Source organism: Pogona vitticeps, chromosome 14 (assembly GCF_051106095.1).
Source record: "Pogona vitticeps strain Pit_001003342236 chromosome 14, PviZW2.1, whole genome shotgun sequence".
In the NCBI taxonomy this organism is placed as follows: Eukaryota; Metazoa; Chordata; class Lepidosauria; order Squamata; family Agamidae; genus Pogona; species Pogona vitticeps.
In genome coordinates, this window is record NC_135796.1 from 1,114,602 (window position 1) to 1,184,049 (window position 69,448).

At 51.1% G+C, this 69,448-nt stretch overlaps 2 protein-coding genes and 1 long non-coding RNA gene across 10 annotated transcripts in view; 2 read left to right on the forward strand and 1 right to left on the reverse strand.

Annotated features, from left to right (window-relative positions):
• Positions 1-2,175: 2,175 nt before the first annotated feature.
• Positions 2,176-5,198, reverse strand: COX6A1 (cytochrome c oxidase subunit 6A1). Its single transcript, XM_020799142.3, has 3 exons — positions 5,032-5,198; positions 3,507-3,646; positions 2,176-2,453 (listed from the first exon to the last, which is right to left on the reverse strand). Exons 1-3 carry the CDS (start codon positions 5,150-5,152, stop codon positions 2,367-2,369), a joined length of 348 nt encoding a protein of 115 aa, XP_020654801.2. The 5' UTR covers positions 5,153-5,198; the 3' UTR covers positions 2,176-2,366.
• Positions 5,199-22,352: 17,154 nt separating this feature from the next.
• LOC140702734 (uncharacterized) lies at positions 22,353-23,373 on the forward strand. Its single transcript, XR_012081985.2, has 2 exons — positions 22,353-22,618; positions 23,144-23,373. It is a non-coding gene; the product is annotated as an uncharacterized LOC140702734 (long non-coding RNA).
• A 9,921-nt stretch (positions 23,374-33,294) lies between these two features.
• MSI1 (musashi RNA binding protein 1) overlaps positions 33,295-69,448 on the forward strand; it is a 44,966-nt gene continuing 8,812 nt past the window's right edge. For 2 of the 8 annotated variants that reach the window (XM_072983684.2, XM_072983689.2), the window contains exons 1-7: positions 33,941-34,132; positions 34,827-34,867; positions 35,498-35,579; positions 35,705-35,789; positions 49,309-49,350; positions 53,585-53,677; positions 67,566-67,614. In XM_072983684.2, the coding sequence (XP_072839785.1) occupies positions 34,074-34,132; positions 34,827-34,867; positions 35,498-35,579; positions 35,705-35,789; positions 49,309-49,350; positions 53,585-53,677; positions 67,566-67,614 (451 nt within the window). In that variant the 5' untranslated portion in view covers positions 33,941-34,073. Of the gene's footprint in view, positions 33,449-33,940; positions 34,133-34,825; positions 34,868-35,497; positions 35,580-35,704; positions 35,790-49,308; positions 49,351-53,584; positions 53,678-67,565; positions 67,615-69,448 lie in introns of those variants that run through there. The other 6 variants (XM_072983687.2, XM_072983688.2, XM_072983683.2 and 3 more) reach the window with 6 other exon arrangements.

Here is a 69,448-nt window from a genome sequence, read left to right on the forward strand (position 1 = left end):
TCATAGCCTGACAATACGTCCACTGCCCCACACTGGCTGTCAGAAAGGAAAGTACTAAAAGCATAAATTTGGGGGTGGGGGGCGGGCTCACTGCTGTTGCCTTGAGCAAAACACACTTGCCCGGGGCACAGAACACAGCAGCCTGCTCTGCAGGGTTTCCTCGGGCTTCAGAGGCATTTGGAGGCAAAACAGCAGCTGCAGCCACTCGTCTTGGTATCTCTCTGGCTCTTAAGACAATACCATAGTCTCTCGAGACTGAAGGATGCCTACACACAAGACTCTTTCAAAAACACAAACAAGGCCCCTAAAATCTTCTTGTACTGTACATGCTGCTCTGGTGACACCTCCTGCCCTCCCCATAAGCTTGCTGGGCATGGCCCATGGTGCTTTCTTTATTAGGGCCCACTTCTCCCAGGAGCTTGGCAGGGAGGGGCGGAGGGCACCTTGCCTGCAGGCCTCCCCAGTCCAAACATTAGCTACCAGCCTGTGCTTCACAGAGAATCTCAAAGATGTGATGCCTTCTGGTAAAACCAAGGCACCTTGTCACTGAGTGACTCTGTGCCTGCATGTGTGCAGTGAGAGGAATATTAAGAAATCATGCTTGGAAAAGAGAGGGTTGAGCTGCAGTGGCTGCTGATGGGCTTTCCCTTTGTCGGAGATGCTACTGTTTTGGACTCCAGTCCCAGAATTCCCCAGATAATGTGGGCGCTGCTCTGCTTTTGGGTCGTTTTGGAAGAAGGTTGATGTACTGTATCATAATAATAATAATAATTTATTGTCATTGTAACTATATACACAGAATACCCATACAATGAAATTCACAGATCATTTGTGACTCTGTACCTGTGGACAGACTTCTCTAGCAGCACAGGGCTGAATCTTTCTCACACCGAACAAGAGAGTTGCCCGCTTGCTTCCCAGGGAGTGTTACTGCAGGAAGACAGCAGAACTCCCAAAGCACAATGTGTAAAAGCTCGTCCTCTCCTCGTCCCCTAATTCTCAGCCTTCCCTAGGAGATAGTCTGCCCAGACAGGGTTGGTGGTGGTGGGTCCCAACAAGGGCAGTTTTCTACCCCCACGAACAGCCACAGACTGCACACATACCCCTCCATGCTCTGGAAAATTGGAATTAAAACCTGAAATGGGTGGATGCTCGCTTCTGGTTTTGATTTGCGGAGGGAGCGGGCAAAGGAAGGCCCAAGCTGGATCTGCACCTCATTTTAATGCAAAACCATTCTTCCAGGAGCAACATTCAGTATTTCTTGGTGTAATTGTTTTGTGGATGTCAGAGGCCTGCTGTTCAGAACCAGTTTCAGGGGGGCTGTGTAGCCAGATACTCATACCCTGCCCATCTCTAGGCTGGTGGACTTCCTGGCAGGGGTGGATTAGGTGAGAGCCACTTCTGGTTTCCGACCTCTCTTTGTGCACCCGTTCTCGCTCTCCTTTTTGTTCCCTTCAAAGAGCCCCCTGAGCCACTTTAATTAGGTTGTTGTACTAAGCAGGCTTGGGGGCAGAAGGCCAAGAGATTTAACCCCCCCCGTTTTCCCCAGTCAGTGTGCCCCCTACTCAAGTAGGGGAGTGAGGCTTGGCTCAGGGGCAGAGGATGAAGAAGATGCTGTTTCACCCCGGTGATGATGAGAACCCCCCCCCCCCAAACTACATACCACGCTCTCTGGAGCCATCAGCAGCACTTACAAGACCTAAAACCCCAAAGGTGCATCTACAGCTTTCGTTTAAACAAACATTTCCGAGAGCTAGCTGAATTTTATGACACCAGCTGAAAACACCTAATCTTGCACTTTAGCTTCTAGCTGCAGTTTCCATTGTTGCACTCTTTAGGTGTGGTTGGGCACCCTGCTTTTAACCACAGGCAGCATGATTCTGCTGTGTTTTGCTTGTACTGCACCCTGCTTTTGAATTATTTTTGTAATAAAAATCAGCAATGCATAATGCAAGTATCTGTTGCTTTGTCGTTCCCTGTCTCACCAGGACATAAAGCAAGCTCCTTGAGCTGGGAATGTGAGGTGCTCAGAACCAACCAAAGGAGTGTGGCTCCTTCCCTCCCAGAAGCCTTGCTGTACGAGTGCTTTTGTAAGGCTGCTGCTTAAGGCATTCTTCTCCAGAGACCTTGGATAAGGCAGTCCTGAATCTTGATAATTAAGAATGCACAAAAAGATTTGGAGGGAATCTTGTTTAATATTTATTATAGGTGACCTCTAGTCAAACACAGACCGCCAGAGGTCAGAATGCCTTTCACAGCCAGACAGAAGAAGGAATGTAAAACCTTTATATTGTGGGTCCCGGCTTTGATTCTGGTCCAGCTAACTTCAGTGGTCCACAATCACCTTTCTCATGGTCCATCCTTTCCTACAGCTCGTCTTCATAGCCATCTGGGAGTGGATTAGTATGGGGATTATGTAGAAGGGTGTGATTCCCATCTTTCCAAGGGAAAGGCTATGGAAAGAACAGAAGGGGCAGTTTTAACCTGCTGCAGCTCAAAAATACAGTTGATTACATACAACAGCACATGCACTGAAAAGAGTTTGAAAGTTTAAACTTGTCCCTTGCAAAGCCCTGTGGAAACTTCCAGGGATTGACTGCTACGCCCTATGTTACAGGAAGGCTTTATCAGCACTTCCTTATCACTGGGTTTTATATCCTCCATTTCCCCAAATATTCTCACGGCAGGTTACAATTCTGGAGACAACAGTAAACCATTGCGACTGGACCGATTTGGAAACAGCTGTTGTTGAGTACATCTTCACCCTAAGAGGCCTGCCTGGGGGGGCGGGGGGAGGAGGAGGAAGAGGCAGCCATGTTCAAAGCAGCTGGCAAGACCAAGCTGGCTAATCTGTGACAAAGATGCCCACTTTGAGGCTGCCTCCATAGTTCTACGTTACAACTACAGCTTTGACCTTTTCCTGCCAAAAGCCATGCTATGTCCTGGTATATCTGAAGAGCACCACCTTAGCAAAGGCTGCTTCCGAATACAAAAAGGTTATTCTTTGGCCTCCCCATCGAGGGGCCTCTACTGCTCCCTTCAGAAGAAACCCAACTCGTATGGTCCTTCATTTTCTACCAGAAACTTCCTCTTGCCACAAAGTACCCAGAACCAAGGACGGTTCTGCCCGAGGGAGGCCACTAGCAAATAAACCTTGCAGCATTTCCTGTTCTGTCTACTGATTGCTTCAGAGCTGCTGCTGGGCCCCTAAGGCCTGACTGGTAAATTCTGCATCCTCCACAATGTGTCCAGAGACCAGGAGATTTAGTAAGAACCTCCTTCATGAGGAATACAGGGCTCACATATTTTAGAGACACAACAGGCCACTGTATGGGAGTACACATTTTTGAAAGGTCAATAGTGTACTTGGACCTTATCACAGAAACTTTCTATTTTGGGGACAGAAGTTGGGGGTGTGGTGATTAAAAAATCAAACAAAACATACAACCTCTTTGGTCTGAGACTCAACGGAGTCCAGAACAGCAAAGCGTTTCTGAATGGGATACCTTAGTCCGGATGCGAAGATAGGGATAAGGAGCAAATTCCGGCCTTTCGTGCTTTTCTTTGCCCTTCAAGTAGGCATTCAGCATGCAGACCGCAACGCCAGGAAACGCAACGGTGTAGGACAGGATCTTCCACATCCGAGCTGGTGGAAAAGATTCACAAATAAACAGTGGTTAGTTCATTCCAGCGGTTAGTTATTAGTTCATTCCACAGAAGCAAGAAACACTGCCTTAAGCAGCAGTGTCCTTAGGGTAGAATCCATCACGCTGACTGTCCAAGCATTTCAGGGTGCAAGCCTTTGTGACTGTGAGGAAATGCAGGGCCAAAACTGTTATGATCCTGGGCTCGAGGCCTAACTCATGGGGCTTGAGGTCAGCTGCAAAAAAAGATGTTCACATGAGAAGGGTGCTGCCATCATCTCGAGCGCTGGCCAAGGCTGGCCTGCCCGAGAACCAGAGCGGGCAGTACTTATTTCACTCCCACTGCCTTCTCGTGGAGACATGAAAGTTTGCCAGTATTCTCTAAAATTTTGATGAATCCAGATTTGAACTGCCTGGTGGGTATCAGCAGCAGGGCTCCTGGGGGTTACAGCAGATAAGAAGACCAGCAGATAAGAAGACCTTTGGAGGTCTGTGTAAGCTCTACTATGTTCTGATCGTTAAGTTGGCAGAGCAGGCTTGTTCGCATTTTTCTTTCCTGTGAGCCTTTTAAATATTGGTACACTTACATTTATTTGTTTGTTTGTGGCTACTCCCACCTTTCTCCTTAAAAAAGTAATTTGTGTTTACCTGATTGTAAGACCTATCAGGGTGGTAGGATAGCTCAGTGGTTTAGGTTATCTCACTGTAGAGCCAGAGGTTGGGAGTTCGATTCCCCCCACTGGGCCTCTCAGAAGAGCCAGCCTGGGTAGCCCTGGGCCAGCTGCAGAGTCCCAGAAAGGCCCCCAGAAGAAGGGAAGGGTCAACCCCACCGAGTCTTCTCTACCTGGAAATCCCCGGAAAGGGTCACCAATAGGTCAGAACTGGCTTGAATGGGACATGATGATGATTAATTGTGTGCAACGATTTTATACTTGTCACAGGTTTTGTCCGGTAATCCAAAATCTGGATTCACTTTTGCCAGCTACGTTTATGGTATTTTATGATGTCTGTAAGCCACCCTTGCCAAGCCGCAAAAGGGCTGGGTAGAAACGTGAATTAGAAACATTGAACAGATCCAATGATATTCAACAGAAATATGGATGGATGGATTTAACAGATTTTTCAACCCGCCTTTCTCCTTAAAGAGAGCCCAAGGCGGCTTATGATTAAAAAAGCAGGATTTAAGATGAGCAGCCATGAGGATTTATATTAAATATTAACGTTTCATTCATTTAATTTAATCAGTGTCCAATTAATTGGTTTAATTAGCATGTTCCAGGCATTTAGAGGGCTGCGGGGGAGGGGCCCTTCTGGGCGGTTCCAGCAAACCCCCCCCCAAAAAAAAAGAGTAACTTTTCCGCTCTCCCCTTGGCCCGGATACAGTTACCGGAACTTTTTTTGTGCTCCGCGGCGACGGAGGCCGCCGCCGACAGGAGCCTCCTCAGCCCGGCCCGGGGAACCGGAGCCGCCGCCATCCCCCGAGTGACCTTTCCGAGAACCGCCGCCATGTCTGCGCTCCCTCCAGTCCGCTCTAGGGCGTCGAGCGACCGTTCTCTGCGTCGGAAGCGGAAATGAGGAGACGCGGCGCCGGCGCCGCGTGATGACGTCAAGAGACCTCTCCCACCCACCCCCAGGAACCTAGGAAACGGGAGGGCCGAGGACGCTATAGCATAGAGTTATAGTTCTCAACGGAGGCGTCCATCGTGCACTTCCGTGTTCCCAAGCGGTACCAATAGACGTCATGGAGGACGTCCCTGGAAAAGTTATTTTCTGCCCCTTTTCCAAGCCCTGCAAGCAGGAGCAGCAAAGATGGGGGATTTCTGCTCTCTGCAACTTAATTTTTAATTTCCAGAACGGGGGAAAAAAAATTTCAAAGCTGGAAGTTACTCCCTCCAGGAATTCGTTACTCCTTTGGATGAGTGCAAAGTGGATTGATATTTTTACTGCTCTCCGTTACCGGTGCTTTACTGTGGGCTTGGCAACAGAAAAATCCAGGATTGATGGGTAGTCTCCCGCTCCGTCTAGTGGCCAGTTTTGCTATTGCACCTTGACTATTTAAACTCAGGGAGGGCCCCTTATTTTCTTTTGTCTGCAACTTGGAACGGATTAAAAAAATGGCATGAAAAACCAAAATATTCCTCTCGAAATCCCTTTAAAATGCAACTTCTGAAAGTTAACCAGTGAAATTACCCGTTACGCCAAAAACAAACAATTTGTTGTGTTACTTTTGAAGTGGAAACTTGGCCACACCCTCATTATCTAGCAAAAGTAACAAGTTGCTCGTAACAACATTACTGTACGTACTTGCAACCAGTTATTTCCAAGCATTATTCAAATGGAAAAAGTTTCAGTGGGTGCCCAGTCCAGACGGGCACCACCTTGGTCACCAACTGCTAGGGGAGACAATACGAGCTTTCTATCTCCCCCTTGCTGGGCATCCTTCAGATGTGTTGTACCGGACTACAAAACCCATCATCTGTTGATTAAGAGGTGGTTGGTCCATGACAGCAAACAGGATGTGAGCCTGCTTCAGTCCGTTTAGGGATTCCTGCTCACCTCCTTGCCTCCGGAGGACCCTGCCTCTGTTCCCCTCTTGCTGTCTCTCTTTTTGTGTGTGTATTTGTGCGAATGCCTCCCGGCTGTGCAATGACCTTTCTGTGCCCGTGTTGTCTATAAATATTCGCTCCCACCCCACGTCTGCCTGCCGTCCCGCTCTCTACCCTCCTCTCTTTTGCCTGCTGCCCCATGGACACCCCCACGAGGCATTGGCCGCCATTGGGTTAAGATTGCCCTCATCCTCATTCCGGGGGCAGAAGGCAGAAATCTTGCAAAGGTGCAGGATTCACCTTGTGAGGAACTGCCGGCCCCGATGATGAGAGTGTAGGATCTGCCAGGGCCAGGGGATGGCAGAGCGAGCATGGCCTGTGAGCCAGGAAGAAGCTCCGTCCACCTCTCAATTTACACGTTTTTGCCAAGCTAAAAGTAGATCGGCTCTAATCTTGTAATTCACAGGGTCATTGTGAGGATAAACCCCATATGTCACCCTGAGCTCATATAGATGACATTTTATTTACTTTCCAGCTTTTCGATCCCTGGCATCTAGCAGTGATAATTACAGGCCCAGAGGCAAAGCAGGGGAAAGTTTTGGAAGACAAGCAAAAGCCTTCTCTAATGCCAAAAAGACATCGGAACAAATCATATTAAAACACTATACGCAGAATTAAAAAGCAATTTTAAAAATGGATCAGTGAACAAGTGTAGCACTCAGCTATTCAACTCCTCCACCTTTTCTTAACGGCCAATCAAGGGCTGAAACAGACAGATTTTACTTACTTATTTACCTACTTTCTGACATAACTACGGGAGGCAGTGGTCCATGGGCTCACGAAGAGTTGGACACAACTTAACGGCTAGACGACGATTTACTTACTTATTCGTGCGGCTCCCTCGCTGGGTATTTTTAAGAAACAACTGAAAACATGGATGTTCAGGCAGGCCTTGCCCCCTAGTTAATCCCTGACCTTTTCCCTTTCCTTCTTTATTATGTTTTCTATCTCCATCTTATTGAATTTTTAAATTATGTACAAATTCCTTTTTTATTTATATATTGTTCTTGTATATTTTTTTCCCTATGTGTGTTGTAAGCTGCCTAGAATGGTCAATATGACCAGCTAGGCGGGGCATTAAATAAATAAATAAATAAATAAATAAATAAATAAATAAATAAATAAATAAATAAATAAATAAATAAATAAATAAATAATGTGTAGCCTGCATAATTAACTTGTAAACCACCCAGAGAGTGCTTGAAGCACCATGGGGCGGTATATAAGCAGCACACTTTGCTTATTTATTAAATTTCTATACAGTACCACCTAGTGAACTGCTGGGTAAGTGGTTTAGGTCTCTGGCTGCAGAGCCAGAGGCCATGAGTTCGATTCCCCCACTGGCCTGCTGAACAGGGGCTGGACTAGATGACCTATAAGGTCCCTTCCAGCTCTGCCATTCTCGAATGATTATGGATTATAGTGGCATGCTGCTACTCTGGGTGGTTTCCAGCAAAAGGATAAACATAAACATAACAAAAACAATCATTTCTGCACCCATATCACAATAGTACGTAAAAAAGTGACTCACAAAGAGCACAAGAATGGGGCCGTGGACAAATACAAACATAAAAAAAAACCCAAATAAGTCATAACAAAAGCAAGAAACGTGCTGCTTATATATACATTCCCATAGCAAGCACTCTCTGGGCAGTTTGCAAATTACCGTAATTATGCAGGCTACGCATTCCCCCCCCCCCCCGCGAGCTGGGTGCTTATTTTACCGACCTCTGGAGGATAGAAGGCCGAGTGAACCTTGAGCCGGCTACCTGGGATTGAACCCCCCGGGTCATGAGCAGAGTATTGGCTGCAGTACTGCAGTTTAACCACTATGCCACGAGGCTTAAAAGTAATAAAATAAATAAAATAAAAAAAATTAAATCGGTGGCTGACGTGGCATTGCTGGTGGTGAACAGCTCCAGTGATCCCGGCGGTCTGAGAATGCAGGGCACCCCGGACATTTTCTGCCCTAGAGTGAGTGTTGCAATTGGGGGTGACTCTGGTGCACCTCTTGCTTTACCTCCCAAGGAACAAGGCTCAGAAAAAGGACCCTTTTGCAGGGGTCTTTCTCTTGGTCCCACCACCTCCATAGGTCCATTTGGTGAGGGGACACAGGAGAGGATCTTCTCTATGGCTGCTCGCAGACTTTGGAACTCCCTCCCACTGGAAACTGGTCTGCCCCCTTCTTTGCTGTCCTTCTGCAAGATGGCAAAGACATTCCTTTTCAAGAAAGCCTTCCCCCACTGAAGGGCTGCCTGGATGGGCTTCTTAAATGGACTGTTATGCCTTCCTGCTTTGTGTGTGTTTTTAGTATCGCTTGTGTTTATCATTTCTCAGAGTGGCATTTGTTTGATCGTTTTTTAGTATTTGTATAACTTATTGTTCTGAGCTTTAAATATTGCCCTCTAATGTTGCAAGTGACCTATCTTTGCATACTTCCTGTTTTTGGCTTGAAAACATTGTCTTTTACTGAAGTAAGCCGCCTGGGGTCCTTTTAAAAGAGAAAGGCGAGATTTTTAAAAATTATATCTTTTAAATAAATAAATAAAGATCGAAAAGTGAGCCTGGCGGAAGAAAGGGGAAGGGGGGGGGGGAAAAGCCGGGTGAGGGCAAGGAGGCTGGATCTTAAATCTGTATGCTCTTCAAGTAGCGAGGCGGGAGAGATCTGGCAGACAAAGAAACGAGTTTCTCTGGGAAACAGGATGGGGGCACCCGGACGAGCCCCCCCCGGAGGCTTCCAAGTTAGGAGCGCCTGCCTGCGGTCTCCCCCCCCCCGCACCTTTCCCTGCCTTCTGGGCCAATGGGCCTGAAAAAAAGAACTTTTCCAAGATCTGGGGGAGAACCCGGGAGGAAGCGTTCCGCCAGGAGGGTCCCGGGGAGCGAAGGAGGCGGGAGGAGGGAGCTGCCCCCCACCCTTCCCCACGATGTGCCCTGGAGGTGGGGAGGGGGTGCCCCTTCCCCTGCCCCCCTGCCCCACCAATGCCAACCTCTCCTCCCGAATCTCGCTTGCCCTCTTAGCTTTTGTCCCCAAGAGCGGACCTTGGAAGCCCCCCAACACGGACGCACCAGCCCCGGGGAAAAGTCAACCGGCCCGCGCTGCAGGTGGGCGGCCAGGAAGGGGCCCCAAAGCTGCCCACGCGGGGGGGGACCCTCTTTTAATGTTGGGCCACGCGTCTGCCCCCTTTTCTGCCCACCCCGAGAGGGGGATGCTGAGGACGGGCCGAAGATGATGAGGCTCGCTCAGTACCAAGCCGTCCGGGGCGCCCTTGCGCGCTCGCCGGCCCCCCGCTTTTTCCAACCTCCCCCGAAAACTCCTCTGTGCGCGCCCCCCCCGTCCGTCCGTCCGTCCGTCCTTGTCCTTTCCAAGCGGCCGCCTGGGCTCGCTCAGCCCGCCCTGCCTTTTCACAGGGCCTCCATTCTCCCCCCCCCCCCCCGCTTTTTTCTTTTTTGTACAAGGGGGGAAGGGGGGTGCGTGGAATGCCATTGTCCTGCCTTTCAGAAAGGGGTCTGGGAGGGCCATGCAAATCTTCATTTGAAGACCCTGGGAACTGGGTCTCCGGGAGGAGGAGGGGTTTCTCTCGAGGGCTCTTTGGGGGGGGATATGGCTCCGCTCCTCTCCTCCCACAGGCTCCATCCCAGAGCAGGAGAGCCAGTCAATAAGGGGAGGCTTCCTGGCCTCCCTTCGCTCTTTCTCTTTGAAGGAACAAGGGGGGGGGGGGGGAGGAAAGAGAGAGATCTCTCGTGTCAGTGCGCAGGCACCGCCGGTTGGGTGCGAAATAACCTCGCGCACAGGGTGTGCAATATGTGTTCCATGCATCGCGCGGGGAATGCATTTTGCAGGCGGTGCGTCCTGGTTTGTGTTTGCTGAAGATCTCATGCTTTGTGCCGGGTGTCTTTCCCTTACACGACATCTCTCTTTTTATCCTCTCTCTCTCTCTCTCTCTCTCTCTCTCTCTCTCTCATCCGAGGGGTGTACTGTTTTAAGAGCTGGTTTGAGAAACTGTCCTTTCCCCCCCCCACGCACACCCCCTCCTTTCTGGGAGGCCCGCTGGCTCAGGGCCGCTGAGCCCTCCACATGCACCCAGGTGGGTTAGGCGACGCTACCACTCTGCTGGAGTGCAGAGGGGACCCTGGAGAACCCCCCCAACCCTGTCTTGCAGGTGGGACCCCCTGGATGAGGGGGCAGGAGTGCTTGGGAAACTCTGAGGTGCCTCTTTCTAGAGCAGGGGCGTGGGTAGCCCACCCGATGTTGTGGCACTACAAATCCCATCCGTGTGGCTGTTTGTCAAGAGTGCTGGGGGTCGCAATCCGTCAGAGGGCTCCCCCTTGTGCGACCCTTTTCTGAGGTACCCACCATCAAGAGGCGGCGATCAAAATGAGGGCACGGGCCACATCCCTCAACTGCACCCAGGAAGGTGCTTCTTCCGCACGAGAACTCCCAGAATGCCAGAGGAGAAATTTAGGGAGGTGCGGTCCAGAAAAATCCACGGATTCTGACCACTTGGGTCCAAAGAGGCTGATGGAGAGGAAAGGGGGATGAAGGCCACCCTGTTGGGAACGCCAGAGTGGAGAAAGCCGGGAGGCCCTGGTGTCCCCATTCAAGAGGGGCCAGGGTGACGTTCTCCTTGAAGAACTTCTGTGAAATCTCTGGCCGCCTGGAAGGCTCCCCAGACGCCCTTGGGAAACACAGAGGCGCCCATTCACATGGGCCTCCTGGCTCTCAGGGCAGGACGCGGGGATCCCTGCTGCCAGATCCAAGGATTCGGGTCACGTGGCCTAGTTCCCTTCTCTTCCAAGCTTTGTGCCCTGTCCCTCTCCCTCCTCTGGTTACCCATTTCGGTGATAGGGGAGAACAAGCTGTTCTTTTCTTCTTTGTCTTGGGTGGAAGAAAAGAAAAAAAAACAGAAAAGGTAACATCATGCGGCTTCATTTGCTGGCCAGAAAACGACTCATTCTCTTCTCTCTTGTGAACGATGGCACCCCACTTCAAGCCGATTTCCAAACTGTGTGTGTGTCTGTCTGTCTGTCTGTGTGAGAACGTTTGTGTATGTGCGGCTCCGCTTTTTCCATCTCCATCTGGCGGAGACCTGAGTGTCGATTTCATGTTTCCGGCTCACCTGCCTTTCGAGGAGGAGGAGGAGGCGCCCGTCCCTTCCAAAACCGTGTGAAAGAAGGAGATCTCAACCGGCCGTGGCTTGTGAGGCCATCTCCGCTGGTTCAGTGTTCCTCTCCAGAGACTTATTAAAGGTGCAGGAAGGATGTCCTCTCCCCCCCGCTCCCGGTGGCCACCCTACCTGTATCGCAAGGAAGGGAGAGGCGCAGAAGTGGGGAAATCCCTGGATTCTCTGAGTTGCTCAGATCCTACAGAGGAGAAAAGCAGGCAGGAAAGAAGTCCCCCAAGGTGGGGACGGAAAAGCTAAAAAGCAGACTTACAAATAGTTGTATTTGGCCCATCCGAAGTGCTGCACCTCTTAGGAAAAGAAAACCAGATAAAGGCGAGGGGGAAGCGAAGGAAGGAGCTGGGGGAAGGAGCCCGAGAAGGCCAGGGGCCAGACCACGAAGGGTCCTTATCCTGGGTCAAGTCCCTTCTTGCCCTGTTGGAAGGACCATCGGGACCACAGGCCTTCAAGGAAAGTGAGATCCTGATGGGAGCAAGCATTCTGCTCACCCTCCGCCGCTCAGACCCTTCGAGACACCCCAGAAGGTATCCCTGCACTAAAAGGGATGTGGACCGATCTGGTCTCAGAACCTAACGTTTTGTAATTGCTACAGAAAATATACATGAACACTCTTTAATAAAGGGATAACCACCTAATCTTTCCACGGAGGGACGCAGTTCTTAAAATTCGGCTGAGCTCTTGGGGGGGGGGCTTCGGCCTGTGTCTCTCACAGTATATGAAGAGGCCGTGCGGAGAGCCACATTCTCCTCTTTACTGTCTCACCCCCTAAACCGTGCTTTGCGATGTTCCACAGAGCGCCTGTCCGTGACAACCTCACAACACCTCCCTTTCGGACTTCCAGATTTGGCCCTAGAACCCCAGGGGCAACGAGTCGTCTGAAGGCAGCCAACACAGGTCCCTGTGGCCGAGCAGGACTTTCCCGCCCCTGACTGCTGGTTCCGAGGATAGCCATGCTCTCAATATAAAGAGGGAAATAGAAAGAAACAGGTGTGTTATTGATATAAATGTGCCTAGAAGAACAGGAGCGGTAAACAAGAGGAGGCGCTGGCTGATAAATTAGCTCCCCTGTGCACAGAGACCTATAGCTTCTCTCTCTCTCTCTCTGTGTGTGTCTCTCTCATGCACACCCACCCACCACATGTGCACACTCCACACTGGGGCACAGCCCTCAGCCCCAGGCAAGCCCTTGTTTCCAAGGGAGGATTTATTTATAGCCTCCTTGCACCTCTGAAAAGCATGGAGGAGGAGGAGCGCCTGGCCCCACCTGCTTCCCAGAGACTTCCTTTCATGTGGAAATCGGAGAAAGATGGGAGCCCCCCCCCCACCAGGTCCTGGAGAGATGGCGGGTGGGCGCGGGCTTTTCTCAAGCTAATAAGGTAGCCTCACCAGGCCTGCTCTGTCCATGGGGTCACGAAGAGTCAGACACGACTAAACGACGACAACTCTGATGGGAGTGGCAGCTCCTTCCTTGCCTTTTGGCAAAGAGGCCGCAGCAGCCCCTCTGTGGGTTTGCTCCAAACTCTTGTGGGTGTTTTCCCTCCTTCTTCCTGAGTCCTGCCGGTCACCTTTGGTACTGGGGAGGCATTTCCCTGGATGCGAGAGTGGGCAGAGTGGCCACCCAGCCTCTTTGAGGCAACCCTGTCCTTCGGAGGGTCATCCGTGTCCTCTGGCCCAAGCATCCAGAACATGAGTGGGAGATGCGGGACCCAGATCTTGTCCAGGGACCAAAGAGGCCCCAGCCGGCGTGCTGTTCCATGGTTCAACCTCTTTCCCACCTGGACAAGATGCACAGCGATGGGGATGTTTAAACCAGACGGACACTTCTTTAACTCGACATCATCATTATCATTTGCTCATCGTCATCAAATGTCCCTTCCCAAATTAAACCTGGAGGCACATGCCACTCGCTACTGCTCCTGGAAACATTTAATTTAGTATTATTTTAATTTACAATATTAACCTGCCTTTCTTCTTAAAAAGGACCCGTGGTGACTTAGCAACAATTAACAGATAGTGTTTAAGATCAGTTTTTTTATTGAATGCAATTTCCAAAAACAGAAGCAACACCAAAACACATTGAATGCAGTAAAGGAACAACTGCCGCTCCCCTGCCGTCTAGGGCTTCTACCCTTGTTGGAGTTTAAAAACAAACCCAGTTCCATTGCCCATTAATTCTCTGCAACCAGGAGGCTGTTACTGTTATTATGGCTTCTTTCAAACAAACAATTTGGTGCCTAAGGCTTTATTAAGGCACGGTGTTTGTCATTATGGTCGGGCCAGAAAAATAATGAACGATGGGGCAGCGGAATGCCCTTTTTTTCCAGATTCCTGGTGGGCCCAAAAATTGTTTTCCTCTTTCTGGGAAGGGACAGTAAGCCGGTCTGGAGTTGTTTCTAATTGGTGTCCTCATTAAGGACAGTAATTAAGACCATTTCTAATCAAGGGGTCATCATGCCTCCGGGCTGACAGAGAAATGAGTGACCTTGCAGGAAATCGCGTTTCCACCACCGGGCCAAAAATGCCTTCCGACCAATGGAGGATGAGGCCATTCCTGGGAAAGAAAAGGTTTTTGTGATCACCGCGTCTCGAAAAGGTCTCGAAAAGGATATTGTCGATCCAGAGGAGGCCTTCGTTTGAAGGATAAGGGAAGGGGAAAAGTCTGTCCCCTTTGAAGCCCCCGGGACACAGGGGGAAAAAAGGCAAGTGAAGGGAAAACAAAGGGGAGAGGTATGAAATAATACACGATGTGGTGAACGATAACAAGGCTGGGGAAAGTGGGAGGGAGCAGGAGAGGAGGAAGGCCAAGCGCGAGACGGATTGAGTCCCTAAAGGAAGCCACAGCCTTGGGTTTTAAAGAGCTCAGCAGGGCCCGTTTTGGAGATCACTCCTTCATAAGGTCAGCGTGAGTCAGAAGTGACCCGATGGCAGACAACATCATCATCATCAACAACAAAAACAACAGTGAAAATGATCAGAGAGCACTCTCCCCCCTCCCCGCCCTCTTCTCTTTTCTTGTCACATCCAAGCTTCAGAGCAGAGCTTATGAAATTTCTTTTCCCTCCCCTTCTCCATTCAAGTCTGAAAGGATAGTGGAAGTCATACCACCCCCACCACAAAAGCACACTGTTTCCCATGCTCCACTGAGGCCAAAGAGGATCAGGAGGGTGACACTCGCACAGGCGGATCCTCGGGAGGCGTTCAGAAAACTCGGCGTCCTTGTTTTTGGCCCTCCTGCACAAGCTAATTTCCATAACTTCTTGAGCATTTAATGCTTGCAGGGGGGGGGAGCCACCCCCCTTCCCTCGCCCGCAACCACCCTGAATAATTCATCCAGAGAGTAATTGTTGGGTCCCCGGCTTCTCACTTCCTTCCTTTCTTCAGCCTGACAGCCCTTCACGGGGGTGGGGTGGGGGGGTGTTAAAGTTTTTAATTACAACTCAGGGAAGCGTTTTTTGCTACACAGCGAAGGCCTTGAGGCGGCCCCAGCGACAGAGACGGTTATTTATACGCACCTGAATTCAGAAGGTACAGCATTTTAGTCGGGAAGAATAAGGAAGTGTTTGGTTTCCCCCCCTCTCTCTAATTTTTTTACCCCTCTGTGAAATGCACCAGACTGGATTCCCTTGATTCTGTGACCGTCAGAGTATTGTCAGAAAACCCGGTAACAAGAGAGTAGATGCATTACAGGGGGCGAAGGCAGGTTTGGAAGGAGTGTCAAGACGGGAGAAAAGGTTGGACGCCAAGAACCGGTCAACCACCGGGAGGGTCCTCGGCCGGAGCCAGGCACATCCCGTTCCCCACTCCTCTGTGTAACATTCATGACATCCCTAGGCAGAGTTGATCTTCTTCTGACCCACCTCGCAGGACTGTTGTGAGGCTTGGAAAAAAATGGTGTGTGCTCTTTGAAGGAAAGCAATACATTTTACACGAATCAGGACTGTGTTTCATGTTGGAGAAAGGCCAACTCTCCACCTGGACGCTGAATCCTGGACATTGGACAAAGAAGGCCGACCAAGCAACGCTCCTCAGGAGACAGAATTGATTGGGCAGTTATTTGTGTTCTTGCAGAATTTGTCGCAGTTTTACTAGTCAAAGGAAGGGGCAATAATGACACTTTATCAGTAACCATTGGAACTCATATGGAGGAAGTTTAGGGCTCCCCCCCCAATTTCAAGTTTTCCCATCATGGGGTTGTTTGGTGGGTGCATTTGCTGTGGACGCAGGCAAGGGCCTTCTCTGTGGCTGCTCCCAGACTCTGGAACTCCCTGCCACTGGAAACCGGTCTGCCTCCCTCTTGGCTGTCCTTCCACAAGCAGGCAAATACCTTTCTCTTTAGGCAGGCTTTCCCTCAGCAAGTGGCTGCCTGAGAGAGTCTTTTAAATCGCTTGCTATGCCTTACTGCTTTGTATTTTTTTTTTGTATTACTTTTGTTTACCATTTTAGTGTGGTATTTGCACGATTCTTTTTAAGTATTTGTATATGTAACCATTTTTAGCTTTTAAACATGGTCTTGTAATGGTGTACGTCACCTTGGGTTTTTTTTAAGGAGAAAGTCAGGGTAAAAAAAATAAAATTAAAGAAAGTGAGAGAGAGAGAGAGAGAGAGAGAGCTGCAATTGGAATACCTTAAAAACAGGCCAGCCAACTTCAGAAGCACCAAGGCCTGCTTTCCTTTCTCTGCCTTGCAAGAGCAAAATTTGTGAAAAGTCAACAACCAAGAATGGCTTTGCGGTTTCGCTTCCACAGTTTTATGACGAGACCTGCACCTCATTTCATGCTCCCATCAGGGATCCCGAAGATTTTCAAGACTGGAAAGTGACCCTTTTTGCAAATTTCTTCTTCCTTCCTCCGTTCCTTCCTTTCTTCCTTCCTTCGTTCATTCGTTCATTCATTTGTTCGTTCATTCGTTCGTTCGTTTGTTCCTTCCTCCCTCCCTCCCTTCAGTAGAGAGGCCTCTGAGGGCCAGATCCAGCCCTCCTTGGCTTTCACTTTGTCCTCCCCTCAAGGAAACCACCGCCAGGACCTGCCTGGCTGCCGGACGCTGGCTAGCTGCGCACAAACAGAAGACTAAAGCCTAAGAATAGAAGAAGGGCTTCCAAAGCAGGAACGTGTCAAAAGGAAGTAGCCGGAGAAGCGATTAGCAGCCTCGGTCCCCTTTCTAGACGGGAACCTGTCAAGGGCGCTCAGTCCTTAAGCAGCAGCCGATTAAACCGCCTTCACCTGTCAGCTCCGCCCTGGTGCTGCGTGGCTTTCGGATGAGATCACGACAATCTGCTTCTCCTTCTCCCGAAATGACTGGGCTGTGGCCGCCCTTCCCATGTACCATTATCTCCGTGCGGTGGTGAGTTGGGTGGCGTGGGACACAATGGCACCAGAGCCCTCCTGCCTCGGGGCTGGGCATTTAAGATAGCCAGCAAGGGGGCGACGGTTGACGCTTGCCCAGATTGGTGGGGCAGAAGAGGCAGTTAAACCAGACACATAGGGCAGGTGACAGATGGCTTGCCAGTCGTCCTTGTGGAAAGGATCCGGTGGTCTGAGTCTATCACATAGTGAACATGAGCCAACAGTGTGATGCAGCAGCAAAAAAAGCTGGGTTGTGACCCGGTCTCCTCTTCTGCACAGTCCAAGTGTCCCTTTTACTCACCCCCACACACACCCTGATTAGGAGGGGTGTTCTGAGAACTGAGAAGCATTAGCACTAAGGCAAGCAGTCAGGTGAAAACATAGAAACTCTGGTCCATTAATACGGATACTTCCCTTGATCCGGCTCTGCTTCTGTCAAAGGATTGCAGTAGCTTTTTTTGCTGCTGCATCACACTGTTGGCTCCTGTTCACTATGTGATCGACTCTGACCACCGGATCCTTTCCACAAGGACGACTGGCAAGCCATCTGTCACCTGCCCTATGTGTCTGATTTAACTGCCTAGGTGGAGAACGTTGCTTTTTTTTTCTGTGTTGAAACTCATTTTGTTTGTTTTGGCCCCATTCAACCACCTCTGAAGGATGCCTTGAATCCCGATTTCGACTTCTGAAGTATTGCCCTCCCTCTCAATTTGGTGGATTAGGGCACCTGTCCACCCCAATCTCAGCACTGCAGTCCAAAAATAAAATAAAATAAAATAAGTGACTTTCTCAGATTCTCAGCATGACCATCTAGTTGCCCACTACGGCCCTTTCAATCCTGTCCAGATTTTAACTGCCTGAGTTTTGCGCTTGGCTGTGCTTCGTGGCAGAGCTTCCGAACCTTGACATGGAGATTATTCAGAGAAAGAAAGAAAGAAAGAAAGATGTAATTTTCATCTCACCAATTCCACCCCTCCCCAGTTGTTTCTTTTAATCATTTGCTTGGATCCTAGCCCAAGATTTCAGCAAATTTTGGACCAGCCGAGAAAACTGAATTATTTATTATCAATTAGAACTTTCCAGGGGCCGTACAGGGCGGTTATTGTTTGGAATCTGTATTTAACACTTCCACAGATAAAAGGAGGAAATTATTACTCCGAAAGCTTTTATGCCACGGCAGTTCCAAGACGGCTAGATTTGCATTTCTGGCGAGACTGCTCCAACTTGGTCTCTGTTCGCCCGGCATCTCGTGGCAGGTTGAGGCTGGAGGTGGAGCAGGGGGCGGAATAAATTTAGAGACACAGACGTGTTAAGTGGCATCCAGAGCCCCCTCCAGGCCCTCCCTGTTTACGCCAGACACCTGTTCTGCAGGTGTTTAGGACTACAGTTCCCAACACCCCTCGCTGGCGTGGGCGTCGGGGATGATGGGAGCTGTAGTCCGACAAGCAGGGACCGTGTGAAGAATTGCAGAAGTCCAGGACCGGGGGAGTGGAAACAACAGCACTTCATCTACACCACTGGCAGCGGTTTCTTGTCATTTTTCAAAATTACTTTTAAAAATCTTTTTTTTTTAATACTGTCTGCTCCTGCAAACTCAAGCCTGTGGCTTCCTTGAGGGAGTCAATCCATCCTTTCGGCTTTAATCTAGTTGTGCCATTGGAATCGGAGTTATTCTTGGGAGTCTCATCTTCCAGCACTATCTCTTGTTTCAATCTGGACTGTCTCGTCACAGAGTTTTCATGGCAAGGAAAGTTCAGCAGGGGTTTTCAGATTTTGCCCCTCTGCTGATAAATAGGAGGGTGTCACTCCATCTCCTTCTCTCACCTCCTGTTTGGTGGGAGGTAAATGGCTCCCCTCCTTCTCTCATTCCACCTGCTGTAGCCAGAAAGGATCCGGTGCTTCCCCAGAGACGGATAAGGGAGGGTGAGGAAACCACTGGGAATATCAAGTGGGAGAAGACCAGGCGGCCTTATCTCACACATGGATGCCACTTTTGGGACGGAGATCATAATTCCGAAGGGAGCCGAAACCCCAGCAGGGAAAGGCTGTCGCTTCTTTTGGTTAAGGAGGCTCTGCAGACTTTTCCTGCTAAGAAGGCAAAAATCATGGTGAGATCTATTTACTTCTGGTAAACGTGCCGGGGAGGACAGAGCCTGGAATTTTTTTTGTATTTGGGTGATTAACATCCCTCCTTGCTGAGTAGGGAGATTCTGGGATAAATGAAAGATGAATGCATTGACCAGGAAATGATGTAGCTATGAGAGGCATCTCTGTTGTAATGCAGAGTTTGGTCTGGGCTGAGCGATTAAGAGCCCTTAACTTTACAAAATGCCTGTTTCCCCCTTTATTGATATGGGCTGCCGATCCAGCTCTCTGTATTTTTGGACTCTTCCTATAGGAGTGTGTGTGTGTTTGTGTGTGTGTGTGTGTGTGTGTTTTGCTGGCTATGAGGTTGTTATGATGTGTCACTGAGCTTCCAAACGGATACTGCCTCGCTGCCAGGAGGTTTTCGGAATAGTGATGCTGTGCTTCCTTGCTGGGAAAAGCTTTTCTTCTGGTGCTGGACCAAAGACCACAAAACCAAACTCCGTCGGGCGAAGGGCCAACCCATCCTTGAGGGCCTTTTGAACTCCCCCTCTTTTTAGTGCTGCTCATCCAACCCTTCCCAGCGTCGTCATCTCCCCATTACTCCCAGCTGCCTTCCGCTCTTTTCCGAAACCGGTCCCAGTTTGTGAGAAAGCGGCCTTTTAGCGTGCTGTGTGTGTGTGTCCCCATTCGCCCTGGGCCAGCTAAGTCTCTGTTGCTGACACCCAAGGAGAAGAAGGCGCCCTGCTTTCTGCCTCGCCCTTCCACGGCATGTCCAACGGCCCATTTCTGGCACCGGGGGACCTTCCCCTTCAAATCAGAATATGGGAGGCTTGGCTCAAGGGCCACCCTCCTTCTCTCCGGCCCTCTCTGCAGTTCAGCTTTGCTTGGGAGGGGGGAGGCTGCAGCCTGCTTGGGATAGCTTTCCTCCCCATCAGCGGCTGCTGTCCAAATCGGAGATTTTTCTTTCTTTCTTTCTCTTTCTTTCTTTCTTTCTTTCTTTCTTTCTTTCTTTCTTTCTTTCTTTCTTTCTTTCTTTCTTTCTTTCTTTCTTTCTCTCTCTCTCTCTCTCTCTCAGGTTGGCAAACAAGGGGTTGCAGTGGGGGCCAGGGCTGGGGTGGAAGGCGGCTGCTCCTTTATCTGTCCAGGAAAGTAACATTCTTTGAGACCCCCGACCCGACACGGATGGGCCGGTGGGTGGGAGAGGCCGGACGGAGCACAGATGGGTCCGTGGAGTGGAGGGGGTGGATAATTTCTCCCCCCTCCCTCCTAGAAGGGGACAAAAGAAGAGGGTGAAGGGGGAAAGGGGGCATACCTTCATATATAATTGTAGGGATGTGCAGAGGAGGGGGGGAGAGAGAAAAAGCACCCTGACCAAAACGCGTCCCCCCCACCCCACCCCTTCCACCCCCTTGAGCCCGCCTGGGCCCTTTCTTGTCAGCAGCTGCACAAAGGGCCTTGATAAATGAAAGGAACTGAGTCAGGGAGGGGGGGGTCCCTCTTTCTTTCCTGGGTCGCTTTCCCAGCTCCTGTTTGCTGGCCGGCCTCACCCGCTCCCATTGATCAGGCACGCGGAAACATTCCCCCTCCTGGACGCCCATTGTGGCTAGCCCCGTTGCCAGGTTGCCGTTGTCTTGAATAGCCCTGCTAAGCTGGGCTTCTCCAAAATCCTGCCATCCGGTGCTCTGGATACGGGGAGGTGGGAGGGAGGGGGGTGATGGGTGGGGGCCAGCAGGCAGACAGAGCTGGGGAGAGGGGGGGGGAAGCCCTTCTCAACTCAGCCTGTCTCTCTCTCCCCCCCCACCCACTGGCTTTCTGCTGTTCAGGCGGGGACCTGGGGGTGGGGTACCCCCCAGATCAAGCTGAAAGCATGGCTGGTGTGTCTGTGTGTGTGTGTATCTGTGTCTGTGTGTTCATGCGCCCGGGAGAGGCTGGTCTCACGCTCTCAATGAATCCTCCTCTGCCACTTAAAGTCTGGTTCCCACATCCAGGTTTGTCCCACGACAGACGGGTCCCGGTCACCAGGATAAGGAAAGTGGAGATTGGGGGGGGGGAGGAAACGAGGCCTCAGCAGGTACCCCGTCTGCCTGCCCCTATGGGATCCCATCGATAAATATTGTCCAGAGCTTTGGACATTAGCTTCTTCAGGAAGGCTTTCACTCCATGGAACCTGGGGCTTTAATGTGGGCCTCGCTTAATAAAAAAAAAAAGAGAAAGAAGTGTTTGAAATGTGGGTTTATCTGAGGATGCTAAGAATGGTCCCGGCTGGAGAACAGGGCCAGAGAAGGGGCGGAAATGCAAGGAATGCTTAAGCACATGAAAGGCAAAAGCCCGTACTTTGGTACTCGCTGAGAAATCCCAAGCAGGGATGGTCCCTGCTGATCATTGGGGTGTGTGTGTGTGTGTTCCTATCTTCTTGTTTTGAGATCTGTAGTCTGGAGGCAACATGGCGTTTGGCTTAGAGGTGTCGCACCTTCTGATCAGAGAGGAAAAAGAAGAAGGCCAAAGAAGTACATTTTCCAGGTTGTAAGACTGTCTTGGGTGTAAAACAACAACAACAACAACAACAACAACAACAACACACACACACACACACACACACACACACACACACACACACACACACACACACACACACACACACAGAGGTTCTCTGGACCCTCCCCCTAATCTCACAGGCACACCTTGCAAGGAGAAAAGTAGCTCCGCAGGACTGGCCTCAGCCCTGTTTCTCTGCCATTCTTTCCTTTTCTGTGGGGAGGTTTTTCCGTGAGCCGGGGGGGGGGGGAGTCAGATCGGGCACCCCCTCACGGGTGTGGAGGCCGCCCTGGAAGGAACACCGGGGAGAAGCGCCTCTTCACAACATGGCCCATCTAGCCAGGCAGAGTCATAGGACCATCGCACCTTCGTGGCAAAAGGGGCACCCAAGCACCATCCAGTCCACCCTCTACCCCGTCGGGAGGCTGAGGCATCCCCGGTAGGCAGCCTGCTTGCTTGCCTGTCTCTGGATAAACGCACCTTGAGTGAGTGGCCCCTTCTGATCTGGACTCCAGGCCCTGCAGGGAAGCCCTCCCTGGCTTGGGTCTTGGCTGCCTAAGGAACCACCTGCCTCATGACAAACCTGTCACGGTGTCAAGATCTTCAGGAATAGATATTAAAACACACACACACCCCACCAATGCCGATGGACATGTGCTTGAGGGGCATGCAGGAAAGTCTCTCCCCCCTGGTTTGCTCCATGCCCAGCCAAGGGGGCAACCGATGCCCGCCTGCCCTCCTCCTCGCAGGAAAGGTGTCAGGATGCATCCTTTCAAAACGGCTTACCCAATTGCCTGACATCTGTCGCCATGATCTGACCTGTTTTGTTTCTACCCTACACTGGTTTTGCTGGCTTTCTGGGTACGTCGCCTCCCCCTCCGGGCCAACCTTTCGGCCTCCAGAGAGAGAGAGAGAGAGCGCTCAGGCTTGGTTTCACCTAGGATCCCCCTCGTTTGTCTTTCTGGAAGGCCGGGGTGTCCACAAAGCTCTCCGCCAGCCTCACATTTCAAGCCCTACCCCCGCCAGCTTTCTTCACTTTGCGCAGCTTTCCCGCTCCTAGATGGCGATGGGAGGCACGGACGATCGTGGTCTCTCAGTCTCCAGCGTCTCTCCCGTGCCTCAGGTTGTCTTAACTACTTATGGAAAGGACGACCGACAAACTACCAACCGCAACCTACTTTCCACCAAAAGTAACGAGGAACGCCAGGAGTTCCTCCTGCAGGGTAACGCTCGGAGCTCGGGCGCGGGGCGGCGGCGGGCGGGACGGGCGCCCAGGGGCTGCGCGGGAGCCCTTCTCCTCTTTCCTGCCCCCCCTCCCCAAAGGGGCAGCGGACGGGGGAGGTCGCGGGGGGGGGGAAGAGAGAGAGAGCCGGGAGGCCAGGAGGAAGATGATTAACATAACAATCCTCGCAGATCCGGCTTCATCCTGAGTTCAGGACTTGTTCAATCCAATTTCCAGCCCTCTGCGCTTTCCTGAGCAGGTTAATTCCTGCCACCAGGACAGTGAAAATGACCTTCTTTAAGACTCTCCCAGCCCCCCCCCCCTTTCCAGGGATAAAGAAAAAAAAGGGGTGTGTGCAAGTGGTTGGAAACAGGAGGAGAGTTGATTGATTTTGGGAACAGATCCACCAAGACAACCCAATTCCTAGGGGCCGCTGTAACAAAATTATTCCTTATTTTTTTCCTGTGATGGTTGTTGCAAACAATAACCACCCTATTTGACTGGTTTCCTACATTCTCCCTTGCAGGGGCTCTTTTCTGGTGAGCTGAGGATGATGGCAGCCCCCCACCCCCATCTTTCCCAGCATGATTGCCTTCTCCAGAGGTGCCCAAACCAAGGCAGTCTCGGCTTCCACACCTTTGCCTCCGGAGATACCCTGGACTGCCCAAAAAAAGACAGACCAGCGGGTCCTAGATGAAATCAAGCCCGAACTTTCGCTGGAGGCCAAAAATGCTGAAATAAAAGTGGTCTATCTTTGGTCTTCTTCTTCTTCTTTCCTGAGAAGGCAGGATTCTCTGGAAAAGACAATTGGCCTGGGAAATGTGGAAGGCAGGAGGAAAAGAGGAAGACCCAAGAATATGAGATGGACCGACTCCCTCAAGGAAGCCACAGGCTTGAGTTTACAAGAGCTGAGCCGGGCCGTTGAGGACAGGACATGTTGGAAATCGCTCCTTCGTGGGTTCGACATAAAATGGAGGCGACTTGATGGCACATCACAACCACACTAGTAGAATAGTAAAAATTCTCGAAGCAAATATAGACCTGTGATATATTGTTCAATCCTCTGGGTGGGAACCTATCGCTGACGTGGTGCAGAGGGACTCTGGTTCCCATGATCCTGGACAAAGATCCAGGCTAATGAGTGTTGTGGTCCGACTGTGCACCTGGAAAAAATTGTGCTCTCTCTGCTCTGGGTCACTCTTACAGCATCCCCCAAAATAAATAGCTGAAAGAATTTTTTTTTAAAGGGGGGGAATTAATTTGGTGATCCTGACGAGGATTCTCTGCCTTGCTTTCAGACAGGCCTCTCTCTCTCTCTCTCTCTCTCTCTCTCTCTCTCTGTGTGTGTGTGTGTGTGTGTGTGTGTGTGTAGTGGGACCAGGGTCCAACCGCCTGAGATGGTTTACCCCCTTGGCATCCGCACCCTGGACAGAGTTTTAACCTGTTCCAGCTGGACCTCGGAGGGCTCAGGATGGCCCAGCGCCGCCCCTGCTCCAGGCGTAGGGGCGCAGATGCTCGGGGCGGCTGCTTCCGTCATCTCCAGAGCAACTTGAGAAAACAGAAGCCAAACAGATGGGGATTAAGTGGGGCTGGAGGAGATCCTTTTAGCCCGGGCTGGGTCACGCTGAGCAGGAGAGATGGACTTCTTTGCCTGCCGGGGGGGGGGGGGGAGAGTTGGCCCCTTGTGTGTGTGTGTGTGTGGGGGGGAGGCTGCCATGAGTGCCAGCACTTGGGTCCTTACACCCGAGCAAGACAGGGACAGGCCTGGCCTGCAAGGAGAAAGAGCTGCTTTTCGTTTCTGAAGTCCTGCCGGCAGAGCCCCAAAAGGGTGCCTGCCGTTCACCAGGCTCAGTCGGAGAGGGTAGAGGAGGAAGACGTTGGTGGCCCTGATGCTAAAGGCGTGGGAACGCGATCTGCAGAAATGAGGAACAGCACCAGGGCCGGCCCTGCCGTTAGGCACAGTGAACCAGGGGTGTCTCAGGCAGCAGGATTTCTGGTTTCCTGAAAAAGCAGCCAACGGCACTTCTCAGTGATTGCTCCGGGTTGTCAAGCCAGCTCCGGCTTCTGGCAACCCTATGAATGAATGAATGACCTCCATCAACAGGCCTGCTCAGCTCCTGCAAAGCCAAATCTTTCTTTGATCTCGAACCCACTTCTTAGTCTTCCTGGTGGCCCGTTGGAGGAAACCCACCCCCCCAACATTTTGATTCAATTTCATAGCAAACTGGTTGCAATTTAATTTCTTTTTCTGGCCCGTTTCCTTGTCAAGGAAACCAAGAAATGCCTGCGGGATTGTCCAGCTCCTGGGCTTGAGTTACCGGCCCAGGTTTTGGGGCCGCAGGAGGCGGCTGCAGGCTCCCTTTGCCCTGCTTCAGGCAGCAAAATACGTCGGGCCACTCCTGAAAGGAACTTTCCCACATGATAGCAGGTTCGCCGTGTGCTTAAAGTCATCACCGGGCCTGGGAAAAGTTACTTTTTTCTGTTGTAACTCCCGGATCCCCCTTCTCCCAACATGGGCCCTGGGGACTTCGGGGAGTTTTTATTCCTTAAAAAGTCTCCCGAGCTGGAGGCTTCTCTTTCTCCCCACCTCCCTCTCCCTCCTGGGGCCCACACCTTTAGCGAGCGGGCAAGCGGCCATGTGAACACCAGCTTGTACCTTTTTGAGTTTTTGGGCTCCCCCCACCCCCCACCTGTGAAGACTCAATGAATTCAAGGAGAGGATTTTTTTTGTGCATGTCCTGCTCTGTGTGAACAAAGCCTTCTCCTCTGGGCTGGGATGACAAGTGGCCATTTAGGCACCGGGTGGGTTCCCACCGTCTCCCACCCTCTCCTCCTCCTCCTCCTCGGAGTTCCCAGAAGTGCCTCCCTGCCCCCTTCAAAAAGCTCCCCCTCTCCCAGCCTCCAACTCCCCGCCTCTGAAAGGCCAGCCTGGAGGTGGACTCCGAACATCCACCCTGGGTGGTTCTAGCTGGTGTTTGTGTGTGTGTGTGTGTGTGTGTGTATGTTGCAAGCAGGATCTAGAATGATGCTATGCACTACAACTCAGAAAAGTTACTTTTTGATGCTCTAACTCCTAGGCCTCCCTGCTGGCATATCCCACTTTGGGGCAAAAACCTGCTTGTATTATTATTTTTGCAGTGTGGCTTCCTGAATCCCCAAGCCTGCCTATGCTGGCGGGGAAGTGGCTGTCTAGGGGCTGAAGCCCCCCCACCCCCCAGTAACTTTTCCCAAGCTCTGGATGCACGGCCGTCTGTTGGGCCCTACATCATAGCAACCTTCATGGCCTCAAATTACTTTCCAAGTCTTGTAACCAACAAGAGGAGCTTTTGAAAACACCCAGTGGTGACTGACGGCCTTATGGGTGTGTGATGCGGCCTTAAACTGAGCAGGATCCCAGTCAGAACGGACTGTTTTGGACTACAATTCCCAAAATCCTCTGTCGAGGTTCTCAGAGTTCCTTGCGAGTGGCGAGGTGACCGACAGAAAGCTGAGCCTGCCTTTTACATGTCGAGCAGGTGCCATTGCAGTCCTTAACTAGGACCAGGGGTCTCCTCCTGGCAGCATGTTTTCATCCGAGAATAATGGAGTCACCGGATGGAGCCTCTAAGGTCATCAGGTCCAACCCTGTGCTCAAGTCAAAGCAGATCTGACAGATAATTGTCCCATTTTCTCTTCAGCACCTCCAGTGTTTGAGCCCTCGCTGCCTCTTGAAATCATGGGTTCCATTGTCGTACTGCTCTAACAGATAAGAAGTATTTCTGGATAGTCAGCCTAAAATTGGCTTCCTCTTGCTTGAGCCCATTATGGCATATTCTGGGATGATTGAGGACAGATCCTGCCCTTCCTCTGTATGACAGCCTTTCAAGTCTTTCAAAAGGGCTATAATATTTCTCCTCCGTCCTCTTTTCTCAAGGCTAAGCATGTCCAGTTCTTTCCGTCTTTCCTCAAAGGGCTTGGCTTCCAGATCATCCTTGTTGCCCTCCTCTGAACCAACTGCAGTTTTTCCGCATCCTCGAAATGTGGTGTCCAGGACTGGACATGGAACTCAAGAGGAGGCCCAGCCAGTGCTGAATAGAGGAGAACTAGTCTCTCATGGGCTCTGGAGACGGCTTCGGTGAATGCAGCCTTAAATAGCATTTGCTAGTTTTGCAAACTCCCTAAATCTTTTGAGCTTGTTTTAGGACTTCTGGCCTGGTTTGGGGCAACCGACCGCCTCCCTGTGCTTCACACCAGCCTCCTTGCACAGCAGACAGAAGGGTCTCCTGTGTCTCAGCCCCACCCCACCCCTGCTCCAAATTGGAAGGAAATGGAAGTGAACTTTGAATTTGGGCGCTTCCACTGAGCAAACCCCCAGCTGCCTCCCCCCTCCTCGCTGCAGTCTGCCCATTGTAGGATGCTTTGACCTTTGCTCTCCGCTGGCTTCCTGGTGGGGGGGGGGATGACCTGTTTCTCATCAGCGACATGAATCCGAAACCCTCAATCCATTCCTTGTGGGGCAAATGGCTTCCATCTTGTCAGATGGGCCATTCACGGAGAGGGGAGTTCCGGATCTGACCGAAGCCAGAAATGACTTCTGACCCCAAGGGGCTCTCCATTCCTTTGGTTCAGCGGCTGGACTCGGGCCGGCCGGCTGGCGGCTGGGAGGGTGAGCCCCAGCTCCCTAATTAGCTGCTAACCATATTGGCCAAGGCCACCACCAGGTTTGGGGTTTCCACATTAGAAAGCGAGGAAGCCCTTCATCTTTTCTCTTCAGGAAGCACCTCTACCTGCAAATTGATTTATTATCCTCACCTATTAGAACGGCAGAGCTGGAAGGGACCTTATGAGTCCAGCCCAGGAGGCCCAGTGAGGGGAATCGAACTCACAACCTCGGGCTCTGAAGCCAGAGAGACCTCAACCCCTGAGCATTTTTGGTGCCAATGTATGGCTTGTGTTGCTTGCAAGTCACAAGCTGGCAATCACATCATCACCCACAACGAGTTACTTTTCCAGATAACAAAAGTCGTAATGAAGTTACATTCCAAAAATAATGTCGCGAACAAGAACAAGCTGACTATGTTGATGTAACAGGAAAACACTGGATAGCTCCCTTTAAAGGGCATTTTAATTTTGACAGGATTTTGTGCCTTACCTATTAAAAAAACAAATACTGTAAATGGAATAATGGATATGAACAAAGAAGTAGCAAACTTTGCAACAAGCAGTTATTTTGTTATCTTGTTAAAAAAAAAAATGGGTCGTTTTCCTAGCACTAGAATGAGTAATTGGAAGAAATTACTTTTTTTAAAAAAAACCTCTTTCTGTGCTCTGATTTTCTTGTTATCAGGTTGGCTCTGTAGAGTCACTCACTCTGGGCTGATTACGGCACAAAATTGAAAGCAACCCCCCCCCCTTTTTTTTTCTGATGGAGCACAAGTAAAAGTAAGCAAACGTAAAATTGGAATGAATTTCTCCCTCCCTCTCTCTGTATGCAATTATAATCAGCCAGACAGGCCTGTTTATTTTCCAAAGCTTCTGTCCTCCTGATGGTTACTCTACGAGGTTCTGGGGGAAAATAGCATCTTGAAGGAAGTGTTTGTTTCGTAACAGGGAATGACTGTCATCACATACCTTTGTTGGGACCCGTGGAAACTCTGGAAAGGTGTAAGCCACCACCTATATATTCACCCGGTGTGGTGTATTAGGTGGAGTAACAGATTAGGACTCAGGGAACCTGGGTTCAAATCCTGCTCAGCCACAGAAATTCACTGGGGGAACAGAACTGGTAAAAACACTCTTTAAAGAACTCACTTATCTTGTAAGCCCTATTTGGGTTGCTATAAGTCAGTTCCGACTTGACAGCACAGAACACACAATCCCCAAAAGTTACATTTTTCCAAAGCTCCATCATAAGTAGGATTTTGAGTCCAGCCACATCAGCAGCCTCTTGGGAAATTAATTAGCCCGCGGTGATGTCAGACTGAAGCAAGTGAGGAAATCGCATTTTTAAAAACTGTTTTTATTTTATTATCACGATATCTCGCCGTTCCTGCCAGGCGGTCGAGGGTTGTGAACATATATTTTTTCCACGCCACACTTGATCCTCACACCATCCTGTGAGGCACTTCACGGCTGAGGGAACGTGGCCGGTGGAGAGGCTGACTTTTAAGGCCAAGCGGGGATTTGAACCCAGGTCTCTCCAGTGCCGCATGATTCAGTTTTCTCTGGAAGGACCTCACTAACCCCTCCTCCCACCTCCAATTAAGAGATGAGAATTGATCTGTCAGGTGGCTGAGAACCTCAGCAAAGACCCCCCCCCCCAAGGCTTTGAGCTGCTTAGAAAGATTTGGGCCATGTATTTTTGTCTGCAGTTAAGTCTTAGCCTGGCAGCTCCTAGTGGTGTTTCCATGGCCCGTTTCCTGGCGGAAGTGGCTTCCTGGGGGGGGGGGGGGGGATGTCCCTTCTTTTGGCTTGCCTGAGGCCAAGGTTTGGGAGCATCTAAGAAATGCCAATCTAATACCCAGGATTTAGTTAATTTTCTGTGTTTTTTAAAACTTGCTTTGGCCAGAATCCTGTTGGTTAGTAGAACTGCCATGGCAAAATTCCACTGGTTGATGATAATCCCTTGTCACACACCCCTAAAGAGCTGTTCATCAAGCCCATGTTTGCTGGGACACAGCATATAGATGTTCTTCCATAAAGGTGAAAGCACAATGCTTTCATGTCTAGGTCTCCAAAGGAATTATTTACAGCCCGGAGAACCCATGCATAAAACATCAGTCCCTTAACTTACTGTATTTTTCTGTGCATAAGACTATACTTTTGTCTAAAATTCTTAAGACTAAAATTGAGGGTCGTCTTATACACGTAAGTAAGCTGAGGAGAGAACAAAAACAAGTGGAGGGGAAAGCAGGGATCAAAGCGATCCTGCAGCACTTTGATCCCTTTCCCCCTGCACTTGCTAAGCCCCACTTAGATTTCTTAATTTTGGATTAGAAAAGTTGGGGGGGGGCGTCTTATACATGGGGGTGTCTTATACATGGAAAATGTGGTATTTCAATATCTGATCTGTTTAGTCTGGTTGGCTAACAAGGCTGGATAGTTTGCTGGTTGAAGTACCTGGCTATGGAGCCAGAGGTTGGGAGTTTGATTCCTCGCTGTGGCTCCAGGGAGAAGAGCCAGCCTAGGTGGCCTTGGGCCAGCTGTACAGTACCAGATATGCCCCCCCCCAAGAAGAAAGGAATGGTCAACCACTTCTGAGTCTTCCCTACCTGGAAAACCCAGAGAAGGGTCACCAAGATTCAGAATTGATTTGATGGCACACAATTATTAGCTGCTTGGATAGCTCGGTGATTTAGGTCTAAGGCTGCAGAGCAAGAGGTTGGGAATTCAATTCCCCCACTGTGCCTCCAGCAAGTAGAGTCAGCCCGGGTAGCCCTGGGCCAGCTGCACCGTCCATTTGCTCTGCTTCAGGTAGAAGCAGAGCAAAGCAAAAAAGGTAGAATTCTCTTCTTCCTGAGAAAAAGAGAGTGGGAGATAACTTCTGAGCATGCTCTACCTGGAAAAGGTTGCTGTAAGTCAGAACTGAGTGGACGGCACCTGATTATTATTGATGGTTGGATAAGTTTCAGTGAGATGATGATGGCACTGAAGGGCTGGGAGTAGCTCAGTCATTTAAAGAGGACAGCGACTGGTTGGAAGGCCTCCAGAGGAGGGTGGCAAAACATGCCCTCAAAGGCCCAGAAACGGAGTCCGACGAGGAACCGTCGGAGGTGGTGGGAAGGTTCAGTCGGGAGAAAGGACGGCTGGGAAGTGACAGGACGGCCACCTTCCGGATCCTCCAGGGCTCTTAGAAAGGTGGAGCCAGCTTTCATTTGTGCTGCTCTCAAGGGCAGGGGCCCAAACCAAGGGATTCAAATTGCAAATAGATCCTGACTAAACATTAGGAAGAAATTCCTCATGCGAAGAGCAGGGACTGCCTTGGGAAAAGGTTAGCCTCTCCTTCGGGAGGTTCCCAACAGGCCAAAGATGGTCCCGTTATGGACTTTCTGCAGCCACTGTGATTAGATTCAGTGACCCCTTGGGGTGAATTCCAGCTCATTTACATTTGGGTCCTGGATCCTTGCCCCCTCCAGATGCATTAAAATAAGTAGAGAAGGGACGGCCAGCTGGGAGAGAAAGGCGGTTTATACAATGGGGTGATCATGAAAGATGCTTTCTGGGGGGGGGGAACTTCAGTCACTCCCCCAATGTCCTATGGTGGGCAGATATACGAGGACAGATTTAAATGGCCACTCAATTTTTTTTGGAAGCAGGCAGGATTTCCATGGAGAGCTAGGTAGATCTGACTGGGAGAAGTTGGTCTGTCTTGTACATTAGTTGAAAGTGCTGTGTTGCTGTTGGCTGTCCTCTTTGTTTTGTTTTTTAATACTTTTTTTTAAAATGTTGGCTTTAATTTTTTTCCTCTTAAGTCACAGCCCCCAGAGCAAGGAAATTCAGAACACAAACCACCCTTTGTTGCTTTTTTTTTAAAAAGGGGCACACTAGGGCATCCTTCCTGTATGTCAATGTCAACTCCATGGAACACTATACCATAATAGCACTATCTACCCCACTTCCTACATAGGGCGTCCCTAGTGATGTGGAAAAGCTGAAATAAACTATGGGACTAGATAACCTTGGAATTTGCAGAAAGCAGATTATGGTACCGTCCTACCCACTCGGAGACAGGATGGCAATTGGTGATGAGGATGATGACTTCGACTTATGGTAACCCTTGCCAGGATTTCCTAGCTACAGGTGGTTTATCTGCCCCTTCTTCTGGGGCCCTGAAGGACTGCACAGTTTACCCAAGGCTAGGTTGAATGATCTCAACGAGTATGTCAATCCCAATGAGTCAACGGGTTGGCTTTAATTGGGTGTAGCAACAGAATCTTGGCCATAATCTTTTCTTGCCCAGTCCGATTGTTCTGTATTTTGGGAAAGGAAATCTCATTGTACTTAATGGACTAGCCCCAAAGAAACTGGTTTCCCACCTTTTCAGGGAGTCCAAGCACAGAGCTCACTCCTTATGTTTACAGGGGGTAGAAGTTAAGGTACAAGGACAATGCACCAGTGTGTCCGTCGCTTGAGTGTCTGCATGCATGGAACTGATGGGCAGCCTGTCTTACAACCCTAGCTTTCTGCTTTGTACAGAAGGTATTCTTTTGAAATTGGGGCCAACAGCTGGGGAAGCAGAAAGTCCTGCTGCACACTTAAAAGCTGCAGGCAGCGCATCAGCCAGGCATGTCCTGCAGGAAAGACAACATGGCAGAGCTTTTTCCTGCTTCTGAAGGACTGGGTGTGTGTATCCCTTTCAGGCTTGCTCTTCTATGATTCTAACCAGAGGTGGGTCTCTGTGGTCTTCCAGCAATTGTTGCGGTCCTCAGCAACAACTACCATGGCGAGTGGTTAGGGATGATGAGATTTGTAGTCCAATATCTGGACACCACAGATTCCTCAAGTCGTGCCCCAAGGGAGACCTCGGTAGATAGGGAAGAACTTAAGAGAAAGTGTCTTGTATTGACTTTGGAGGTGAGACTTGACTTCCGGACCCTTTCACTTACCCAGCTCCTGACCAAGTGGGAGTGACAGGGAGCAATACATATACAGTATATTTCTTTTTAATTTGCAAGGGAAGCAGGTTTATTGCTCTCAGATCCCACCTTTCCTTGGGTGAGGCGAAACATAGGGCTTTTCTCCTCCCACCTTTATCCTAAAAACAGCCCTACGGGGCGGTCAGGCTTTGAAGGTGGGAGTGGTCCAAGATCACCCGGTGGGTTTCATGGCTCAGGAGTGGCTTGAACTGGGGTCCTAGTCTTCTACCCTAACCACTAGACTTTGCTGCTCTCTCCCATACATGGCTGATAGTGGCAGGATGGTGAAGCAGGTCTTCTGAAGCTGGGGGGCTCCCAGGAGCTGAAGGCTCAGGACTCCCCCCCCACAACAACACTCACCAGGGCAGATGAAGAGCTAAGGCAGGACTTTTTCCCACTCCTTCACACCTCTGCACACATCCTTTTCCCCTGTGCTTGAAACCTTCTGACTTTTGCCTAGGAGCATCCCAGGAAGATGCAGATCTGGGTTCTAATCCCGACCCTGTCACACCCTCTCAGCATGACCTACCTCACCGGTGGGGGAGGGGAGGGATGGAGGGAGAGAGGAGACCTGCATCCAGCCTCGACAGGAGGAAAAGTGGAATTTAAGTGTACAAAATGGACATCATAGTGAAACGGGGTTCTTTGAAAATAAAATAAATATACTAGTGCTCAGAGCTCCTAGTAGGAGGGGAAGGTCGGCGCTTCCTTCCGTCCGGCTGGTGCAGGGGTGGGCTTGATCCACCCGCGACCCAAAGAAGCCATTGCGCAGGAGAATTGCCTCCCGGAGGGTCCCTGGCCGCCCGCGAACCTCTGGCCGGGCAGGCGGCGGAGGCGCCGGGCCATCTAGTCTCCCAGGGACGGGCCAGAGGGCGCGGCTGGGGAGGCTCTCGGCCCCCTTGTCCTTGGTCCCCGAGGCGGCTCCGGTTCCCTCCCTCCCTCTTTCCCTCCCTGGCGATCTCCCGGTCACATGCGGATGATTATTGCCGGTTGGACGGGCTTTAACCCTTTCGGGCGCGGGCTGGCGGCTCCCCGCCCCGATGCCTGCCAGAAGCGGCGGCGGCCAGGAGAGCAGCGGCGGCCCGTCGGCATGAAGCCCCGGGGGCCGTCGGGCGACAGCCGAGGGAGGCCCCCCTCCCGGCACCCTTGACCATGGAGGCGGCGGCGGCGGCGGCGGCGGCAGAAGCAGCGGCGGCGGCGGCGGCCTCCTTGGGCAGGTAGAGAACAAAGGCGCCCGGAGGGAGGCAGCCAGCCAGCCAGCATCCCCGGCCGGTCGGCCTGCTGCCTCGCCGGGCCGCCCCGTCCTGTCCCGTCCCCGGGGAGCCTGGAGGAGAGGCCCGGCGCTCTCGCGGCTCCCGGGCCGCCTTTGTCTCCCGGCGCCGGTGGAAGTGAGCCGCCTCCCGGGCGGGCCGGGCGGGCCGGCGAGCGAGCATCATCATCCTGCCTGGCGCCCGAGCCGAGTGGAGCGCCGAGGGCCGCGCTACCGGCCTCCTCCTCCTCCTCCTCCGGCCGGCCTACCGACCCCCCCCCCCAGCCCTTGCCAGCCCCGGGCCAGCGCGCACTCGGGCCCCGTCGGCCGGCCGACTTTTATCCTCCCGCCAGCCGCCTCCCCGCCTGCCCGGGGTGGGAGGAGCCGGGCAGGTTGTCCCCACCGGGCCCTCCCCTCCCCTCCCTCGCTGCCTGCCTGCCTGCCTGCCTCCTCCTCCTCCTCCTCCTCCTCCTCCCCGCCCGGCTGCGAGGGGTCGGGGGAGGGGGCAGCATGGCCTGGCCGTCCGGCCCCTTTTCCTCCGCTCAGCTGCCCCGGGAGTGCGGCGCTGCGCCTCGCAGGGAGAAGAGGTCCGCATGGAGACCGACGCCAGCCAGGCCGGCCTCGCCTCGCCGGACTCCCCCCACGATCCCTGGTAGGCGCCGGCTCGGCCCGCCGGCCGGACCAGCTCGCCCGCCTCCCTCCGCTCGCCCGCCCGCCCCGCCGCGCCAGGGCCGCCCGGGCGCTCCGCGTTGCCGCCGCCGCCGCCGCCGGGGCAGCCCCAGGAGGAGCGGGAGGCGGCGTCCGGCCGGCCGACCGGACGAGGAGAAGCCGCCACCGCCGCCACCGCCGCCGCCAACATGGCCGATGCCCGGCGTCGCGCTCCTGGCCGGCCGGGGAGCGCGCCCGCCTCGCCTCCTCCTCCTCCTCCTCTTCCTCCTCCTCCGGGGGGGGGGCCTCTGGCCCCGCAACCCGGGCAGCCCCCGCCGCCTTCTCCCCTCCGGGCAACCGGGCGCACCGGAGCCGCACACGCCCCCTCCCCCCGCAGCCTCCCAGCCCGCCTTCCTGCGCGCCGGCCGAGCACGCGGGACTTGCGCGGGTCCTGGAGCGCGGCCGCCGGCGCCTTCTTGCGCGGCGCCCCCGGCCCTGCCTCCTCCTCCTCCTCCTCCTCTCGTCCCCTCCTTTGGATCGGGGCGCTTGGGGTCTTGCCCTCGGCTCCCCCTCCGTCGATGGCGCCGGGGGTGGTGGTGGCGGTGGGGGTGTCGGACGGACGGGGCGGGGCGCGCGGATGATGGCCGCTTCCCAACGCGCGTCTTCTTTCTCTCCCTCTCTCTTCTCCCCCCCGCTAGCAAAATGTTCATCGGGGGACTGAGCTGGCAAACGACGCAAGGTGAGCCGGTGGAGGGTGGGGGTGTACGTGTGAAAGGGAGGCGGTGCCCGCCTGGGGAGGCACACGTGTGTCCGTCTGTATGTGTGCCCGTGCGGGGCGGGGGAAGGAAGGGAAGGCCGGGAAGGGAGCAAAGGACCGGGGGCACCAGGACTGGGGGGTGGGGTGGGGGGCTCCGCGCACCTGCCGCCCCAAACTTTCCAAACTGCGCTCCGGGACCCGACGCACGTCGGAGGCGGCGAGATGAGGGGCTGGGCGGGAGGCGGAGAGGCGCCCTTGGATCCGGGAGGGGGGCGGGGGAGGGCGACGGTTTCTCCCCCCCCGGCCTCGCCTTTCCTCCCCCTTCTATCCCCCAGGGCTGGGGTCTTTGTGGTCCGTTCAGGTGGAGGGGGGCAGGTTAGACACGGGGGACCACCTCGAAGGGTGGAAGGATGGAGAGCTTTCGGGGTTGGTGGGCCTCTTTCCCCCGATGGACCCCTTCTTTGCCGGCCGAGGCCCCGAGCTGGCCGCGCACCCCCTCCTCCTCCTCCTCCTCTTTTCAGGAGGGTGCGCGTTGCCGTGCGTGCGTGCGTGCGAGCGCAGGCAGAAGCCTCGGGACCCACGGCCGTGTCCTTCTTGCCTGGTCTTTTGCAGAAGGCTTGCGGGAGTATTTCAGCCAGTTTGGCGAGGTGAAGGAGTGCCTGGTGATGAGGGATCCGCTGACCAAGCGATCCAGGTGAGGCGCCCCCCCCGTCCGCCCCTCCCCCCCTCTCCTAACTGACCGACCTGCTGCCAGTCTGGAGTTCTAAACGACTTCCTCCCCCCCCTCTTCCCTTTTCTCCACCCCCCACCCCTGCACAGAGGATTCGGTTTCGTCACCTTCATGGACCAAGCGGGGGTGGACAAGGTTCTGGCCCAATCCAGACATGAGCTGGACTCCAAGACGGTGAGTGGAGAGCAGTCCTCCTGGGAGGTCTTCCCCAGGCTCTGGTGCATCGTTTGTGTGTGTGTGAGTTTTGATGCCTTGGCCAGTTTCAGTCTTAGAATTTACAGCTTTTGATTTGGAAGGAGCTGCTTTTCGGGGAGCCCCGTATCCCCTTTCCCCAGTCCCTTTGGTGCTTCGCTCCTTGGCGATGGGTCCGCTCCAGCTGTTTTCAGCCTGCGTCTTTCCTCTGCCTGTCCAGAGTTAGCAAAGGCAGGGTGCATTTCTTCCGGGCAAAGGTTTGGGTTTTCAGTTTTCTCCTTGTTTTGGAAGGAGACCTGCGAGAACGGTTGTGCTTAGGGGTCTTGCACTGAAAGCCGACTTGATGGGGCCGAGGTGTGTGGATGTGAGGACAATGACTGCCGGTGCGTAAATGCGGAAAAACCAGGATACTGAAGGAGACCTTTCTGCTCAACTTGTCACAAATATTTACGGCTACTATGAACTTCCTTGCAGGATACTTGACTTTTCCCTCGGAAAGGTTTGGCATCTTCTCTACAGTTTGTTAACCCTGCCGCCGTTTCCAACCAAGGTTCAGCTTGTGGGGGGTGAAATCTGCATGTGCTCCTTCTTGATTTGAACCGTTGCCCTGTCAACCCTTCCTTTTTTAATTTCTTTGCGATGCACGTTTCAGTGGAGTTGTCTCCTGAGACACCTTACCACTTTTTCCTGTGCAGTTTAAGAGGTGAGCCACGGCTCTGGATCAGAGAAGTCACTCTGCACATGCTCAGAGGGACGTTCTGTGCCTTTGGTGTTATGCAAGGTTTCTCTGAAGGCTTCAGTCAGGCGATTATGGCAATCATGAAACCCCACGCATCTTTTTTATCTCAAGGTGTTGGTTTTTTGGCTGCCCCGTGGCTAGTTTTGTGGGCTCCCCAGAACACCTGTAAATTGCCTTCTGGTGGCTTACACACTGGGCTCTACAACTGGTTTCGGGGGGGGGGGCTCTCGTGTCTCTGAACGCTTTCTTGAACTTCCTTTGCTTCTCCCAACTTGACCAGCACGGCTGGCAGAGATTGTGTGAATAAGCTGGGGAAGAAGCATTAAGAGTTTAGGTCTTGAAGACCTGCTACCTTGACCTCCATAAGAGGTTCTCCTGACATCAGCCACCCTCACACGGATCCCCCCAGCCTCAGTTCAGGCCTCCTAGCATGTTGAGGAAGCCTCAGGCTTAGGAAGGGAGGAATGCCCCTACTCCACAGAACTAGGAGGAACAGAGTGGGAAGGGAAGGCGGTTGACGGAGATGATTCAAAGTGGCCACAGTTGGCCCATTCATGTTTTTTTGGAGACCATTCTTGATTGTTTGGTTTGGGGCAAATGAAGTCGGTCTACCCGGTGGCCAGCCTGTATCGCTTCAGAGACGGAGATTAGGAAAATTGTGTAAGAACTGGCCATCAAGTTCCTCTTCCCCAAATTTGATTTGAGATTCTTCCTTTGGGTTTTCCACTCGTGGGCACAAAAATGAACGAATCCTCTGCCCATAACTGGATTTCTCTCTTACATCTGGAAGCCTTCGTTTCCACAACAAGGTGACCTTGATAGAGACCTGCTCAAAATAAAACAAGGGTGGTTGATGTCTTATTAGATCAGTTGTTTTCAAATTATGTCCACGATCTGTGTGGCTTTTTTTCCCCCTTTTCCTTTTGTAATTCAATCTAAGGATCAATGTCTTTGTAGGAACTGGAATCGGTGTGTGTGGTCTTTGATGCTTGCCTTAATTCCCGGCACCTCTTGTTTAGCCTTGCAATTCAGGTGTTTTTTCTGGGGCCCCTAAATTCATGGTTAGTCCTAGCTAGAGCAGACCTATGGAAATGTATATCTGCCAGCCCCCTTGATTTCAGTGGGTCTGTGTAAGCTGGGTTCCATCAGGACGCTGAGCGCCTGTGATATAGCAAAATCACATTTAGCTTGAGTGTACTGAGTGGGGGGGGGGGAGATTTATTTTATGATTTATTCAGTCTTTATTTTAGTCTTTAGTGGTCAACCTCCTGGATTTGAAAAACAACATCTTAGATGTGTAGATGTAACAGTTACGTTTTGGAAAAATTGCTTAACTGCCCCCCTCCCCCAGTGGATGAATGTCAAGGAGGGAGACCACCAAAACTTTTTGCTTTGCAAAAGTTTTGCTGCGCAAGACGCATTTTTAAAAATAATAGTTAGCAATTTGCCTTCCCCCCCCCCATGGGGTGTGTACATGATTTGCCTTAGCGTCTACCTTCTTGTGTATCATTTAAGCCCATTTCTAGTAAAACTCAGGAACCAAAGGGAATAAGAAAAAGAAACTGTTGCCCTTGAGTTTTCTGTTGGCAGTTTCAAAAGAAAAGAAAAGTAAGGAGAAAGAAAGAGAGAGAGACAGAAAAAAGGTTAACTGTTGGATCTTTTCCTTTCACATGCCATGTGATGGGCCGGCACAGATTAACATGGCTACCTCTTCTAAAACTTCCTTCAATGTATGAACCCTCTTCCTCTCCTGGTTGAAAGTCTACCTTAACCTATTCTGGTCCTCCCAAAGGCAACTGCCTTGGATTTCCTCGGGTGTAAGCAAAAGGAAAACTTCCTCCTGTCCCCTTTTCAGTTTTTGTGCTGGATGGAGGCAGTTGCTTCAAGCGCCTAACGAAAGGAATGTGAGCGAATTTCATGTGGAACAGGATTTAGGTTCTTGATTTAGATCCGGAGGCTGCTTGCACGTTGAGCGTGAGGTCCCATTGAGATAGAGGAGTCCTACTTCCGAGTAAGCATGCCGAGCGTGAGGGTCTCGCTTCGTTTGCCAGTGGTTTCTTTTTTTCAAGGGTTAGGGGCCTCCTCCTCTCCCCAGACATTGCTACGGTCCTTAGTCAACTAAGCCTATCATGGATCTCTACTGGAGAAGGTCTTCCCCTTTTCTGAAAGGAGCCGATGATGGAGGCCCAACCCAACCGGCCTAATCCTTGGGAACCTTTCGGGGACACCAGTGAGATGAAGGTTGTGGTCGCCTGATCCCCTTTCTTCTCTGTCTCCTCCTTTCCCCTCCCTCCCTCCCTCTCTTGTCTTTTACAATTGTGCCTTGGGCCTCCCCTGCGAGGCGGAGCGGGTGGGGGAGGGGTTAAGTGAACCCAGGGAGAACAGAAGGGGTCTCATGCAATACAGAACACACACACACACACACACACACACACAGAGCCCCTGCCCATTGAAATCCCCCCTCCCTATGCATCTGGCTGGCTCTCGGGAGGGAGGGAAGGGGGAAGAGGAAGCCGGGAAGTGTAGGGGGCAACTTGGCCACAGACGAGACCTCTTTCTCTTTGTTTGGGGCTGAAACGAAAGCCGGTCTTCCTTGTCCCCGGCCCGCTTCTCTCCCCTACCGACCCCTGGGTCAGCTGGAGAAGTTTTGGTGCCCGGTGGGCCAGATCCCAAAAGAGGGCCCTCTTAGCCTTTCCTCTCCAGGCTGCCTCTTTTTACAACGGACTGGGAGGATAGTTTCCTGCGAAAAGCTGAGAGAGAGCTACCTTGCCTTTGAAGGAGGCCGGAGGAGAAAAGCCACCTTTAGCAGCACCCACGCGGCCTTGGCTGAGGGCAGGCCCTCTTGTTTCCTCTCTCCCCCTCCGCCCCATAAAGTTTTCACAGCTTCAGAGTGTGCGCATGTGTCCTTGTGCTGGTGCCGCTTCCCCACTTTAAGAAACCTTGCGGAATCAGACGACGGCCTTGTAAACAAGAGGCCCACAGAATCCTTAAACATCGGGGCTGAGAATAGGCGAGAGCAGCCCTCTGGGATGCCGAGGGAAGAAGGCCTTCATTGGGTGGCAGTGGTTGCGCTGGGAGAAAAGCACCTTTTGCGACTGAGCGGTGGTACGGCTCAATGGCGGGGTCCCAGCGCTGGCGGAAAACACGCATGGACCTAAAGAAGCATTCGGGTCCATGTGTTTCTATGTGCAGGTTTCCCCTTTGGAGATGGGCGGAATAGAAAATCTAGGCACATGTTCCTGGGGCAGGCATCGTCCCTTCCTGGAATATCCAAAATTCTCATCTGCTGGAAGGAAAGTCTTCAAGAACGCTCTCCTTTCTGCCTTGTAGGTTTTCCTAGGTTCCGGCATCTCTCCGCTTTTTGAATGGAAAGGGACTCGGTTTTCCCCCTCGCTTTGGGCTTAACGTTTTACAGACTTGTGCTCTTTCATACGGCTTGCAACGATTACAGGCTTCAAGTTGCTTTTCCCCTGTTGTTTTTATGGTGTTGTATAACGATTGTGAGCGTCTTTGAGCGCAACCCAGAAGCAGGCTGCAGAAATGTAAACAACAACAATAATAGTAACAGTAACCATAAGCCTTCTGCAAAACTCTGGGGAGTAGAAAGCTGCCATCCACTGCCTGTCAAGTCTGTGTGCTTTTCTAGGCCTCGTTTCTGTGCGAAAATGGCTTTTTCTCCTGAATCTGGCACTTTCTATCTCAGTAATAGTTTGCTCTTATTTGCATGTGTCTGCCTGTTTCGGTTGGGGGAGAATCCTTCCCTTGTTTGGCCCATCCTGGGTCCAGGCTCATGATGACATCAAATTCCTTGTCGGGCCCAATTTAGGCAGGAAATTAAAAATAAAACTTCCCTCATAGCACCGCCCTTCCACAGATCTGTAATACAACCACATCGGGTGTCCTGAATGAAATTTCTGCTCATGGCACCTGGAAAAAAAAAAGCTTATTGCAGGAGTTCTGATGGGGTGGAAGAGAGGAGGTGGAGTGACCAAAATGGGGATCAAGCAGAACATTAAGGATGTTTGGGGTGGTTCAGCACAGAAGGAAGTAATGTAAAGGGGGGAGATTATAAGTGTGGATAAAAAAAGGAGAGAAGCAAAAGGGGAACCCTTTTGGGTCCGTCACAGAATCTGAATGGAGATCCATGGAGCATTCCCCGTTGGGAGTGTGGAACTCCTTGCCACAAGATATACTGACCGTGGCCAACTTGGGTGAAATTAAAAGAGGATTAGAGCAATTCAAGTCTTCAATGGCTATTAGCCATGGATACCTTCAGGATAAGAGACAGGATGTCTCTTCTCTGTCTTCATGGGGAAAAAAAAGGGGACGACAGAGTTGCATTGATCTCCTGCATGGGAACATTACAGATTTAACAGGTAGAGCATCCTGCTTGTATGACCCATGGGTCTGGGTGGAACTTTGGGTTATGTTCCTGCTTCTTTTCACGTTCTAATGAACATGAGACATACACAGCCCATGATGATGGAGTGGCCATTGGTTAGTGGTCCATGGGGCCAGCACCCTCTCTCCTTCCTGAAGGGCAGGAAACCCTTCGCTGACTCGCCGGGCCCGTGTAAAGCATCTGGCAATGATCTAGAGGGTTCCTCTGGTCCGTGGAAACAGGACCTGTTGAGCGGCTGGCCTTCTGCATTCCCTCTCCTGCCTGGGAGGAGAGGGAGATGTTTGGGTTGTGGTGGGAAGAAACCAAAGCTCTCCCAAGGGCGGTCATTATTTTTAAGTGAGATAACCGGGTGCTGAGGCTTGTTTACGGCAAGGTAAGCTTAATAGGTACTGTGGTTTGGCTGGGAGGTTCCTTTCCCTTGCAAACGGGCGCATTTGGAATGTTTTCGTCCTTCTCCGAAAGCGGGAGGGAGAAGAGGAGAATTTCGTAGCTTTGCTGACACCCGCAAACTGCCGACGTGTCTTCGATGGCTCCGTCTGGCGAGGACATTGATTTGGCCGTGGATAGCTTAACTGACGGAACGTGGTTACAGGAGATGTCAGGGTGATGACACGGTGCTTGGAAGGGTGGTAGAGTTACGAGGAAGCAAACTGCGCCCTTGGTTCTCCTTGGAAAGTCGCTAGTCCTCATGGCTGGAAATGAAGGCAAAGTGTATTCTGCACAGAGTGCTTTTTATGATCTATGAACGGTCTGGGAAGGTTCAAAGCCCTTCATTTAATTGGGCCCCACGCTGTAAAGTGGAGTTGGTTGTCTTATCCTTGTCTTGCAGACAGGAGGGGCTCTTAAGCAAGGGTGGGTCTCGAGCGGCGGGTCAGACTTAAGTCGCACCGGTGACTCGGTTTCCCCCCCCAATGACTTGGACACGAGACTCAGATCCACTCCTCCCTTTTTTTTCTGGGGAAAAAAAAAGCTTGTTTTTAAGAGGGACTCCAACTTGCTACCTGGACCCGAAGGCCTGCCGGAAATCCCGGGTCCTCTACCGAAGAAGACCATTCTGAACTGAAGGACTGATATACAGGATCCGTTACCCTCATAGAAGTACGGCACCCTCCAAAATAGTTGGGTTACAACTCTCATCATCCTCAGCCGGCCCTATTCGACCATCCTGGTTGGGGTGATGGGAGGTTTTAGACTTGTGTGTCCGAAGAGGGACTAAGTTAGGGAAAGGTGCTTTAGCCTCTGCTTTTGAAGCCTTTTCTACTCTGGCCAAATCTTGCCATAAGTGAGCAGTTGAAGAGCTTCTTCAAGAAAGAACCCCAGGCGGTGCCCGTCCCTCTTGCTTGACTTCCTGGCTCATGCCTCCCCTTCTTTCTGCCTGGCAGAGGGTTTTCGTGCAGGGCCCCGGGTGGCGGCTTGCCAATCTGGCTGGGGGCAGCCACCGGTCCCTCCTGACCTTGCTGGCTGGCCTGTCGTGTGAAAGAGCCTCATAGGTTGGCTTCAAGGGCAACCGAGGTCACCGGCAGGTGGGGGCCAACCCTGAGTCTTGTGGCGTCCAAGGGACCCAAGCGTTTTATCCGATCTTGTGGGCAATGGCTTGTTTTTCAGTACGTGTGGAGGGTGGTCCCCGTGGTCAGACATTTCTCCTGCTCAGGCCATCTTCCATGCCTCCGGAGAAGCAGGCGGCAGTCCATGAGACCAGTTGCGAAGAGGACATCAAGGGACCCCTACACCCTTCTGGGTCTGGTGGAGAGACATCAGCGGCCTTTTCAGAGAACTCCGAGTGTGTCAGGAAAGCTGCGTGGAAATGTTCAGAATTGGTTCGTTTGAGTGCCATTGTGAAAAGAGGGGTGCATTGGGGAACCCCCTTTTGCCTTTCCTGCCCCAGATGCCTGGGAGTCATTTGTAAAGGGAGGGCAGGAGGGAAAGGGTCATTGATAGTGGTGGAACCTGCTATCTGCACAGTCTGGGGACGATGGGATTCGTCTCATGTATTTGGAGTATGCCCGCTTAGAGAAGAATGAATCACACTGTCCATTTGCAAAAGGGATCCGTTCCTTGTGGCAGTAGCCATTGGCCTCGAGGACGTTTAATTGGATTACAACTTCCATTATCCCCAGCCAGCATGCCATTTGGCTGTCCTGGTGGGGCTTGGGGTAGGAGGTGTATTATTTATTTATTTATCTTAGACCAGTGAGCAATTCGTGACTGGAGGATGGGTTTGCGTGCCTTTGTCTGTTAGCACTACTGACCAACAATGGTTAGAGCGAACCTCCATAGGCATGAGTAGTATACCTCCAAATACCAAATGGAGAGCAAAGAAGCTGACAAGTTGCAAGTACAAATCCCGGGAGGACGGCAGGTTAGGAAAAGCTGTGGAAGAGATTTTAGGCAAGTCTGTTTTCCAAACACGTTACTGTCTTCGTTCATCATAAATAGCCAGAGACACGGGCGGGGCTCCAAAGATACAGAGCCTCCCTCCCCTGAACAGTTCTCCAGGTGCTGTTTTATTTAGGCTTCTCTGTCATTACCCCACTTTCTACCTAAAGCATATTTTAAAGTGGGCTCTGAAATAGTGACATCAGTGCAAAATCACTCTAAAAGTGCCCAGCGGAGACTCAACCGGCACTAAAAATAGTTTTTTTTTTTCTGATGGACGTAACGTATGCACCGCGCCTGATCTAGCTGGAATGTCTGGTCGCTGTGCATGTGAGCATCATCATCTCTCCACCTTGAAATTGCCATTTCTGAGCCCTGTATAAGAGTGGTAGGATATATATGATAACACAGCAGAGACTTTGCAATGTATATAACGCTTTTTCTTTTTGGGTGGTGTAACAGTGGCGGATGGGAATTCTCTTTGGGCTTTGGATGCCTGGATTCCCAGTGGCTTCCCGCCTGGTTTTGCAAAGGGAATTTATGTCACCAAACCATCTCCTGGGCTGATAGAAGATCTGGAAGTCCGAATGAGCTGCTGCCTCCATGTTCTGACCTGGAACGGTGGCGGGCTCTTGTATTGCTCAGGGATGCGTCAGTGGGGTGGATCTCCCACTGTGGTGGGGATGGACTAGATGATCCCTTTTTGGATCCCTTCAAATACCTGAAAGGGAGTCCTACGGAGGATGTGTTCTCCTTCATCCCAGAGGGCAGGAGACGTAATAGTAGGCTCAAGTGACAGGAAGCCAGATTGAGGCTGAATATCAGGACAAACTTCCTAACTGTTAGAGCAGTACGACAACGGAGCCCTGGACCTCAGGAGGAGTTATGGCGAGTTCTCCAACACTGGAGCCATTCAAGATAAAACTGGACCACCGTCTGTCAGAAAAAAGACAGCGGACGATTGTTTGTGCTCATTATCTCTTGCAACTTCTGCCGTCTTGGTCCCACAGACTGGGCACTGGCTGGTGAGCATCTGCGGTGGCTGCAGGGCAGAAAGACTGTGGTGTCCATTTGTATGAACCCACCATGGGGCGGGCCTGGACTTTTGCATAATATGGTCAGGAGGGGTATTTCCCCTCCGTTCCTTTCACTGTAGTTGCTCATGAACCTTACTGAAAAAAAAAAAGCTTGCTTAATAAAATACTTCTTCCCATAGCATGTAGTTTTGGCTGCTACCTGGATGGTTTTAAGAAAGGTTAGACCAAGACAGGATGCATCATTTAACAGCTTTTAGCCAACAAAGTTAAGTAGAGCCCCCAGGGAATGGTGCAGTCTACCTTTTGAATGCAGATCAGTGGGATAAGCAAACCCGAGGAAGACGATCCTCTTAGGAATCAAGTAGGTTAACCTATGCTGAGTCAGCCTCTTGATCCACAGTAAAATGATTTTTTTTGCAGGGGAAACTGGCTTCTTTTGGATGACAACCCCTGTCATCCCCTGCCAGCATAGTTCCTAACCATGCCGGTTAAAAAGAACAGAATGTTATCCAAGGTCTGGAAAAAGCACCAAATGAGTTGCTTTCAGGCTCAAGAATGGGATGTGGGGCAGATCCAATCTCAGAGCTACCTTTTCAGGTGAAAAGATGTCCATTTGGAACATCTTCCTGAGTTTGGGGTCCTCTTTTTGAACATCCAGGTCGTTTTCTTAGGGATACGAGTGGCCGTCTGTGGACTGGAGGCCTTTCCCTGTTCCTGTTTCCTCCTTGGCCCTTCTGCTGGCGTAACTAACCTGTAGGGTTCTGCTGGTTTATTTTCCAAGTGGTCCGGGATTCTTCGTCTCTGGGGCCACGGCCGTAGGAACTCACCCTCCACGCCGTGGATGTCATGCCCACATATTCCACGAAGGATGGGCCTCCTAGAACGATCTGGTCCCAAACCTTCCTTCTGGTTAGTTGCCTGGTTGAGTTCTTGCAAAGCAGGTGTGGGAAGCGAAGGTGTGTCCGGACTCTACCTGCTACGTATTTCAGCTCAGAAAAACTGGGTTTCCCCAGATGCCCTGGGCCAAACTCTGCACCTCGTACCTTTCCTGCACCTGGCAGGACAGAAAGACTTCACTGGACGCTTTGTTTCCAGCGTCTTGGAGTGGCTGCCTGCGGGGAAAGTCCATCACAAGAGCCCACACCTGTTAACGGAAGGGGTACGGTCCAGGCAGAGAGGAGAAAAGGTGGGCTTTGTGGGTGTGGCACTATAACTCAAAAAATTGTACTGGCCGCTCAGGTGTGGGATTCTGGGCATCGTAGTCGATCTTGTGTTTGGCCCCACACGATAAATTGGGAAAAAAAGATTGCGGGCACGGAGCTGTCTTCAGATAGCTCTGACCCTGGCATTTATGGACATGAGCCACTTTTCTTGTTCCCCACATCCATGAAATTTAGATTATTAGTTCATTTTTTTAAAAAATTGTAACTTGCTGCAGGTAGTGACGGTGGGATGGGACTCATAATCAAAAAAATGTATGGAAAAGCTGAAAGCTCTTGATTCAAGAGGGCATTTCAGCCAGACACCCACCTGATGGGCGACCTTACAGGATCCCCGTTTGGTGGGACAGAAAGTTTTTCCGCTCTCAATGTTTTTCTGTGTGGAATTTTCCACTTCAAAAAACACATTGTTCCGCAGAATTAATTAGGAACCTAATGAATGGCTACAAAACCCAATCAAACCGGGCAGCTGCAAAGTTGTAATTAACCTTTTTTTTCAGGTGACTTTTTAAGGACACAAATGGACCTTCGTTGCAATGCATAATCTGGGTCCCTGGACGTGCCAGAACTTGTCAGATAAGGGTTTTTAATATTGCTATCCATTTGCAATGTCTTAATATCTCAAGGCACTTTGGTGAAAATAATTTGCAACTAAGATGATGTATGTGCCTCAACAAAAGCATACATATATTATAATAATCTATCTCACCGGGCATGCCAAAACTGGCATGGTTTTAATGGCCTGATTTTCTTTCCCCTTTAAAAGGAAAAAAGCAAGAAAAAGCAAGCTGTATCTAATATTGCTCCCGACTGGGAAGTAAAGCTTAGGATTTATTTGAAGCGCACATATGGATCCCACGATCAGACCTTCAACAATGGCATAGACGCTTGGTGAGATCTGCATTTTTGGGAGGGCAGAGGCAAAGCCCAGGGCCAAAATTTATGGGATGGGGGGAGAGCAGGTGCCCACTGAAACATGCCTGAAAAGACAGACTCGGGGCCCATAATTCAGGGTTGGTGCCAGAGGGTGATCCTCATTGGTTGCCCATGGGGAGAGGTGGCTGGTCAGGGAGGATTTGATTTAAATCATGATTTAAATCACTAGTCCCTAAGATTCGATTTTAATCATGGTTTTTAAATGTAAAGACTCCTTCTTGCTGGTAGTTATAATCGTTCACGTTTGCAACCAGGTGAAGATTTCATATTCAGAATAATAACCTGTCAGATGAGTAAAACAGCTCTATCAGAACAGATTTTAGTTTAATAGGTTAATCGCTCTTACTTGGAAACCTTTTAAAATTGTTTTATGTAACTAAAAGAATAACATTATATAGCATACACATTTTTTGTATTTGCTTAAACATTAATGGATTCATTGTTAGTATATGGACTTGCAGAACACACATAGGTTTAAGGCCTTTTCCTGAACTTTTGTTCATTCTGTACCATTTTTACTGTGAAAAAGTTAGCTTGGCTAACTTGGATTAATTTACCCAAAATGTAAATATTGCATGAATATACAGCTTCAGGCTACATACCTAAGTTCTATTTCATGCTGAATAACCGTTGCACTATAATGTGTCTTAAACAGAAAACTATCTTTAGATAGATTTTTTCCCCCTCCAAATCCATTTCATTAAAATAAATTTGATTTAAATTTTTTTTAAAAATCCTGATTTTTTAAATTAAAAAAAAAAGATCAACTGTTTTGATCCACCCTGGAGGTGGTAGACTCTGCTTTCCGTGGGACGATTGAACATGGAGGAAATGAGGCTGCTCCTCTCCTGCTCCTCCTTTGGGACGAGGCAGGAGACATTGTGTGGGGCCTCTGAGCGCCTCACCTTCAGACCGGGGATCGTGCCCCATATTCTGCTTGGAGGCAGAACAGTTAGAGAAAGGAGGGCAGCAGGACCCACACGCAAAAGCACTTGGGCATCTGCCCGGGTCGCAGTCTGATGAAAAAGATCACGCCCAGGTCTTTGTGGGCGAGGTCGTGAGACCCAGCCAGGGTGGAAGTGCAGAAAGACCCAAGAGAGTTCTTTACCGTGGAGGAGCCCTGCTCCCTTTTGCAGTTGGCAACCTGAGAGAGGACGGTTTTCTCAGGAAGCTACCCGCTGGATTGACCCAGGTTGCTATGGAAGTGGCCACGGAGGCACGGAGGTGGCAGATGCCTCATGTGGACTATGGCAGTGGTCCCCAACCTTGGGGCCTCCACATGTTCTTGGACTTCAACTCCCAGAAATCTTGGCCAGCAGAGGTTGTGGTGAAGGCTTCTGGGAGTTGTAGTCCAAGAACATCTGGAGGCCCAAGGTTGGGGACCACTGGGCTATGGCACAGAGGTGAGGTTAGGAGACATGGCTGGAGCCAGTCCTCCATCATAACCTGGCTGGTTTATCAGATAGGCCAACCTGCCAGGTCCCATATGAGTAAAATGAGAGTCCTCTCCCCCCCCCTTTTTTGAAACCATTGCACTCAGATGGGGCCGTTCGGTGCCAAGGGCTCTCCTGGTCTGTTTCCCGTCCACCAAAATGCTCCTTCAAGACAATAATGCTGGGAAAGGTGGAAGGCAGCAGGAAAAGAGGAAGACCCAGTACGAGATGGACCAGCTCCCTCAAGGAAGCCACAACTTTTGAGTTTGCAAGAGCTGAGCAGGACAGTGGAGAACAGGACATGCTGGAGATGGGTCATTCCTGAGGGCGTCCTGATGGCGCAGAACAACAGCTAACTAGTCAGTGGTGTTACTGTGTAGTAAGCATTGTTGCAACTCCTGGTAGACCTCTTGTAATATTGTTATTGTATCTGTGATTGTTGCTGCTAGTATAGCTGCCTACTAGTGTCTGTACTGGTCATCACAAGAAAGACACGATGGAAGAACCGTTGATACTGGGTTAGCTACGGCATTCCTCGGTTGCTCTGAAAATGGGGGGTAGCGGGAGCTTTAAAGGATGGCGAGGGAAATCCGAGGAGGGTGTGTGTGTGTGTGTGTGTGTGTGTGTGTGTGTGTGTGTGTGTGTGTGTGTGTGTGTGTGTGTGTGTGTGTGTGTGTGTGTGTGTGTGTGTGTGTGTGTGTGTGTGTGTGTGTGTGTGTGTGTGTGTGTGTAGAAGGGATGGATGTCCCATCTAAGCAGAGATGGCCCTCAAAGGCCCCTACTGGTTCCTTGGGCCAAGCGAGCGGCGAAAAGAGAAGGGAGGAGAGGGGAGCAACAATGAACCGAAACAATCCCAACCCTTTTTGTGTTGCATTTATTTACAGATACATTTTTTAAATCTTGCCCTTTTTGTTTAAAGATGCGCCAAATTTTGCTTACTCAAGACAACCAAGCGTTGATTCCTAGTGTAGACGCAATATTGCTCAAATTAGCTGTTCCCGACACAGCGCCGTCCAGATGCTCTGAGTATAATTTCTAGCAGATATGGCAGTTTTGGTTCAAGACTGTCGGATTCGAGAAGGGTGCCTTAAACTGCCCAGAAAAGTTGGGCTTTCCTAAAGCACCCACAACGTTAAATAGATTTTCTTTTGTGTCAAATATGGAAAGGCTCAAACGGACACAAGGGCAAACAGCCTTGGCTGGGGGATTCTGGGAAATATAACTCCAAGAAGTTACTTTTCTATGCTTTGGCCGGAGATCTTCGTTCTCCCCAATAAGCGTTGCGTTTTGGATTGGTTGCAGAACCTCTTTGTTAAATCATCCCGCGCTCTGACGCTCTGTCCCTCTTCCTCTTCCAGATTGACCCAAAGGTGGCATTTCCACGCCGGGCGCAGCCGAAGGTAAGTGCTGTTTCATGCTCTCAAGGGGGCCTCCTGCTCCTTTTCTTACAGGTGGACTACGGGAATGCGAGGCCAGCACATCTGGAGATGCTGCATTGGGAACGGTTGCCTTAAAGCCCTTGGGTCTTGTTACCGATAGAAAACAACTCTGTACGTGAGCAGGGCTTAGAGGCGGTCAGGTGCTTGGATGGTGACCAAAGGCAGGCTGCAGGAACCAAAGATCTGTCGGTGGGAGCCACGTGCTAGGCTGGGGGTCAGAAACCCTCCCTTGTTTAGGAACAGCACAGTGTGTCCCAGATAAGCGATGGGGCCATGTGAGGTCCCAAAAGCTAGGCTCCATTCTGTGTCCTCTACTCCTCTTTTGGGATGTGAAGCTCCTGAGCTTAGCGGTTTGGTGATCGTAGCTGTGGAACCAGAGGCTGGGAATATTGATTCCCCACGGTTCCATTGTCGTACCACTCTAACAGTTAGGAAGTTTTTTTTTCCTGATATTCAACTGAAAACTAGCTTTCTTTTGCTTGAGCTCATTGTAATGTGTTCTGTACTCTGGGATGATCATGAACAGATCCTGCCCTTCGTCTGTAGGACGACCTTTCAAGTCTTTGAAAAGTGCTCTCCGATCTTCCATCAGTCTTTCTCCCCCCCCCCCCCAGGGCTAAACATGTCCAGTTCTTTCAGTCTTTCCTCACAGAGCTTGGCTTCCATCCCGGTTGCCCTCATCTGAAGTTGGCATCCGTCTTAAAGTGCGGTGCCCAGAAATGGGAGGAATGGATTTTTTGGGGGTGTGTGTGCATGTTGCTACAAGCAATCCCCTGTATGCAAGATATATGAGGGTAGTTCGGTCTTAGCCGTTAAGATCCTTTAGCTTTGCAAAAGACCTGCTCCTCATGTAGTGATGTGAAATATCCCCTTGCCTGCATATCTGGACCTGCCCTGGTGGGGGTGGGGGAACTGTCGTCCTTCGGGGGCTGTTGTGATACTTGCACTGGAAATCTGCCCCTGCGCCTCTGGTGCCCACAGAGCAAAGGAGGAGAGGAGTTCTGCAGAAAGTGGAGGGGGGGACACGTTTCTTACCCACCTTAGGCCCCCTGCTAATTGTCTCTGATGCCTAGACTTGAATGACTGGCTTGAGGGTTTAGATAGTCTTGGGGGTGTTCAGGGCGGAGCTGAGGCTCAATGGGAGGACCATGGCATGTTGGCATGCCAGGTGCCCACTGGCGAATTTCAAAGTTTGGAAAAGTTACTTTTGGGGAGTTGTAGTCCAAACAAAGGAACCCTGTCAAAGCTCTGTCCCTTTCAGTGCAGTCCGCTCTGCCAGGCCGTGGTTGCCGCGTCGGACGCGCCCTGGGGTGTGGAAGGAGCGACGCGCATTTTGTAGCATGGATGGGCACTTCCGACCTCCAGTCCGTACAGTTAGCCAGTGAGTTATCGGGTTTAGACTCTAGGTTGAGGGACGTCTGGATTCGAATCCCCAGCTGGCCCTCTTGCCGCTCGCTGGGTGACCTTGGGCCAGTCACGTGCTCCCACGTGAGCCTACCTCACAGGTCTGTTGTGAGAATAAAAAGTAAGAAAGGGATTAAGAAGTCCTGCATTTTGCTCTAAGCTCATGGGAGGAAAGCGGGATGTACGTGTTACAAACAAATGAATAAAGGTGAGGGCCGGATCCTGAAAAGGGCCTCAGGGTGCCCTTGGGAACGGCCCTTCCTCAGCTTCCCCCCCCCCCCCCCGTGGCTGTGTAAGTAACTCCCGATTACCCTCAAGGAGCCCTGGAGTTAATCCACAACGATGCCCTGCTTTGGAAAGCTGCCCATCCTTACCCTTAAAGCACCTTCTGTCACCCAAGTGCTTAATGGAATTAACCCAATTCCCAGTGTTTGCTCTGGGGCTGGTTACTTAGGATACCTGAGCACCCCTCCTCCTGGCCCCCTTGGCCACTTGTCCACGGTCACACTTTTGCACAAGTCCTCTTCTGCATGTACGTGAAACACGCGGCTACCTGGAGGAAAAAAAAAAGACTTTAAGGGGAGACAGGATTGTTCTTTTTAAAGACGTGAAAGGTACTCCTGCAGAGGAGGGGCAGGATCTGTCCTCGGTCATCCAGAATGCAGGACAAGCAACCGTGGGCTCAAGGGACAGGAAGCCAGGTTTAGGCTGAGGATCAGGAAAAACTTCCTAACTGTTAGAGCAGTACAACAATGGGACCCACAACCTTAAGGGGAGGTGGTGAGCCCTCCAGTGCTGGAGGCATTTAAGAGAAAATGGGACAAGCATCTGTCAGATCTGTTTTGATACGGATTCCTGCCCTGAGCAGGGGGTTGGACTCGATGGCCTTTGAGGCCCCCTCGCAACTCCACGATTCTACGATTCTGCCTTCAGGGTGGCGAAAGGCGGTGAGCAGAGGAGAGAAGGTCAACGGAGAGGGTCAAGGACGCGGTCCGAATATGTGGCAAGGCAGAGGGCGAACGTTTTGCCCGTCTTCCTGGCCTCTTGGCACAGCGGAGGCTTCAGAGGATTTAGACGATTCCCGCATGGCAAAGAAAAGCTGAGACCTGGCTTTGAGAACATTCTGTTCTGTTGTGTATTCTTGGTTCTCTTGTGCGGCAAAGAAGCTCAGATGCCAACCCAGGCATGGTATAAAAAAAGAGATCAGGCACTGATATGTGGATTTATCAAAGGATGTTGAGGATTTCTGACATGGAGGGAATGACCAGCCAAGATGTACTAAGATTCCCCCTCGTGTGCCCGGTCTTGCACTGGTTACAAGATCAGTTGTGCAGCTGGTTGCACGATCGGTTGTGCAAACAGTTGCGCACCGGTCCCTTGTATGCTTCCAGGGGATTCCCAGCTACCCAATGCAGAACGTGTGGCTATTTCAGACACCAAAAGGGAAACAGCAAGTATATATACAGTATATGTAACATCTTTGTGCTGCTTCCCTTTTTTTTTTTAAGAAGAAGAAAAACTTCAAAGCCATTTTGCACTAAAAATGTAACAGTGTAACCATTTGCTCAAGTTGATCTAAAGGATAGCGGAAGCGATTCATTAAAAACCAGGGTGAAACTTGCAACTTGTAACCACCGGGGAAAGGATCAGGAAAATGTTGGGCAAACATCGAAAACCCAAATCTACTTGTTAATCTCCAAACAGAGGAAAATGAGATTTATGGAAGTGTTGACTCGTCATTCAGCAGTTGATTCAATAGGGTCTACTCTAGTCAGGATTAGCAGTTAGCCCAAATCCTTAGTTGCTAGCGAAAGCACCATGCGCTGGGATCCTTAATCTTACTGGGAAGGTTGTTTCATGTGGCGTAAGTCACAAAAGGAGCCATGCCAGGCTGAGATACCAGGCAGCTTCATTTTTTTCTGAATAAAATATTTTATCTAATGTATTTTGCAAAGTCTAATGACTGAGCAGGAGGGATGTGGAGCGAAGGGGATCCTGGACACTGTCTAGGGTTTTGCAAGGCTGTGGTGAGGCACAGTGAGCTCAGCAAAATTCCACCACCTTGAGGGCTAGAAACTTGAAAAAGGGAGGTTGAGAAAGAGAGGATTTCCAGGGCTCCAGAGACTAGGACACGAAGCAATGGTTTCAAACTACAGGAAAAGAGATTCCATCTGAACATTAGGAAGAATTTGCCATTCGGCAGTGGAATGGTGGAGTCACCTTCTTTGGAGGTTTTTAAGCAGAGGCTGGATGGCCATCTGTTGGGAGTACTTTGATGGATGTTCCTGCATGGCGGGGGGTTGGACTGGATGGCCTCAGTGGTCTCTTCCATCTCTATGACTCTCTGGCAGGGAAGGGGTAGGAGAAGGCAAATTTTGGCTATATTCAACATAGTGGCAAATGGGCTTTCTTAGAATCCTAAAACACTGGAGTTGGAAGGGGCCCCTAAGGCCATCAAGTCCAACCCCTACTTAAAGCAGGAACCCCAATCAAAGCAGATCTGACAGTTGTCCAATTTTATCCTGAATGCCACGAGTGTTGGAGCACTCACCAAATCTCAAGGCCATGGGCTCCCTTGTCGTACTGCTCTAACAGTTAATAAGTTTTTTTCCTGATACAGTATTCAGCTGAAATCTGGCTTCCTTTAGCTTGAGGCCGTTAATCTTCTCAGGTGGTCTCATGGGGTGGGTGGCCTATTTACATTGAGCAGTAAAGTCAAGGGACTTCAGGACACACACACACCCACACCCCCCGCACGGCTTTGCTGCCTCCTTGTCTGGTTCTCTTCTAGATGGTGACGCGAACGAAGAAAATCTTTGTGGGAGGCCTCTCTGTGAACACCACGGTGGAGGACGTGAAACAGTACTTTGAGCAGTTTGGGAAGGTGAGTACTCTAGGCCGGGTGGAGCTCCAAAGGGTGTCCTCTACCTGTCGGCCTATCTACACAGTGGTCGGCAAATTAAGAAGCATCCTTTCTCCTTAAGGAACTTGGGAAATGTAGTTCTCCAAAGGAGGTTAGGAGTGACTGGTTGAAAGTTTGACCCCTCTCTCTGGGGACTTAACAGTACCCATGGTTTTCTTGCTGGAAGGCCAAAACGCTGGTCTAAAACCAAGATTAGACTGGTATAAACTGGGAAAAATAGATATAGGTAGAATTTGCTCTCAAAGCAGTAGTATATATACATGGGCAGGATCCTTTAAGGTCAGCTGAAAGAAAAAATGAAGCGTGGGGTCCTGTCTGGTCTGGATGGGTGGCTTCTTGCTCAGATGTCAGCTGCCAATGGCCCAGCAAAACAAGACCGATGCCTGCCTTTCTTCCTTTGACTGGGGGTTGGGCTAGATGATCCTTGAGGGGCCCCTTCTAACTCCACAAGTCTGCAACTCTGTGGTTCTTTAGAAGCAGCTTGCCATGGAGGAATCCGGCGAGGAGGGGCTGCTCCCACACCAGCCTTCTCTCTCTTCCTCTCTCACACATGATGATATGCATCAGCCACCTGCCGATTCCTACGTCTCAAGTTGCTGGTAACGGCAGGGTTAGATTTGCTGCTTTGGAAATCGGGAAACGCCCATTTTGGAGGAGGTTGAAAAGGGCATTTGTTTTTGTTTCCTGGAACACTGGGTCCTTTGGGTGTCTGAGGAGCCCACGGGACCTCAAGTAACCAGAGCTGATGGCTTTTCATGCTTCCTTCTTCTTTTCTCTGACATGACCCAGATCGCATCTTGATGGAAGCAGAGTTTTGCAAACCACTAAGCCATGTTCTGACCCACACAGAGAGGGCACTTCTACAGACTCGTCCCCCACTCTTCATAAATTTTATGTTTTGGACTCCCAGCTTCCTTCTCAAATTGCCAAGCCTGGCCATAGATCCTTGGGTTCTGGAAACAAACCCTCCAAATGGCCCTTACTGGGACATAAGGTGGGGCTCAATCTCAAAGCTCCTAAGTGAACTTGACCTGTAGGATTTCTGCCACCTTGTGTGATCTCTGTGGTTCACTCCCTGAAAGGTCTTGTCTCGCTTCTCAGGTTCGGGGGGCATGTTTCCTCCTCCTGGATTTCTCCATCATCTAAAAACCCCGAGAGATCTTGATTTTATTTTGGATTTTCCAACCCCAGGAGCTCTCTGGTGGAAACCAGAACAGGAGGCTGAACATGGGGGTTGCCGTTATTTTTGCTGTCAGCAATTCTGGCGGATTTCTTCATTTAATAAACGGACGTGCCACCGCTTGGGATGCAAATATTTTCAGAATGGCTGAGTTGGAACAGAACCGCAGACATCCTGGGCACCCCCATGGAGGGAACAGATCTCCCGAAGTGCATGATGGTGCCGAGAACCAGTTCAGGCTCACCGCTTGGATGTAAATCTGGTGGTTAGAACAAACTACATAGGTTGGCTTTGGGATCTAGAACCCAGTGGCTGTATTTCGAACTCGGCACAGCTTCCTGACAATTTCCAAAAGCAGCTCTGTATAACTTTATGCAGGTGTTTGGTGTCCCCGTTCTCCTGTTCTGATAAGATGCTTGTTTCTCTACAAAGGACAGAAAAGCCACCCAATGACCATGTTCATTTGGCTTGGTCCTAGTCTACAGCCAGTAATTTCTTGGGGAGAACAACATCACAAGAGCACAAGGCCACAATTCCCAGCCCTTGTGAGGTTCTTTTGCCCAGGAAAGAACTGGCTGCAGGCTGAGCCCTCAGCAAAGTCAACGCGGTGGTTGGGTGGCTTTCCTGGGAGTTCAATCCTGGGCTGAGCCCTTCCAGAGGGTTTTTAGGGAAGGAAATGCGGACATTTGGAGACGTGTGCTTTCTCTCCTGAACCCTTGAATTGCTCTCTGCCTCTCTGAGCCTTGGGAGAGCCCGTAACCGTCAGCGAGCCAGCTTGGAAACAAATCTCAGATCAGGGGGACTTACTTCTAAGTGGAGGGTTTCTAAAGGTCCGCAGGACTTAATGTGAAATACAGAGACTTTTTTGTTAGCTTAGGAGGCTTTGAACAGGGATTAGTACCCACGGTCGTCCCCTTGGAATCTGCTTTGCTCCTTCTTTCTCTGGCCCCTGTTCTATATTTTTTTAATACACGGTGCCTGGTTTGCGGGTGTGTGTATGAGAGAGAGAGAGAGAGAGAGAGAGAGAGAGAGAGAGAGAGAGAGCTTGCAGAAATAAATATATATGCGTGCATGCATCTTGGTGCAATAACTTTGGAGGAATAACGGAGAACCATTCAACCTCATTTCTCCTGATGGCATGGGGGAGCATTACAAAAATTCTGAAAACTATAGGCAGAGAGAGAGAGAGAGACAGAGAGACAGAGAGACAGAGAGAGATATTTATGTTTAAAAGTAGGTATTCCAGATTAAGGGGCCCGGATCTGGAGAACAGAGTTCCCGTTGGCCTTTGGGGGAAAGAGCGTTCCCTGCCCATGAGCAGAAGGAAAGCCTTCGCTTTCAGAGGGTGGGACCCCTTTGAGCCAGAATAGGGAGCTACTGTGTTTGTACCCAAGTCAGGAAGCTTTTTTACCTGGGGGGCTGTGACACTTGCACACGCTGATTCCAGCTGTGGTCCAGGCAGGAGACCATTCGCCCACGTGGCGGTGCCCCAAAGCCCTCCAGTCTCCTCCCCTGCTGCCGGATTCCTTGCCAACGCTCCCTTCTGCCGGCGGGTGGGTGGGTGGGTGTCGGTTGATGATAGCTCTTGCTTTGCATACCACTCGAACCCTGCAGCTGTTGCGGGCCTGAGCGCCTCCGCCCGAACAGCTTGTTGTGAGACTCAGGGTAGCGTCTTCTGTCTTCCTAAGCACTTTTCTATGACGTTGCTTCCACAGAGCCCCCCTCTCTCTCTCTGGCCACGGATGCTCTTTCATCAGTAGTGGTCAATGGAGGGGGCACCTGCGTGTCCCAGCCTTTCCTAGATCAAAGGTACAAACGCGATGTGTAGTTAATTCTGTTCCCTCTTCTGTCTTCCGGCTCGGGAATCACAAAACCAGCCTCACTCCCCCCCCCTTTTTTTTCTTCTTCTCTGTTCACGTAGTGTGCCCGAAGACTTTAGTAGATAGATTTCTCATTATCTGTATAGTTAGATTTAGCTTTAGGAATGATTACATCTCAGCTGTTTAGTTTCCACTCCACTCCCTTCCCTCCACTCTTGTGTTAATTTTTTTGTCCGTAGTTTTGAAGGTGGCAGCGTAGAAGGTTACGGTAGCTCTGTGTCTAGCCGCGGTCCTTACGCATATCATGACGCCTAGTGAATTAACGTAGATTGTGTACATTTAGGGTTGATAGCAAACGAGACGTAATCTGTGTATATTTTATTTCATTTATGTATTGAAAAAATATATATATTTTTACTACACCTTAAGAAAGGACCCAAGGCGGCTTACTTCATTAAAAGACGATATTTAAAGCTAAAAAAATAGTAAGTATGCCAAGACTAAAAAGGATTAAACAGGTACCACACTAAACACGGTAAACCAAACCAACACCAAAAGCAGAAGGAAAGCAACAAGGCACAACAGTTTGGTTAAAATCCATCTCAGAAAACCAGCTTTTAAGGGAATGTGTGTCTGAAGAGAAGGGACTTTGTTTGCGGCAGAGCAGCTGAGTTGGGTCCAGCCTGGCTTCCAGTGGGAGGGAGTTCCGCAGTCTGGGAGCAGCCATGAGAAAGCCCTCTCCGGTATCCCAAAGGCACTCTAGGCCACTCACAAACCCTGGGCATCCAGACTCTGAGAGGAATACAGGATTACCCCGTCCGTCCTTGCGTGCACCTTTCAGAAACTCTCATTATCAGAAGACTAAACAGTGTATGAACCCTGCAAGACTTTCTCCGTGGATTGTTTCTTGGCCTTTAATAATAATAATAATAATAATAATAATAATAATAATAATAATAATAATAATAATAATAATAATAATAATAATAATAATAATAATAATAATAATAATAATAATAATAATAATAATAATAATAATAATAACAACAACAACAACAACAACAATAACAATAATAACAATAATAACAATAATAACAATAATAACAATAATAACAATAACAATAATAATTTGGGTGGTGGGTTGTGCAGGAGGAGCTTCTGGTGAGGATCTTGAGCTCCAGGGCCATGCCTAGAAGAGGAAGCAGCCTCTGTGTTGGGAGAGAAGACAAGTGCAGGACGGATCCCCAAAACCATCTCATCGAACCCAACACCAAAGCCCGGTCGGTCCTCTTTGGTCCTCCTGGGCTCCCAATACCTCCCATACCTCCTCCAGCTGCATCGAGATGCCACCAAAGCTCTCCCATCAAGTCCTGATGAAGGATGTGAGTTGCCTACCCTGACTTCGGAGGCTGGGCCACCGAACAGCCGCTGGCCATGAGGAGCCGTGGCTGCTGTCCGGGCAGCCCCATCCCCCAACCTCTCTTGAAACGCCCCGAGCTGTTGCTTTGCTCACAGATCTTGACCCGGCCTCTCCTGCTTTTGGTGCAAAATGGTGGGACTTTGCATGGCGAGATCTTCCACCCCAAACCAACGGGGCCAGTCTCCTCCGCTGCCTGAACAGGCGACGACACGAGGGCAACAGAGGGGGAGATGCTCTCCCTATCTTGGAGGAAAGGGAGAGTAAAATGAGTGAGTCAGACACCGCATGGCCCACAGGAAGGGTGTGGATGGGCAGTGGGAAAACCATCCCTTGAATCTCTCGTGTGCCTCGGAGAGTCTGCCAGGATGGCCCTAAGTGAGAAATAAGACATCATAACAAAACCCAGATTTTTAGAAAGGCTTTTATTGCTGGCCTTCCCTACGTAGTATGGCCACATGAAGAGAAGGAGAGGCGACCAAAAGGCAAAGCTCAACGACGCAGGAGCCCTATCCTTCTGTTTGCAAGGCTACCTTTATCGTTGGATAAAAAGGGTCGCTCGCTTATCCACTGGTTTTAGATGGACTTTGCTATAACGCTGGGGGAAAAACATACACACTTCCATTTCTGGTGGGTTATTTTTTTCCTGTGCATGTGTGTATTTGGGTCACAGGACCCCTCCCTGCTCACTGTTCCCCCCCCCTCCATTTGGTGGACTTTTCTGGGAAGAAGTCCTTTGCAAGGCAAGAGCCAGCCTGCCCCCAAACTGGATGTCGGCTGTGTGTCTGAGGCGGACGGAAGCTGCCGCCCAGCCTTGGCAGAAAGCAGCAGTTTGGAGAGAGCTTCTCTCGTGCGAAACACTCTGAGTGGCTTTAGCTCAGCAAGGAGTTGTTTGTGAGGAGCGCAGGTTGTTTCCTCAGGTGGGCCGGGAGGGGAAATTGGTCCCTCTGGGTGTCTCTCTGGAGCAGGTGACGCGGTTGCCATGGCTCCGTTTGCTGCTTCCTGGAGGTCGCCTCGAAGAAGGCGAAGAAGGGCTGAGGTCTGCCTTTGCTTCTGGGTTGTGTTGTGGCCTCGCAGACCCTTTCCCCAAACAACCTTGGAGGTGTCGTTTGTGAAAAGTTGAAGAGTCTTGAGATTTCCGACCTAGTTCTCTGCGAAGGAGACACCTGTTTTGGCGATCTTTGTAGTTGGCGCCCAGCCGGAGGGACGTAGGAGAGAAAACCCGACGAAAGGACGGGTAGTCGAGCGTTGTGACTGACAGGCTACTTGAATGGCTTCCTGGGGTGCTTCCTTTAAGGGGGGGGCAGAAGAGAAGCACATCACGATGTGGAGAGCTTCCACCCTCTGCAGCCAGAGCGGGGCTGCCCAATACACGCCTCACGCTTGGGCTGGTGCGAGGCCTCTGGAAGACATTTGCTCTCCCCTGCCGGGTTTAAAAATAAAATGCAAAGCACTTTCCCCCCTCCCTGACTCTGGATCCCACCTCCAGATAGGATGTCTGAAGATAGAAAGGGAAGGCAGCTGTGTGTTTGTGTGTGAAGCCTGCTATTTATACCCTCCGTAAACGCAGGGCTCAATGAATACATGCGTGCGCCCACAACGATCCTAAATGGCGCCCCGCCCCCCCAAAGGCTTTCAGCCGGCTCACAACACCCACCGTGAGGAGTGGTGGCGGGTGGGGTGGGGGGAAATCGCTCGAGAAGAGACGAGTCACTGTTAGTAAACAGCCTGCCCGCCGTCCGGTCTCTTCCAAATGTTACATCATCTAATAACTACACTGCGCTCCAGCATTAGATGTCAGGGACAGGTGCCCCCCCCCCCCGCTGCTTGGCTAGAAAGTCCCTAGATCAAAAGAGCCGTCTCCCTTCTCTGTACACACCGCTCGGCGGTTCCCCTGGGTTGCAAAGCAAATTGGTTGCAGCAAAGTGAAGTAGACCTGCTAAATTCTTCTTTCTTGCCCGTGGGGGCTGTCTCAGCTCCGTGAGACACCTCCATGAGGAATTTTAGGGACCAGAAAATGCCTCATCTCCAGAGGAGAGCAAGACAAGGAGTCTTATGCTTTCTCCACCTTTTCCCCCTCACTCTTACAGTTTCTGTTATTTGCTCAATGGTTCTTGTGCAATATGGGGTGTCTTTTCCCTTTGAGAACCGGAGCCCACCCAGAGCCAGCCCAGCTGGTCGTTAGGAGAAATGCCAATCGCTTTCTGGCACTTCTGATCCTTAAAAAGGCTGGGGAACAAAGTGGAAGCCACTTAGAGGTGGGCACAAACCAGCGATTCGGAGGTTTGTGCTGGTTTGTTTAGGGTTCAAAGCCCTGCCTCCTCCAGCAGGTACCCACTGAGAGACAGCAGCCTGGCTTCCCTGCCCCGCCTCCTCTGTGCGCTGCCTCTGAGTGGGCACCCAGTGGAAGAGGTGGGACTTTGGAGCACCAATCCCCTGTTCCACCAATAAACAAACCAGCACAAACCGCTGAACGGGGGGGGGGGGAATTCATGCGCATCCCTCCAGTAGCTAGCCACATTGGGTCCTTTTAAGGAGAGAGGCTGGGTAAAAAATATTTTAAATGAATACATTAAATAATAGCAATGTGTAGTATTTGCATTAAAGTCTTAAACTGCACATTTGCACATGCACCCTCATTGGCATCTGATTTTGTACCTTCTCCTCATGTGCAAAGACCACAAGGGACACCACCCAGCTTCCCTTGCACATGTTTGGCCCTTCCAAATTTTCTGCTCTTCTTGATCAAGGCAACCTCGATTCAGTCCTTTCCCCCCCTTGAGCACAGGCATGTGGAGAAAGCCAGACCGATTGATCAGAAAGGTGCAAAACCCACCTTTTCACCATATCTTAAAAACGTCGTGTTTTCTTAGTCTTCACTTATGAGGAGGGGATGTGAATTTACATCGTTAGATGGGTTATAATCTTAGAAAACGCTGCAGCTAAGAAGCCCCCTGAAGTCCAAGGGCTGTGAGATTTTGGGACTTTAATAAAAGCATATCATTTGGCAGGGGGAGGACACCCACAAGAACTTGGTGCACAGACTGAGGAAGACAAATTCTCATCCAAAGCTTGCTGTGTTGGGTGGTGGTGGTTTATTATTATTTCCTTACTGGATTGGGCACCAAAGACCTAAAAAAAGATCTCGCTCAGCCAACACTCAGTTTCGAACTTCTTAGATGGAAATGCATGCGAGCCAAGACTGAACAAGTCGGGTGGCTTCCTGCAGTGCCTTTTCCCCTGTGACTTAATTCCAGCCTCTCTCTTTCGGATTGAAAAGTGAACAGCGGGCTTTTTCTGGCTGCTCCGACTGGGTGTTGGTTGAGCAGGACCTTTTTTAGGTCTTCGTTGCCCAATCCAGTCCTAGCCATCAGGGTGGGCAGGCCAGGTGAGAGAGGTAAGAGTTGGAACAGCTTGGTGATGGCTTATTCCGGATAAAACAGTCAGGGGTTGATGCCTCCTTTCCTTCGTGGGTCAGGAAGGGTCTGGTGTGGAGTGAGGACACTGCTTTTTGTTTCCAGGGATCCTGGCTCAGAAAGGGTGGACGGTGCTGGATGGTCGTTGTGCAGACGTTGTTTGCAGGGTGCTGGCACTTCAGGGCAGCAGTTTTTTCCCCCCTTAGGCCGATTGGCCAGGATTGGTTTGAAGATCAAGGAACGCCGCGTGGTGTGCGATGATTTGGAAGGGTCCGTCTGCACCCTTGAGTTTTTGTCTCTTTGGGAAGCCTTCCATCCCCAAAGCCATGCTTTAAAAAAAATGTATTTGTTGTTTTTGTTTTGAGATGGTGACGCCTTCATGATGGGGAGAGGTGGAAGAAGATTTTAAAAAAAGCTTTGGAAGGACTTTGCAAAAGAAGGAATTGTTTGGAGAACGGGGAGGTTGGGAAGCAGAGGGGTGCAGCTTTGCCTGGTCTCAGATGTGAATAAAAGTCTCCGGAAATGGCCATGTCACTCGGAGTCTCCAGGTGGGGAGACGCGTCTGAGGGTGAGCAGCCCTGGAAGAGGAGATGGTTTGATTTTTACATGCCAAGGCCTAGGCACCCATCTTTGCCCGCTACCAGCCAGCACCAGGGTGAAGGTCTTTGCTCCAACTGGCACCGGCGGAGCCACGTCGTTTTACACCCGCTGACGCTCTCCTTCCGTTGGCTTTTGGCTTTCTGGCAGGCCGGCGTTGTGCCCTTTGGTGCCAGGCAGGGGGTGGCTGCACAGTTTCTGGCAGGGAAAACTCAACATCTGGGGGAGGAAGAACCTTTTCCCTTCCCCACCCTTAACATTCACCACCTCTGCAACCTCAGAAAGATCTGCTCCTTGGAGTCTTTTTTTTTCTGCCCTGAGATCCTGGCGGCTTTCTATCCTGTCAGCCAGGGCATCCTTCTGGGGCAGGACTTGGAGGCGCTGTTTTCCGGTGGCTCCAGCCCTTCCTGGAGGGGAGAACCCAGTGGGTGGTGCTGGGACCCTCCTGTTCAACACCAGCCCCTTTTCCCCAGCACTATATTTTCCTGACCGCCTTGTGCTGCTTTCCTTCCTGCTAAAACGAGCGCGAGGCCTCTGGCCTCTTGAAAGACTTGAGATGTTTCACTTGGTGCTTCTGCAAAGGCAGGCATCTGAAGAAGTGGCTGGGGTCCACAAAAGTAGACCCCAGAGAACATCTGGTCCTCTTGTTGTTGTTTTTTTGTCTTTAGAAGCCGTGGACTAACACGGCCACGTCCCTTCTGATCGTGAGTGGGAAAAAGGAGCCAGGTGGTAGCTCCGTGGCCTGGTGGGACGGTGGAGGACAGCTCAGTCAGTTCTTCTCCAACTGAGTGGCGTTGTCGTCATGGCCACTGAAACTGAACCCCAAGGGAAGCCCTTGGTCCTCCCTCATCATCTCCCTCGCAGGATGCTTTTGTGGGCCTCCCGGTGGAGGGAGAGGAGGAGGACGAGGAAGGAGAAGGGCGAAGAGTGGCTTTCCTTCTCCCTTCCGGCGCCCACTCCAGAGAGCCCGGCTTGCCCCAGCAGGACGCCTTCCTGGGTCTCTTCAGAAGTGCTTTTTTGCGGGAGAGCGCATTAGCGCTGTCTCGCTAATCTGATCCAGCGGCTGGGATTGGAGGGGCCAGGGTTGCCACAGCAACCCGGCCCCAAGAGAAGCCATCCCCGGCAGCCTCTTTTGTTCCGGTCTCGCTCGCTCGAGGGGGGGGGGGGGCGTTGGCAAAGCCGGCGGTGCCTCCAGAGAATGGGCCGGGGAGTCGCAGGGCGGAGGGAGGGGGATCCCAGCGGGGGCTAAGCCCAAAGAGGCACCCAACAGCCGGCGGCCACAATAGCCGCCCGCCAAGGCCTGCCACTCACACTTAGCGCTCGGCCGCCTGAACTTGGCTGCGCTGGCCGGCCCGGACGGCTAATCCCGCCTCCCCTGCCTTGGGTTTCCATGGACACGGGAGCCTATTGAGGACACACACACACATCCTCTGTTTGAGAACGGCAAATGGCATTGGCGTCGTTGGGAAAGGCCGCCGCCGATGGGGACGTGCTCTTAGAGAGCGCCGGGGGGGGGGGAAGGCCAGCTGGCTGGCGGGCCGGACGGCTCTTCCCAGCGAAGGACCATCCGCCATCTTCCTTCTAAACTTTTCTGTGACCTTGAAGGGGTCACTGCGTCCCTTCGCCCCTGGGGCCTCGGCCAAGGTAACGGTCCCCCATAGTTACCAGAGGTGCCTCTCCCTGGCAGTTAAGATTCCATCTTCCCACTTAAACAAGGTGGGAGTCCTTCTGCGGTTCTGGATGTCTTGATAACACGTCCGTCTTCCGCAGGGGAGCTGGTCTTCCCATACATTATTTCTGTGCTTCCATGTTTTATGCCCTTGGATGGGGTTGCCGCCTGTTCTGTTTCAGGCAGACCTTTTGTTTTGATTTAGGTGAGCTGGTGAAACTCCTCGTTAACTTCTTCAACATGGGTTGGCCACCGGTCCCCTCTCTGCTTTCGTCCTCCTGGGTGACCCTCTTTCTGGATGTTGTCATATATATATAAACTGAGGGCAAAGTGCCTCCGCTTGGACCACCTATCTATCTATCTATCTATCTATCTATCTATCTATCTATCTATCTATCTATCTATCTATCTATCTATCTATCTATCTATCTATCTATCTATCTATCTATCTATCTATCTATCTATCTATCTATCTATCTATCTATCTATCTATCTATCTATCTATCTATCTATCTATCTATCTATCTATCTATCTAATCTATCTAATCTATCTATCTAATCTATCTCTCCCATCTTTCACCACAAGTGCAGCATTCTTAGTCGAGAGCTGTTTCCGTATCCAGGGACACCCAGGAGGAAAAGCCCAACAGACAAGGGAAGCCCTTGTGGACTTGGAACCAGATCATAACAAGGAAAGAAAGCAGGAGACAAATAGATGGAGAACCCGTGGCTTTCCATTTTTAAACAGTTTTACCCACATGTTGCCTGCATTGAGTTGTAAGAGACTGGCAGTGAAGGATGGTGTTGGTGGTGGTGGGGAATGATGATGATGAATATCGCATTCCACTCCAGCTTCCCAATCTCACACCCTTGCAATGCCTTGAACTGCATCGCCTGCTATTTCCCTGCCCTGCCACGGTGATGGACAGTGTAGTCTTACACCGGTGGAGGAAGGCCAGAAGAGGTAGAGCTTGGCTGGGGATGCTGGGTTTTGTAGTCCCTCACTTAATATTTCCAAGCCCTGGTGAAACACCAACGTCGGAGCCAATGGAATGGGACAGCACCAGAACACCTCTTGGCTGAATTTCACAGGCTTTACATTTGCCATCTAGGTCTGGGAAGGTTTTCACTACGTTGTGGCCTGTATTCTAGCTAGTCATCTGTAGAGCGCAGAAAGCGAGCAAGGGAGAAGGATGTGGGGGGGAGAGAGAGCAAACCCAGAGGCGTTGGGTTGGACAGTCCGGTCGCTTTCAGAGATGGGCTGCCTTCCTTCTTAGTGTCTCTGCTTTGCTTTTGCGGTGTTTGTACCCCTTCTCTCGGCGGCTCATGCGACAAGCCCGTAAGGCAGTTCGACCTGCTGCTGGGGCTGGAGAGCATGGCCAAGGCCGCCCCATGACTCGGTGGCATGAGAATTTACCCAGAGGCTTGCCTGCTCATGATGTTAGCCACTGCACCACGCCAGCGTTCTAGGGGGTGGCAGATCATCGGCAAGCAAGCGATGCAAGGTGCTTGGTGGTGTCCGCGGAGAGGCACAACAGCCTCAGTCTTGCACCAGGATTGGAATCTGGGACCTGGAGCAGAACCCTTGCGTTTCCCTTTCCCGCACTCCAGCCCACCTCCTCTCATCTCCCAGCCTGTCCGCTCGCTGCTGTGAAGCCGGGGCGGTTTCGGTGCTGTGTATAAGGCCCCGAAGGCAGAGAAAACAGGGGGTCTCCATGAGACCCCCTTTGACATCTTTACTCTGCCTCCAGAGAGGGTCAGGCCGGCTGATCAGCTGATGGCGAGTCCAGGAAGAGGCCCGATCCACCATTTGCAGGAGTGGGGCCCGAGGCGCCTGTTACTTCATTCCTGTCCTCCTTTGGAGTTCCAAACCAAGGGCTTCGGTTTAAAAGAGCTTTGCCCTCACTGGCGGATCTGTGCCATTCCCCCCCACCTCCAAACCGACACACACTGTTCCAAGGGCTACGCTGCCAAGCCGGTGGCTGAGTGCCCGCGATAATTTCTGAGAGATCATTTGATCGACATTCAGGCCTTTCATCAGCAAACAGGAAGCGTAGAACCGTGATCACCCGATCGGCTGGGAAGCAGAGTGTTCCACGCTCGGCTGGCGTATTGCAGAATCAAGGGATCCCTGACCTATGGAGAACTATACGTGACTGGAAATTAATTTAAAATAAAAGGATTTTTTTTTAAAAAAAATATTAAAATGGCCCAACAGAGTTTTGGAATGCACAGGATATTGAAACGTCTGTTGATGCTAGAAGGAGAAAAGAAAGATACTGAATGGGTTGAAGCAGGGGAATGACCCTCCCCAGGCTGCTCAGAGGTTATGGGACAGCCCACCCACCCTGTAGCGATTCTCCTGCATGGCGTAAAGGCAGAAACTCAAATAAAGTGGAAGTTCCAAAAGTCAGTTTTGGTGCTCTAAGCTCATGAAGAATTGCCTGTGCTATTACAGCGTCACGTACTGTTACCCAGTTGGTGATTTACCCGTTAGCCTAGTAAAGAGCTTTTTCTGATGGTTCTCAAATTGGGTCCTCCCTAGACATTGCTGGACTCCCTTTTCCCGTAAGCCCCCCCCCACCCCGCCAGTGTGATGATCTGATGCTGTGTGGAGATTTAACTCGGGGTGACCCCTTGTCAGGGTTTGCTTTCTGCAGCCTGGTGCTCTACATATGCTTTAAACTTTGCCCCCCTCCCCCAAATCCCTCACCACTGGCCGTACTGCCTCGTCCAGACGGGAGCCGTCGTCCGGAAATTTAAAGAGGGAGAAGTTGGAGAAAGCTGGAATTCGGTGGCCATTTTCTAAGGCTTTCAGGCAGAGAATTCCTGGCTCCTCTCTGGAAAGGAAACTTTGGGTTTTCAAGGGTATAGGATCTTTCCCTCCCCAGGAAAAGGGCTGCTCGGAGTCCTGAACTGAGAGACCAGGGCTTCCTTGGAACAGTTTGTTCCCTGCTTCACTTTAAAATCAACGGAATAATAAACAACAAACGCAAAAGGAAGGCGTTCCGGAGGCACTTAAATGTACACGAGGTGCCCCTTGCCGTGTTGTAAATCTAGTCACCCTTTCCCATCCTCCTCGACTATATTTCACGAGGCTTTTGGGCATTGTAGTCCAGACCCACTGGAGAGATCTCGATGGAGGGTATGAGCATTCGTGTCTATATCTTGCGTGGGGAGTGGATTAGGTCAGTAAGCCCACCTTGTGGATGCATGAACTTTGGACACCAGGGAGCCGATGGGGACTAGCGGACAGAGAGATCCACGAGGACTCGAGGAACCTGGGTTTGAGTCCCTGCCTGGCCACGGAAGCTCATCGGAGGGTGGAAACCGTTCCTTAAACGTCTCACAACTGTTGAATTCCCAGTTAGGGCTGCCGTGAGGCCATCGTAGCTTGATGGCACGTAACGTAACCCTGCAGTGCCCTCATTCCTGTGGGCTTGTAACCAGTAGGCGACCTGGTTCACCTGTATTCTCCTGCTCAGTGGCAAGGAAGGCTCTTGCCCTTATCTCTACTTTTTCCCTGCGGGTGTGGTTAGATCCCCCACCCCACCCGTTCTTGGAAACGGAGATGATGGTCGAGGAACCCAACAGATGATGACATTCCCATTTGGCTGGCTTTCCTTTCCCGTAGCACCCGGAGGCAGCTCCCCTCCCATTTCGGGGAAGACCCGAGAGGTTCTGAGCCCCCGTTTTCAAAGACGGCCGGTTCTCTCCCCCAGCGTCCACCCATGTTTTTGTCTCCCACAGGTGGACGACGCCATGCTGATGTTTGACAAGACGACCAACAGGCACCGAGGTGAGACCTGCTCAGTGGGGTACGCAAGACCACCAAAAATGTGCATGATTTGCGCATGCGAAGGGGGGGCTTTGTGTAGGGCCCGGCTGCCCTTCCAGGGTGCGCTGGCTGGCCACCCTTCTCGGCCCCTTCGCCCTCGGCCCTCTTTCCTTCGTCGGCCGGGTCCATTTACCCGAGGGCCCTCCCCTCGCCCGTCTGCACAGAAGGCTTTTTGTCTTCCCTGTTTCCTGTGCTGACATCAGGGCGAGGAAGAGACGGCCTTTTCCCCCTCGGCTCCTTGCACCTACGTTGCTCCGGTGGGGCTCTCTGTGCCTTACCTTGTCCTGGGTAATTTGAGCCCCAGAGAGGCTGACATAGGAGCCGAAGGGCGGCAGCTTCTCCCTGCCACCGCTGGGGATGGAGGCGTACGGGGGGTGGGGGGTGGTTGGCTGTTCCCAGGTCATCTTTTTCCCGAAGTCCCCTTTGCAGAGTTGGGTTACGCAGAGAGAGAGAGAGAGCCCAGGTAGATTGTGGCATTCCTCTGTGTGGGGCGTGTACCTGCAGTACGACAGGCAAGGCGTTGCATCTGGGGCGATTCCAAGGCTACCGGAGTAGCATCTTGCAGCCTCCCACTGCCTGACCAGTTTGGAAATCTGCTACCTCCTGTCTTTGTCCTCCACGAGCTTCCTTTCCATGGCCTTGTCCAGCCCTTTCACCACCCATCGAGAGAATTCCTGCTGGAAAGCAGCAGGAAAAGAGGACAAACCGATACGAGATGGACCGACTCCCTAAAGGAAACCACAGCCTTCATTTGGCAAGAGCTGAGCAGGACCGTTGAGGACAAGACATTTTGGAGAGCACTCGTTCATAGGGTCACCCTGAGTTGGAAGTAACTTGACAGCACATCGCCACCATCATCCTCATCTCATATTTAGTTGGGCTAATCCTGCAGAGCTGGGCAGAGTTATTTCTGCCGGTCAAAAGGGCCCAGGCAACGTGGCCCATTCTCCCCTGCGTTGTGGGGATTCTGGGTGTCGTAGTCAGAAGCAAGTCATCTTCCCCTAAGGTCCGGAGAACTATCCCACTTCTCTTTGAGTCGTCGGGCATTTTTGTGGTGCTTTGAACCCCTGGTGCTGAATCGTGTCCTGCAAGCAGCAAAACAGATTAATTTCCCCCTCCAATGAGACAAAGTTTCTAAATGATGACATTTAATCAACATACGTAATTTTCTCCACTGAGTTTTTTAAAATTCTTTTTTGTTTTGGTCTGAGAGTGTAATGAAGCCTCATTCCAAGTGGAAAAGAAGTTATATTATTTGAATGAGTAGGTGCTTTCTTGTCTAGTTTTCAAAATGCAACCTTTTGAAATGTTGCTTTTTGAGGGCATTTTAGACGTGCATATTGACAGAATGTTTTCCAATTTTTTTTGGCCATTGTTGTATAGTTTATCAAAGAGAGAGAGGTGGGAAAAATATCAAACAAGAAATTCAAGGAACTACCTAATAGTAGTGGATCACTTTTTCAACATTATTAATGAGTAATAGAAAAAAGTTATTTCTTTATAAAGTCACTTTCCAGGTTCGATCCGTCTTTTGGTATTCTGCTTCCTCTAACTCCTCAGCCCTCCTGCCCTGCTTCTTGGCTAAGGGAAGCGAAGTCCCTCCTGCTGACTGGGATTTTAAAAAGAAAAGGATTTTGATGCTTTGACGGTAGCAACCTAAGGTGTCTGTGGAGGGCAAGATCCGGCCTGAAGGTCACCAGATCGGTGCCATTGCTGGAGACGTTGCAGGATGTGATTTGGCTTTCGCAGGGCTCAAAGTGATTCTGAATTCCTGAGTTTTTCTTCTTGGCTGTTT

What these genes read in the sequence shown, in the direction of transcription:
- COX6A1 (XM_020799142.3), bottom strand. Translation starts at nt 5,152, where the DNA reads ATGGCGGCGGTTCTCGGAAAGGTCACTCGGGGGATGGCGGCGGCTCCG. An exon ending in GGAGCACAAAAAAAGTTCCG is followed by an intron (nt 3,647 to 5,031) that starts GTAACTGTATCC and finishes CTTTTCCACCAG; the next exon opens with CTCGGATGTGGAAGATCCTG. An exon ending in ATCTTCGCATCCGGACTAAG is followed by an intron (nt 2,454 to 3,506) that starts GTATCCCATTCA and finishes TTCTTTCCATAG; the next exon opens with CCTTTCCCTTGGAAAGATGG.